The 72,089-nt window shown below is 39.4% G+C and overlaps 1 long non-coding RNA gene across 2 annotated transcripts; it reads right to left on the reverse strand.

Annotated features, from left to right (window-relative positions):
* Positions 1-20,919: 20,919 nt before the first annotated feature.
* LOC138142274 (uncharacterized) lies at positions 20,920-32,586 on the reverse strand. Of its 2 annotated transcripts, none has more exons than XR_011163389.1 (3): positions 32,476-32,586; positions 30,706-30,799; positions 20,920-21,368 (listed from the first exon to the last, which is right to left on the reverse strand). It is a non-coding gene; the product is annotated as an uncharacterized lncRNA (long non-coding RNA). The 2 variants fall into 2 exon arrangements; XR_011163390.1 differs by lacking the exon at positions 20,920-21,368 and adding an exon at positions 29,749-29,843.
* Between the last annotated feature and the right edge of the window lie 39,503 nt (positions 32,587-72,089).

A 72,089-nucleotide genomic window follows, 5' to 3' on the forward strand; every position in this document is an offset into this window, starting at 1 on the left:
CAGAATTCAAACCCAGATCTTCAGAACCTTAGGTATGATGTTTTTCCACTGTACCATGTGGTTTCTTATTACCGAGGGTGCAACAGTAAACAATATGCTTTTTTTATTTTTAAAATGATGATTCATTGATTATTAAGTAACCAAAAAATAAGTGAAGACATTATACAAGGCAGCTAGAGTAATGGGGAATATAAAACAGATTGAAAATGATTTTAAAAATTTTCTGACATTTTCCTTTTAACATTCCAGGGCGGCGATGAAGGCCAAAAAAACTTTCTTTTCCTCCACTGTTACATCTGTGAAGCCTCAGTTCAGTGGATCTGTTCCAGGTGGTGGCTGGCCTGATTAATCTAGAATTCTGCCACTCAGGGAAGTACAACTCTCCCCTCTGAAGAGTTTTTTTCTCTGTGTTTGGTAGGAACACATTCAGAATCTGTTGGACAAAGTCCTCATGAAGTGAGCCCAGGGAGAGCAAGAGTGTTGTGCTAATGAGGCCAAGGTTCCAGTTTCAGTGCCTTAGTGAGCATTGTTCTCTGACCCTCAGGCTTCTCATCTATAAAACAAGATGGTTGCGTCATCTCTAAGGTCTCTTCTATGCTCTGCCCCTGTGTGTTACTGGATCATCATAGCCAGAGAACATGGGGAAGGTCCCCAGCACTCAGCCCTACTTTGGAAAGGAGGGAAGGGAATAACCCTTTATATAGCACCTACTATGTGCACAAACATCATCTTATTTGACCAACCTTTGGAAGTAGAAGTTATTGGAGGACATGGACCAAACTAGCACAGAAAGTAGGTATGGATAGTTATTATCTGTGTCATTGCACAGAACACAGATGGATGACATCACAGTTCTGTTTTTAGTATTTGAGTGCTCTCCTAATCATAATATCTTACATTTATATATCACTTTTGTTGTTGTTTGGTTATTTCAGTCACGTCTGACTCTTCACAACCCTGATTTGGGGTTTCTTGGCAACGATATTGGAGCAGTTTGCCATTTTCTTCTCCGGCTCATTTTTCAGATGAGAAAATTGAGGCAGAGATAGGTGACTTGCCCAAGATCACACCGCTAGCAAATGTCTGAGGCCAGATTTGAAATCAGTTCCTCCTTACTCCAGGTCTGGCACTCTATCCTCTGCACCACCTAGCTGCCCCTTATATCCCTTAATGTTTACAAAGTAAGTCACGCACGCTATCCAACTTGATCTTTACAACAATCCTGTGTGAAAGATGGTACAAGTGTTATTATCCTTATTTTATGGATGAGGAAACCGAGGCCCAGAAAAATGAAGGAACTTGTTCAAGGTAGCATATACTGAGGTTGCCTGAAAGAGAGGAATAGTTGGAGCCAGTAGCTGAGAGCAAGGACTCATGTTCAGAGTCCCATTGTCTCTGGCAGGGTGGGTAGGAAGAGTTATCTCCATTCTGATAGTGAATGGGAAATTAGGGGTGGACCCCCTGGGCAACATAGGGTCATTTAAATTAAATTCTTCTGAAATTTCTTTTCATGACATAGCATTGCCTCCTTTTCTCACTATTGCCTCAGTTATATGGTAGGATCAATCATAGGTCGATAATTGGAAGGCCATCTTACCCACCCTCTTCACCTTGTGCATTTCAAAGCCTACCCCTCATATGAAGCCAGTCTGACTATTTCAGCCCATGGGGATCTCTTCCTTCTCTGGTATCCTAGCATGGTCAATCTCTTTTATGCTTTTAAGCACAATCATTTTTCAGCTGAGGAAACCGAGGACCAAGGAGAGTGTGTAAATTACCCAAGAACACACAGGAAATAGGTGTCGGAGGCACCTGTGTTCTCTGACTGTGGACTCAGTCCTCTTATCACTGTGTCATGGGACATCCAGTATAGAGGGATTTCTTCTTATTCAAAATTTTCCGTTTTGAAGATTCATTCTCCTTGTCAGAGAGCATGGAAGAAAAGCCATAGTTGAGTAGTTCTGATTTCTCCCTATCATCTGTTAACATTATACCATCTGCCCTGTGCAGCAGGAGTATCCCTTTTTTCTTCTTCTCCATGCTCTTAACATATTTCAGCTTTTTATATAAAAAAAAAGCATTTATCTATTTTGGGTCCTGTCATCCTACTGTTGCAGTCAAACTGGTCACGTTACCGCCCACTCCCTCTCCCTAACCCGTCTGACAGGAATGCTCACTTCCCCCTAAATGCTGCTCTCTCTGCCAATATTAACTTCCTTCTCTTCACCTCGCACATTTCAAAGCCTATCCTCTATATGAAGCCTCTCTGATCACTTCAGTTCATAGTGGTCTATTCCTTCTCTGGCATTCTAGAATATTCAGTTTCCACTATGCTTTTAACTGTATGTGCCCATGTAAGCCTTGTCCTTATGAGTGGGGAGACATTTCTATGCATGTGGACTGTGTTGAGGGATTTTTCCTCCTATTTTAAAAATCCTCAGTGTTAGTGAACCATTTCTCTAAGGTAGGAATGAGGACATGAACCATATTCTTTTGCCTGAAAGAAAGGAATAGTTGGAATCAATAGTTGAGAGCAACATGTTCAGAGTCCCATTCATTGTCTCTGGCAGGGTTAGGTGGGTAGGAAGAGTTATCTCAGTTCTGATAATGAATGGGAAATTAGGGGTTGACCACCTCGGCACCATAGGGTAAGAATTAGGACAGAAACTCAGTTTGGAGGGAGCCTGGAAATAGCATGAGGTTTCCTGATTCAGAATAGTAGGTAATGGAAGTTTAGTCTTATCTTTTGATGTCTGATGGTCTGCATAGAGCAGGTGAATAGGTGAGGCAATTTTTCCTTTCAAGACAGAGCCCTTCTTCTCTTCAGTGATTACCATTGCTATACCTTGTCTTGTGATCTTTTGCCACTAACTCCAGGTCAGCTACCCCATCACAGTTCAGCCATCATAACATCATTCTGTGGGGGCCTGCCTCTCCCTAATTTCCCCACACCCCTGGGGGGGCATTATAGATCAGACTTTCTGAGGAATAGTCCTGTCTCTCCCAGATCCACTGCACAGGCAATGGGACTGTTTTCTGTGTCACCCACCTCATAGTTAGTTTGCCATTTCCTTCCTCCTCTCCTTCATTCTGTCCTCTGGAATATTTTTGCCCTAGGTGAATATGAGAATGTCCAAGAATTGGGGAGACAGAAAGACAGAGAGAGAGAGAGAAATAGAGATAGAGAGACACAGAGAGACAAAGAGAGAGACAGAGAGAGAGGCAGAGACAAGACAGAGAGACAAAGACATAGACAAGGAGAAACAGAGATAAAGAGATAGAGAAAGGCAGAGCAGTACAGAGACACAGAGACAAAAAGACACAGAGAGAATCTTCAGGAGCTAGAGCATTGAGATCTCCACAGGAAGATGAAAGAACAAATCTGAATCAAGCTCTAGGGAAGAGATCTTAGGAACCCAGTACAGGAAAATCCTTGGAGGGAGAGCAATAGACTTGAAATCTGAAGACCTGGATTTAAAAAGTCCTTCTAGCTGTAATTCTTGGACAAGCCACCTTCCCTACCTTACCCTGTTTCTTCATCTGCAAAATGGAATAATAATACTTGCAATACCTGTCTCATAATACTTCTGAGGAAAGCACTGTCAAGTGCTATATATTGTGATATATTATTATAATATATATAAAATATATTATTATTGTTATCTTCCTCCTCCTTCTCATATTTGATAGAATTGTGTATCCCTCCCTGAGGGCAGGGATATCTATGTTTTCTGCCTCCCCAACAGCACCTAGTATGGCACTAGACCTAGAAGAGGTTTACAATGAATATTTGTCTATTTATTTCCAACTATTACATAATCACCATTTAAGATCATTATACAGACACACATAAAAACCTATGGAGTTTGAGCACCAGAGAGAAAGAAGAGACTGAAACAAGGGGAGGAAGATTCTAGAAAAAGTCATCATTCTAAAAGAAGAAATAACTAGAGAGGATGGAAAAAGATCATTTTGTGTAAATGGAGCACATAAAATGGGGGTAATAATGACACTCCCATCCCAGGGTTGTTGTGAGGATAAAATGAGATAATGATTACAATTGCTTTGCAAACCTTAAAGCACTATACAAATACTATATTATTATTATTTAGACAAAGGAAACTGGACGCCCTGATCCAGAGGAAGCAGAATGCAGCTTTATTTGAAAACTCTCATTGGGAGTAGTTCTGATGAGGATAAACACAAAGGTTGGAAGAATCCCTTTGGAGTCAGGGTTGCCCTTCTGGATACTTACAGCCATGTTAACGAGCCTTAGCTACCCATTCCCCCTTCTCTGGGCGAAGGGTCCTGATCTTACCAACCCATATCACAAAGTTGTTCACTTTTCTTTTTTATCAGTTTCCTTATTTGATAAATGGGGGTGAAAATTCCTTACCTGTCTAAGGATTAGTTAGTGAATGCTATGATCCTTAGAGAAAAGTGTAATGGGGTGTAAGCAAACACACCACACACACGTATTGTTGCTTTTTCTTACACTCCATAAATTCTCAGTTTCAAACTTCACATAAAATATCTACCAAAAAAGGCATCCCTGAGTGAGCAGAGACAGTGAACCAGAAATGAGAGCTCTCTTGAAAGACTCCAGGGGAATAGAAGGAAACCCCTGTGAACTCATTAAAGGGTAAGGTCTAGGTATTTGATGGTACTTGATGTTTTCCCAGAAGATGGGATATTTATTTTCCTTTCAATTCACATATGCTGTCTAGAAGCCTCCAGGCATTTCTGTTGAGAATTTCAGCTATCTCTGCAAAAATTTTCAAACATCATAGTTTCTGTTAACACTCAGGACCTTCTGTAACACCATCACCATTATAGGAACATAGATTTAGACCTGCAAGAGAGCTATCATCATGAGACAGCATGGTGTAGCACACAGATGTGGAGCTGGGAAGACTTGGGTTTGAATCCCACTTCAGTTTTCTATAAAATAGTAATGACATATGGTTCACAGTGCTGTTGTGAGCATCAAATGATATTTGGTTCAAATCAATAAGCATTTATAAAGCTCCTACTATGTGCTAGGCACTGAGGCTACAAAGACAAAAGCTGTCCTTGCCCTCAAGGAGCTTACATTCCATTAGGATAATGCCTATAAAGTACTTTGCAAACCTTAAATGTTATATAAATGTCTTTTGTTATTAAGAAACACAATTAGATATATAATGACCTATTCTTGAACTTCTGGCAGAAATGGAAAAATGGTATGTAGTATAAAGTTGGGAGGCATTTGCTTCTGGGATCAGCAAGCATCCAACCAGGTGGTTCTGAAAAGAGCTGAAACTACTATGTTATATTTCCTTCTTGTCTATTTCATTAAGTCTAAACTTGTCTGCCTATCAAGACCCTCAATTATTGGATTCTAATATACTGATCTATCTTTACTCACTACTTCTCAATATCCACCTAATTAATCAGACTGGTTCATTCACTGTCTCCCGAATACTTCATTCTCTGTTCATTTCCCACTCCATACTTTTTTTTCAGACTTTCCTCCCTAACCTCCCTGCCTGGGATGTCCTTTTTCAAATCCTACTCATTCTTCAAGGCAAAGCTAAAGTGCCCTTTCCTCCATGAAGTCTTTTTTGTCCATCCTTGACCTCACTAGTTTCTTTCTCTCTTTGGATCCCCATAGCACTTATTGCCTTTCTATGAACCCCTTTGGCATTTGATATCTGAAACACATTAATTAGAATTTGATTAGATTCTGGCTTTTCTTTTCTTGTCTTGGTCTCCTGGGGGATTAGGTCATCTTCTCTTATATATCTCACGGTCATAAGGACACACTTTTACTGATCTCTCCAACATCACCAGTGATCTAATTGCCAAATACAAAGGCTTTTTCTTAGTCCTCATCCTTCTTGACCTTTTTGTAGCTTTTGACACTTTAGATGACTATCTTCTTCTGTATACTCTTTCCTGTACAAATTTTCATGTTACCGCTCTCTCCTGGCTATGTCTACTTATCTGACCATTTCTTTTCAGTATCCTTTGCTGGTTCTTCAGGTCATGCCTCCTAACTGTAGGTGTCCCCCACAGCTCTGTCCTGGACCCTTTTCTCTCTCTCTCCCTAATCTGCTATGGTGATCTCATCAGCTCCCATGGATTTAATGATTATTTCTGGGCAGATTCCCAGATTTATATATGTAGCCCTAATCTCTTCCCTGAGCTCTTGTCTCACACCACCAACTACCTCTTGGACATCTCAAATTCAAGATATCCAAAACAGCATTTATTTCCCCCCTGCCCCCAAATGCATCTTCCCTACTTCTCTATTACTTTTGAGGACACCGGCCTCTTAGTCACCCAGGTGGGTCCATGGAATGGGTTTAGGAAGGAGACACTGAATATTCCTCAACGCTCACTTGAATTAGGACTAGGCGGATCATGGTGGAAGAATGCCTGGTAACTTTCCATTTTCTTGTTTCCCATGAGTTACTTCTTGTGAGACACTAGGGAGGATTAATCTCAGTAGTTCCATGAATAGGACTATCAAAGTAGAGGTAAGGAAAAGTAGAGGGAGGGTCTTCTCAGGTTTTTGCATGTAGGGGGCTCTGAGCATCTTTATTATTATAGAAACATTGAGGTCTGGGCAGAGGACTAATTCTCTTCTTTTTTTTAAGCAATTGGGGTTAAGTAACTTGCTCAAGGTTACATGGTCAGTTATTTCTGGGTGTGGTGCTAAGTGTCTGAACCCGGATTCGATCCCAGGTCATCCCGACTCTGGGGCCGGTGCTCTTACTCGCTGTGCTACCTGGCCGCCCTGACTAATTCTCTTCTAATCTAAGACCTAGTTAGGCAGCTTTTCAGAAATGAGGTAATATATTGCTGACTTCTTTTAAGGAAAGTAGGGTGGAGGTTGAAATAACATAGGTGTGAAATAAATTCCTTTTGCTAAGAAACATCTTTCCCTTATATATACTAATTGGAAGTCCATTAAGCTTTGAGAGATTCTTTTTCAACAAATATATACTTCCTCCCACGTAGTTAATATGGCAGAGAGAGGCAGGGCAGGAGAGTGAAAGGAAAACTGGGTTTCCTGGTCAGGAAGACTGGGTTCCAGTCCCATCTCGACACAAACTACCTGCGTGATCCTGGCATTTAGACAGCCCTCCCTAAGAATGCAAGTTGAAGAGAAAGTGCTGACTTGTATTAGCAGAGGGATTTTGTCACCCAGGAGCTCTCTAAACAATGAAATTACCAGTCCAGTCCTATCTCCATCCACTTAAGCCCACTGTCATTCACACCTCAGTGAATGACGTCAAAATAAAGCTTAGCTAAAGTTTAAAAAGAGATTAGGGAGGAAATGCAGGGCAGCCAAGGGGAAGGGGGGGGGGGAAGAAGGGGTCATCATCCCTGAGAAGACTTGAGGGGAGTGCTGAGGTAGAGACTTTTGGAAGGGCAGAGGACAGCATGAAGACATTCCATACAGGGATATGGAGGGAAAAGGGAAGCAATAGGGAGAGGGGCAATAGAAATGAGGACAGCAAATGGGAGGAGAAATCTTAGAGGTTTATAGAGAGGAAGGTGAAAAGAGGCCTAAAACAAAATTCATCTCTTTGTTTGCTTTTGCCCATGGCAGGGTCTGCCCAACCATACCAGGAAAAGTCCCTCTGTGTAAGCTTTTGTGCAAATGCTGGAAGTTACTGATGCCTATTCTAGGTGAAGCCTCTTACCTCAGCCTGTTACTATATTGTTTGGGCATATTTTGGGACACATGATTTGATCTGTAGTATGTTTAAAGCCATGTGGTAATGAGCTACTTCAATGGACTCTTACTGAATTTTAAGTAGCAGTTTAATCATTCTCTTGCATGGAGCAAACTCCAAAGAATATTTTTTATGCATTTGTATGAGAACTTAAAAGTGAAAGGGGTTTGAGACCAGCAGGCCTGGAGTGGGGGTGTTTTAGGGAAGTGGGAGGGACGTTTCCCTTTATGTTAGAAATCTCTTGGGTCTAAGTTATTTGTAAAAATGTAGTTATGGTCCCAGGAATGTCTTTCCTGTGATTGCTTTTCAGAGTGGGGAACTGCACAACGCCAAAATTTTTCAATCTGCACAAAGCTTTTAGGATTTGAACCTGGATGTTTGGATTTGTCTGACAGCTGAATAAATGGAAAGTTCTGTTTATAAGAGAAAAGGCCCTTCTTTTCTCTTATAAAAGGAAAACTCTTCAAATTCCCCAAGTGACCTCTATGAAACAGATTGGCTCATGCCAGAAGATTATAAGATGGGTCAGGCTTGCGTGAATTAGAAACATGCAGCCCAGGACACTGTAAAGTGGTCCTTGGAATGATTGAGAGGCTGCAGGTGAAGGAAGTTAAACAGGATGTACAGGATTATATTGCTGGAGTGGGGGGTGGGGACAGTCCTGACCTTCAGGCTTCCTGGTCATGAGACACAACTGAAATTCCCTCAGGATAGCAGAGACAGTGTTGCAATTTCAGCCTTGGATCTTGGTAGTATGTCAACTAACTTTCTTCTTTGATCTAACTTTCCTTACTCCTGGCTGCAAATCTGAAAGAGAATGAACATCCGACTTGGGAAGACTCCAATACGTGGATGGCTCGTCCCTGCTAACCCTGTCACCTTGGATTGAAATGTATTGTTTTCACAGAGTAATTGGACTTTCACCCACGCCTGGGGGTATTTTGCATGCTTCTGTATTGGGGAGAGAGATGGGACTCAACTATATGCTAACAGCACTGTGTGAGAGGCAGAGTTGGTGCAAATGCTTCTTGGGAGAGAGACATGTGTGGTTCCATATTCTCTTGTGGAAAGATGAAAGAAAGGGAAAAAAATACTTAGGAAACTGCAGACATGTTGGGGAAGTCAGATCCTCAACATGCCTTTGATTTCCAGCATGTCTCTATAGAGACTTTGGAGAGACATTTTCCCTTTGGTGTGATTGGTGTCTATCTCTTGGTTTATGCTGGATTCCTTAGAGTCCCAGCTGAAATTCTTCCTACAAGATTCCTTTCCTAGTCTCTAGGTTACCTTTTGCCTTAATTCTTACTTAGCCTTAAATTACTGAATCACTGTATGGGAATTGCTTCAGACAAACTGAGATCCAGGAAAGGTCTTAGCTTAGAAAGACCAATTGTATATATAATCCCATTGTATCCTGGGCCACTGCCAGTTGTCCAGACCTTTGTCTTGCCCCTGGATCCAGATGACCCACTGGAGGAGAGAGTGAGGCTGATGACTTTGCACAGCCCTGCCTCACTTAAGTCCAATTCAAAACAAGAAGAACAATTACTAGTGCCTTCCCACTGAAATTATCTTCAGTTCATCTTATATATATCGTACTTGTGCATAGTTGTTTGCATATCATGTCCCTCATTAAATTGTGAGCTCCCTGAAGGCAGGGGACTATTTTTGTCTTTCTTTGTGTCCCCAGCACTTAGCCTAGTGCCTGGCAAGTAGAAGTCACTTAAAAATGCTTGCTGACTTGACTCATGCATTTTGGGGTTTATTCTAATGGATATCATCTTCTGATTTCTGTCTGATGATTGTTTGAATGAGTGAGTTTGCTCACTATTTGCTATGTGTGATGGCCTTTTGTGTAATCTGCCTTTGATGATGAGTTAAACCAGTGAGTATAAGTTAAAGGATAGAGGTCAGGGAAGTGACTTTTGTTCTAAACCTACTGTATCCCTAGGCCAGTCATATATGTGCATGTGAAACAGACATAATTTTAGTCTAATACTCCTTTTTGTGGATAATCAAGGAAAGGGGCAAGTGCCTAGTCTTCCCTTCATTTTGCCTCTTTTCCTCAAGGCAGAAATCTGTCTCTTTTGGGGAGGGATGGGACAGATTCTAGCAATATCCAGGCAACCTGTGAGCAAGCTGAATCTATGTTTAGATAACCCATATGAACATATATATCTTACACAGGGACACACATATTACAACAGAAAAATATCGATTTGATGATAAACTAATTTAAGGTAGGGTGTCACCCTTCTGTTTTCTCTCTCCCTCTGCTTTTAATTCTGTAGGTTTATTCTGAATATTCCTGCCTTATGGTTACACTTTTGCTTTCCCCCCTTCTCCTTAATTCTAAAGTGTTAGCAAGTCAACAATCTGCCTGCTGATTCTATGCAGGAGGAACAGAGCCATGTGAACTGCCAAGGGCCGATTCTGGGGTTACACCCAGAGAGGACCCTTGACACCTTGAAGAGGCAAAATCTTTGACCTTTCAGCAAGCTGTGCCCTCTGGGCCATTGGTAGAGTTGCTGGGAGTGTATGTGTGTAGAGGGTGTCACCGGGAGACTCGGCAGGTCAGAATACGGAAGGTGGACTTAATTGCTTTATTGCATGCACAAAACTGTAATTATTAATGATAGAGAATTGTTTAGAAGTGGTTGGAATACCTAATTTTTTGTTAATTGACTTCTATGGGTTGGTCCCTACATTTACTGTGAAATGTAGAATGTGAAGCAATTAACGTGGGCAGTGTGATTGCTCCCTGAAAAGGGATTTAGAAGGACTGTCCTTGAGAAGCTAGATCCTAGGAGAGTTAGAGCAGATAAAAGGAATCCCTACTTTCCAGAATGGGGAGTAAAGTTATGAAACTCTTTACCTTATGAAGTGATGTGGATGGAAAATGGGCAACTAGGTGGCTCAGTGGATAGAGGGCTGGGCCTGGAGTCAGACTCATCTTCCTCAGTTCAAATCTGGCCTCAGACACTTCCTAGCTATGTGACCTTGGGCAAGTCACTTAACCTCAGTTTCCTCATCTGTAAAATGAGCTGGAGAAGGAAATGGCAAATCACTTCAATATCTTTTCCAAGAAAACCCCAAATGGGGGCATTAAGTGTCAGATATTACTAAAAAAACAACAAAAGATGAAAAATATAAAAATATAAATAAAACTTCGTGAAGCATTTAAAGTAATTCATTAATGAGAGAGCCAATATGAGTTATTAAAGAAAAGTTAATCTGTTTCCAAATCCTCTCTCCCTAACTATCTTGGGTCTAACTATCTTTGTTAGTTTGTTAGTAGCTAGTAATTTTTCTGAATTCACTCTCCCAGTGAAAAGCTACTCTCCCCCTCAGGGTTCTAGTGGTACCCTGAAGGGTTTGAGGTCTATCTCCTAAGGTTAACTTGAGTCCCCATTTCTATGTGTTACAACCAGAGATTAGTACTCCAATTCTATTTATTAAGTAACATCAATAAGCTTTTATGAAGGGATGTTTCCTTTGAAGATACAGCAAGAACGTAGACACAAATATTCCCTCTCTCCAAAACCTGGAGGCACATTCTAGACACCACCTCAGTTCCTTTGAAAGTGAACTTGGATTGGACATAATTTCAACAAAGAATTTGCTTCTACCAAATTCACTTCCAAAACCAAAATGGACAAGTTCACCTCTCTGCTCTTGCTGGACAGAGCTCATAGGTAGCTTGGGTTTTTTGTGTTCTCGGCTATTAAATGGAGATGCTGAGTCCTGCTTGACCTACTTCACAGTGTTTTTTTCCCCTCCATTTTAAATATTATTTTAAAAAATTATACCTAATTTCATTGAATTATTTTTTGTTTCCACATAATAATAATTCTAAATTATATCCCTCCTCTCTTCTCCTCAGTGAGTCATCCCTTGTAACAGAGATTTAAAAAGGGAAAAAAGTGGGTTAGCAAAACTAAGAACAACCATTATCCTTGAAAATATATGCAGTTTTATACAGCCATCATCTCTCACCTCTGCAGTGAAGAGAGGCAAGTGTATCTTCTCACCCCTTGTAATGGGAATGTGAATTTTAAAGATCTTTCCTGCCCCTAGGCTAAAGTGCACCTGGAGCCTGGGAGGGGAGGCTTGTTTTTCAGTAGATACTTCTTGATTGGCCAGTGGGTCCAGAAGGTTGTTACATTCTCTGAGCCAGGAGAAGGCTATATAAGCCCTGATGTGAGGCTTTGTTTTGGGGCTCACTTTGAGAAGTGTTCTGTGATTTGATAAGGATTCTGGGAAGCTGTTGTCCAGAGCCCCCCGGCTTTGAAAAACCCAGATGTTGTTTTGGTATGGATGTAATGGTTGGACAGTTTGGAAAACTGTCTACTTGATCTGTTTCTCTGACTTGATAATTCTGTCTGTGTATTCTGAAGTTCGGGGTGCTGACCTCTTTCCCCTGAACTAGGTAAATGATACATGTTTGACTGATTAAAGTAAGCCTGTTAACTGATTTTGAGTTGCTTTCCTTTATCAAAGCAGATCCAAGAACCTGTGTTGGCAGCCACCCTGGGGACGCTGGGGTGCTTGCTGCTACACCCCTTCTCCAGGGCCAAAACTTGGTCATTACGATCGATCGCCCAGCTTTCAGTTTTTGTTTGTTCTTTCTGTTTCTCTGGTTGTCACTATTGCGTATATTGTTTTTTTTTTATGGTTCTGTTTACTTCATTCTGCTTCTCAAAGGATTATTGTGAGGACCAGATGATTAAGAGATGTGGAAAGCAATTCAAAAAACACAGTTGTGATGTGCAAATTTGAGGAACCATTTCAATAATAAATAGGACGAGACACCCGAGGTGCCTTTGGAAGCTCCAAACAGGGAGAGGTCCTCAGCCCGTTCACCCTAGTACCCTCTTCAGTGGGTAAACAGAGGCCCAGAATGTTGGAAGGTCTACAAGATCAGAGCCTTACTCCAAGACAGTGGAGACAAATTGAGAAACATTTGCTAAGCATTTACTGTGTGACGGGTACTGTACTAAACTTTATGCAAAGTTAGGAAAAACACGATTACTACCCTCAATGAGCTCACAGTCTGATGGGAGAGACGACATACAAACAGCTATGTACAAGCAAGATACAGACCTTCATAAAATGAAGAGCATCTCAGAGGGAAGGTACTAACATCAAAGAGCACAGGGAAAGGCTTCATTCAAAAGTGGAATTTTAGCTGGGACTTACTAGAGGTGAGGAGGGACAAAATTCCAGTCAGGGGGAACAATATCTGGAAGAAGAGATGAAGTGTCTTGTGTGAGGAAGTTACTGTAAGCAGGGTCACTGGATGATGAAACATTGTAAGAAGACTGGGAGGGTAGGAAGAAACTAGGTTATAAAGAGCTTTTTAAGCCAGACAAAGGGTTTAATAGTTGTCACTGAAAGTAATAGGGAGCCCCTGATGTTTATTGAAAAGGGAGTGCCACGGTCAGATCTAAACTAGAGGAAGAGAGAATCCTGTAGCCTTCAGACCACATCACCTTCCATAAGTGACATCTTGGCTTTTATCATTAAACTGTTTTTTCCTGATTTTGGAGGATCATAAACCCTACCCAAAGTATACTCACTTTAGAAACCTGGCCATCTGTTCCCATCTGTAAGTTTCCTGTGATAATAAAATGGGAAATCTGACTAGACCTTTGGAAATGGATCAGTAATGTGGATCTGTTTATAAGTGGGTGGCAACTGTCAGTTGTTCTGCCTTTTCTGAGGAATAATTAGAATAATGTGTTGGCTTTCCATTGCATTGGGTCTTGAATGGCTTATGGGGAGAATTGTTCCAGAACCAGGGGATCTTTTCATGTGGGTTCTCTAGAGGATTAGAAGTTCAAAGGCTCCCCATGAGCTCATGCTTCACCCTTCTGAAAAGGGGTGGGGCACAGACTAGTGGGAGTTGGCCAGGAGGGGTTCTGTTCTATCACAGGATAACCCATTTCTCTGGGTACTGCTTCCTTACATAATGATCTTCCCCCACACAGGAATAATCTGACCCACTTACTAGAGCAGACCATGGGAAATGGAAGTCAGATCAAGTAACTGGAGAAGCCACCATTGTCCTCTTCCTCTTGTTGGCTGTAAATCCTTTCTGTGCCCTAGAGTATCTGAACTTTCCATTGGAAAGATTTATGGGGAACACTTCAGAACATGCTAGTCAGATCTGTCTTTGTCATGCAGCATGCTTGATTTAAGTCTCCTTAACTGCCTGGCGAAGTCTCTTAAACTGTCTGCTTAGGAAAAAATATTTGATTTTGTGAAAAGCTTTCAGGATATTGAAATGCGAGATACTAGGAGATAATTTGCTAGAAGGTCTGGGAGCATGACCCCCATATCACCTCCTGTAAGGCCCTAATGACCATTATTGTCCATTGCTGTGTTAAAGAGGACGTCACAGGAAAAGGAAACATTCATCTTCTGGTAGTGGTTTGAGTTGAACCCTCATAGAAAGTCAAGGAAAATAATGTGACTTCCCATAAATATCAGAGGAAGATGAATGCTACCTTTTTAGCACAGTCTGACTCATTCTAAACCTCTTGGATTTCCTCTTTTAGCTGCTTTTAAGTATTGTTGGAATTTTCCAGCATTGTAATATAATGCCAAAAGAAAGGCAACTTCCCAAGGTTCAGAATACCAGCATAGGTGCTCTCCATTTTATTCAGTAACAAACCCAGAACAGAGAAGATCAAAACATGACATCATTCAAAATACAGCATTTACTAAGTGTGATTAAATAATCTACAAGGACTACCCCACCCCAGGACCTTCCAATCATTCAATCAATTACAAAGTCCCTGTTGTAAATACTTCTCCACCCCTAGGCTATACCTTCATTTGGTCCACAAAGCCCCTCTTCTCAAATGGAGATTCGTTTCCAAACATAAGGTCAAAAGTTCCCCACCCCTGGATCACAATTGAATCTACCCCAGAGTTACATCAAGTTTAAACACAGCACTTAATACCCAAATGGAGGTCTTTTCTTCATCTTGACAGGAGGCAAGTTCTCAGCAATCTTAGTTCCTGGGGAGACAAGGCTTAGCAAGGCCATAAGATACATTGCCAATCCCTTCATGAATTTATCCTCTGTCTGTAGAACAGTCCTAGAACCCCTGAACACATTAGCAAAGCCCTCTCCCAGGATTTCTGTAAACATACAACAAGAAAAATCCTTCTTCAGGGCTTCTGAACCAACAGAAAGGCTCCCAGACCCCTGCAACAACAGCACTGTCCTTCACCAGTGGACAGTATTCATTCTGTCTGCAGGACAGTCTCCAGACCCCTGCAACAACAGCACTGTCCCTCACCAGTGGACAGTATTCACTCTCTGTCTGCAGGACAGTCTCAGGGCTTCTTAGCGAACAGCCAGGTTCCAGGACTTCTTCAACAAAAGGACTGTCTTTCACCAGTGGACAAATCTGGCAAAACAACATCAAAACAGACAGACAAAGTACCAGCAAAACAGCCATGTCTCCTCAGTCCTTGGCAGCTCAGGGGGGCAGGTCTCAAAAGTCCAGGGCAATTCAAAGCGGCCACCAGCAATTCTCTTAGTCTCTCTCTCTCCACGAGGTGCTGCTTCCAAAAAGATCTTCCGCCTCTCTCTAGTGTCTCTCCAAATCTACATCACCAGCTCCTCCCAGTTCAGGACTTTCTTTTCACATCAACAAGCCCATCCCACAGGTGGGATTAACAAACTCTGGGCTTTAACACAATCAATTTGAAAACCAAGCCAATACAGGGGAATCTTTAATTGCCATTACTATCACAAGCATTTCTATGACAAACTTTTTTTTCCGCCTTCCTAATTGCATTATTGGGAGTCGATGCCCTTGTCTGAGCCTATATACACACGTTTACGTTTTTACTACAACTATAAGCATTAAGACACATACATACACAAATAAAATTGGTTATAGAATGGCGAATAAACATCCAATCTATGAATCAAGGGGACATGGTTCAAGTCCTGCCTCCACATGTGCTAGCTGTGTGGGAATGGGCAAATCCTCTAATCTCTCAGGGGTCCAGGTCACTACCATGACATCACACAGAAGTTGTTGATATGCATTGGTAGAGTAAGTTTCCTCATTAGCCATTCCCTACACTGATGAAATCATATGTCTATACTCCCTCCTCCTGCCCCAAGTAGAAAAGTGTATATGTGTGTGTATTCATACACACATATATGTATATATACATATACATGTATATATGTGTATAATCATAGATATAGAACTGGAAGGAAGGTCTCTAGGCAAACTTTCTTATTTTACAGGTGAGGAAACTAAGGTTCAGAGAAGTTAATTGTTGGGTTTGAAATCTAGGTTGTCTGATTTGAAATCTTATGTAATCTTTCCACTCTAGCATATACACACACACACACATACACACTCATATAACACATATAACTAAAATACACATATATTATATGTGTCTATGTTATATATGTATATATATTAACATGTTCAGTCATTTTTCAGTTATGTCTGACTCTTTATGACCCATTTGGAGTCTTCTTGCCATAGATAAGGGAACAGTGTGCCATTTCCTTCTCCAGCTCATTTTACAGATGAAGAAACTGGCAAACAGAGTTAGATGACTCACCCAGGGTCACCCAGTTAGTAAGTGTCTGAAGCTGGATTTAAACTCATGAAGATGAGTCTTCCTGACTCTAGGCCTGGCACTTTCTCCACTGTGCTACCTACTTGACCCTAGTAGAGTAATAGCATATAGTATATTATAGCATATATAGCATATTTATAATGCACTAGTTTTATAGTGCTATACTGTTCTATATAATAACCATATTACATATCATATGTAACATGCCATGGCATGCTCTGTTATACTATGTTATCCTTAATTTTAATAAGGAATAATATATCTACATCTCTCTACATAATGTTTTACTAAAATATTTACATTCTTTATTGGTTAAATTTTAATATGTCGTTCTTTATATACTCATTGCTGTTGTCAGATATTTGAGGTGTTTTTCTAAGAGTAGAAAGGAGTGTATCAAGCCCTCATCTTATATCATCATGTATAAGAAACGTTTACATTTGAAGTAAGAAGATAAGAGGACCTGAGTGACTCTTGGCTCTGTAACTTACTGTCTCTGTGACTTTTTAAAATTTAAATTAATTTTTTAAAATTTATGGAATAAAAGAAGCCTTTCTATAACAATATAATAAAAAAAGATGCTTGCACATGAAACTGCAAATTTATTATATACAACTTGCTTTTCCTCTTAAATATATAATAATCATGTAAATTTCTTATATTTTCTCTCCCTCCTCTCCCCACCCTGGAGATGGCTACCATTAGACACAAATAGCTATATATGTAAAATTATTCTATACATGCTTCTTTTTATCAGTTCTTTCTCTGGTGGTGAATGGTGCCTTTCTTCATGTGTCCTTTGTAGTTAATTTGGGTTGTGACTTTAAGCAGGTCACTTCTCTTTGAGCCTCAGTTTTCCCATATAGAAAATGAGTGACTAGAATTGGACCACACAGTTGAGGTCCTTTCCAGCTCTAAGATCCTAAACTCTTTGTAATTGATAGCAAGTGAAATGACTAGTCAGGATTAGGGACACAGACTTTGGCCTTGGAACAGAGCAAAATTAACTGGCTTACATAGGGATCAGTGCTTGAATAATATCTTCTAAAATGCTTTTGTTGAAAGAGAACTTTTTAAATCCTTGAGCTGCTTAACCTTGGGCATGATACTTCTGCTCTCAGTGCCTTATTTTTCCTTTGTAAAATAAAGTGGGTGTGGGGTGGGGAATTCAGTAATTCAGTCAACTAAGCCTATTGGAAAGAACTCATCATTCCTGACCTCATTATCTTTCCTTCAAACTCTCCCTTCTTCTGAACTTCACTATTTCTGTAGAAGGCACCACTATGTATGTTTTCCTATTAGAATGACAACTTTTTGTGAGTAGGGATCATTTCATTCATTGTATTTGTATCCCCAAAGCGGAGCACAGTGCCTGGTACAGAGTAATAAGTATTTTTTGACTGATTATGGAATATAGCTGTGAGGAAATAGGATAGGGGCACAGCCTCTATTTTTAGGTAACATTTAAATCAGTTTTGTTCCACATTTTCTCAAAGTTACATACCAGGCTATGGGATTCTTTCCTTCCAACCCATACCATTCAATACAGGATTCTCCTTGCATGGGGTGTTCAGTGGTTATCTCTGTGTGATGCTGAAATTAATTAGATGAAAAAGGAAACATTCCACTGCCTTCTTTTGAGGGCGGGGGTAAAAACTGATAATATCAAGAAAGAGTGTTTATCTGGTCTAAAAAATCTTTGCCAGACTTCCCAGTTTAAATCTGGACTAAGAAGTCTTTTAATAAAGAAATAGATCAAGAGTGGAAGCTGATGTTTGAACAAAGAATATCTCTGAAGAGACTGGGCTATTAACCCATCTAAAGGTAGGTTCCTTTTTGTCTACCCCTTGAAGCCACTGGAAATGATTCATCCATTTCTATTTAGAAAAATTAAGATTTTTATCTCAGGGAATAATACCCCTGTCATTACTCCTGGAGAATACTTGAGGGGAGTAGGGAAGGAAGGAACTGAGTGATAGTGACTTGTTTTGGAATGTTAACTCTAAAATTCAATTTTAACATATTGTAATTTTTTTCTTGTTCAAGATTCTTGAACAAGATTCTTGAGATTACCTCAAATCATCTAGTGGAGGAGAGACAAGTTGGAAGGCAGGGAGGAACTACGTTATGTCTCATATGTCTTATATCCCACTCTCTAGGTAGAAATGCTTATATATTAGAATAATATAAAATTAAATAAATAGTTTCTGGTAGACTTGTGCCTAAAATGAAGAGAAAAGTATTAGTATCTTTTTTTTTGACACCATCAACCAGTTGGATATTAGTTTGCTTGATACTCAACATCCAGAAATTTGAAAACATTTTGAAGATGAAAACATCTGAGTTTTTCACTTATAAAATAGACATTGGACATTATGTAGATATTGGCAATAAATGCTGGTGATTGAATGCTTCTTTCTAATCATACCTACTCCTACACATGAAACTCAACTGTCTGCTATAATCCTGACATAGAATTGTGTGACATATATGTAAATATACATGTAGTCCTATGACTTATATGATGTCAGATCAATAATGAATTAAAACTTAAGATTTCTATATTTAGCATTAAGCATATGCATAATTCCATAGCCATGAATACATCTAGAATAAAAATAAATATAATTTCTAGTTGGAAGGGAACTTAGGGGTCATCTTGTCTCCAACATTATCATTTAGCAACACTGACATGTCTCCTACAGCTTTCCTGGGGGATCCTCACCTACTTAATACATAGAGAATTATGCTAAAGGATCCATGGAGAGATTTCAGGGGACCAAGTGTGCACTGGAATGGAAAAAAATCTTTTGGTAAATGTATTTCAATATAATTACTTTGCAATCCTATATGTTTTTATTTATTTAAAAACATTATTCTAGGGGCAGCTAGGTGGTGCCGTGAGTAAAGCACTGGCCTGGAGTCGGGAGGACCCAGGTTCAGTTCTGGCCTCAGACACTTAACACCCACACAAAAAAACTGACCTTGTATCTTTGGGCAAGTTACTTAACCCCAGTTGCCCTCCAAAAAGGCAAAAACAAAACAAAACAAAATAAACAAACAAACAAACAAACATTATTCTGAGGAGTCCATAGGTTTCACCAGACTGTCAAAGGATCCATGGCAGAAAAAAAAGTTTAGAACTCTTAATCTTGATAATCTTTGCATACTTTTCAATGCCAAGGATCTTCTTACTTCCTATCCATCCAATTCCATTGTTAGATAGTTTTGACTGTTAAAAATTTCTTCTGGTGTTGAGTCAGAATGTATTTCCCATTACCTTATCTTTCAACCCAGATATTCTTTCAGGCCAACAATGATGGTTTAGAGTTTTGGCCTATGCTTTATTTTGCAAGGAAATGGAGTCAAGGAAAAGTCAGTAAGGGTCTGGATGTCCACTTACTGCCCTCTTTAGCACTCTTAAAATGTTGTTTGCTATGCCCCAGAATGTTTTAAATTCCTCACTCCTTAATACTTTTCTTTTGGTAAGTGGAATGAATCTTAACTGGAAATTCTAGAATGATAACAAACGACTTCCTTTTCCAACCCCATGTATTTTCGCTACTCTATGCTAACTTAAAACTTTTTAAATTAAATAGCCTTATTTTCTCTCCTTCCTACTTTTAACCTCCTCCTCAAAAAAAAAAAAGCTAAAGAAAAACAATAATAAAAACAATAGCTAATATTTATGAAGCACTTTTATGTGCCAGGCACTGAGTTAAACACTTTAACAATCCCTGGGAGACAGGTGCTATTATTATCTCTATTTTACACTTGAGGCATCTAAGTCAGACAAGGGTTAAGTGACTTGCTGGGAGTCACACAGCAAGAAAGTATCTGAGGAGGGATTTGAACTCAGTTCTTCTTGACTTTAGGCCCAGTGCTCTAACAAGCTACTTAGCTGCCAAAACTCTTGTAAGAAATCTGCATAGTGAAGCAAAACAAATTCCTACATTGGCCATGTCCAAAAATATAGAAAGTTAATCCTCAACATTTGTGCATTTAACTTTTGTGACTTCAAGCATTCTCATGATTTTATTAGTAATCTCATTTTCACTATCATGTTGACAACCACACACATTCAAAGTTATGTGTAGTATAGAAAAAAAATGAAAGGCATGATGGGTGCAAGTTTATGGAGCGACTGGTATCCTACTTCGTGCTTCATTGGCCTTATCACTCTACCATTATAAAGAGTTACCTGTGAATCCATTGTGTATTTTCATTGTTTGCTTTTAAAATAAAATTTTATATTGTAATTATGCCCCCCAAACATAGTGCAAGACCTTTGAACTCTAAGGTCATGTTAAAATCTTGCTCAACTCAGCGTCTTCTGACAGTGGTTACTATATTCCTAGTAATCTCTCCCTTGATTTTCAGAGGGTGGTCAGGGTAGAGAGGTTTCTAGCAGTATAGTATATAGTATAAAACCTTCACACTACCGTCTAATACAACGGAAGGTAAGATTTGGGTTAAAAATGTTTTAGTTTTAATAATTTTATTATGCAATATTTATGGTACTATAGCTTTCATCTATTATGAAAAGTGAATATTGTCTGAAATCAAGTTTTTTTTTTCTATTGAGATGGAAGTACAAAAGGTCACAGAGTTCTAGGGAATTACTAGCAAGAAAAATGTTTTGCATGTTACCAATTTTATTTTGTATACTGTATTTTATGGGTTATTTCATGGTTACTGTATAGAAAAGTGCATATTATCAGAATTAATGTTTTGTTATAAGGAATTAGATGCAGAAAAGTGTATTTTCAGCAATCTCTAGTGAAAGATTAGATTTTGGTGGTCACTGGAACTTAACTCCCTACTTCCCAAAGGTTCAATATATTAACATTTATGTTTTTGACTTTCATGCCATTTTCTAGGAACATTACCCCCACCAAAGTTGAGGATTAATTATCTCATTCTATATCTCAAGTCCAGTTCTTTCCTGTCAAGAGGTGGATTTCATTCTTCATCATGAGTCTTCTGTTTATCTTCTGTAACTTAATGACCTCTTAGCTGGAAAAAAAATATCATACATCATACTCATGTCTTGTTTGTTATGTTCAGCTCAACCTGACTGTCATGAATAGGTTCCATTCTAAATTCATTCTTCATTCATGAATGTGAAAGCTTTCTTATGGGACATCTCTTTAGCTTAGCTCTGATATTCCTTGAAGCTTAAGATTTTCTCTCACAAAAATCTATATAAGTGATAAAAGATTTATCTAGATGGCATTAAATACTGCATTCTGCTCCGTTATATTCCATTCTTTTCCAACATTTCATAGGAACATAGATATAGACCTGAACAGGACCTTAGAGGATATTTAGTCAGCCCAACCTCTTTGTTTTACAGATGAGGAAATGAAGGCAAAGGTTATGCAGCTTTCTCTGGGTATAGAGGTAAAGGGCCTCAGAGATAGTGCTTGAATCCAGATCCTTTTGACTGCAAGAGTGAGTGCGCTCTCTTCTTTGCACCATGCTATATCCCACACTGTACATGCAACACCCATTGTACATGCAATGGATTCTGGGGCATTATATATGCCAAATGCTAGGTATACAAATATGAAAAAACAGTTCTTATTCTCAAAGATCTTAGAGTATGTTGGTAATAAAAGGATATAAATAACTGTTGATTTAAGTTAAAATGAGGGCAACTGCATGAAATTAGTTAGAGATAGATGAGAAATTACAGAACAGAGGGATTGCTTCTAGCTGAGAGAGGCTTCATGCTATAGAGTGGGTGGCATCCAAGGGGGGTACTGGAGCCAGATGTAAATGGCTTGTAAGTCATTTGTTAGATTTTCAGTGTCAACATTTACACTTCAGAAACCAGCAAATGCTACAAATCAGAGCTTGATTGTTTTGTTGATTATTTAGACTTAAGAAAGTGATGGAGAAAATGTTAAGAAAGCAGATTAAATTTAAAAGTGAACTGTGTATGTTTTTTTTTTTTTTTGAGAGCTTGTGTTAAACATTTACCAACCTGCCTCTGGTTCACTGGAAATGGGTTTTGAAGTAAGAGAAGGTTTTCAATAGGTGGAATTAAAAGAAGTAGGGTGAATTAAGTCTGGAAAAGGTAGATTGGAGAAGGCAGATTATAGAGAGACCTGACTTGCCTAAGGTCACACAGCTAGTGACTGATATGGAACCCTGGACTCCCAGTCCAATGTTCTGTCTATTATATAGTATGATGCTAGACAGAGATCAGTGCTTTGGTTATTCTGATGACTTTCCATAAAGTGAACATCAAGCCTACCCACATGCCTTGACTTTAGGCCCAGATATCTATTGTTTATTCTCTAAACCAGTGGTTTCCAAACTATCTTGATCCTATACTTTTATCAGGAAAAATCGTTTTTTTTAAAGGATAAACCCTCATTATAGATATAATTTAAACATTTTATATGTACCTTATGAGATTTACACAAAAGTAGAAATGTAAAAAGTTGAGATTAAGACAAACTATTTAAAAATATTTAATTTATTAATGGTAAAAATCCTCTTTTGTTCTTGCTAAAATATTATTATAATGATGTTATAAAAAGAACAATTGATTGAATAGGACATATTGCTTCTAAAAATCTTGGTTTAATACTTTGTAATATGATAATTCAAAAGACTGGTTCAGCTTATTTTGATACAAAGTTTTAATAGCTATCTAGCTGAACAAAACATATCACAAAGATAAACAGATCTAAATGAAGGACGTATTTGGTTGACTAAGGTTACTATATCATGATACTCATTTTCCATTCCCCTCTACTAAATATGCTAAGATTTTTGTTGAGTTTTTGTTAGCAAATTTTTATGTTCCCTGACATAAATCAATTGTTTTTGTAAACTAATCAGACGGTATTGCATTTTCATATTTTTAACATATTTGTTCAAAATCCACTGAAACTTTGCAAGACTTTTAAACAAGATGGAACGTTCTGTTTCCAAGCTTTTCAGTGTGAAAATTTGAGTGACGCCTCATTTACTTCATTTTTAATAACCCATAAAGCAGAGAATAAATATCTTGTTGGTCATAAATAGTGTCAAATGTTGCCAAAAAGATCAAGAAAGAGAAATGGTCTCAGATCTAGCAGGGAAGAGGCCATTGTAACTATGGAAAAAGTAGTTTCAATTGAGTGATGAGTCAAGGATTAGGAAGAAGTTGAGAAACTAAGAGACTCTTCCAGAAAGATAGTTGTGTCCTTGATGAAAATAGAGAATTTTGGAAGAGGAGTAGATTTGGGGAGAAAGACCCTCTAATGATATCCGTAATGCACATCATAGCCCATCCATACTTGCTAATCTTGTGCTAGTCACTCTTACCAACTTAAAATAGCAAAATTGGGATAGGAAAGAGGATCTTACTTTACCACCATTGTCCCAGAATACAGAGCCTGACCATTGAATCAGTCAGCTGATATATATTTAAACATTTACTAAGCCCTTATTATGTGCCAGGCACTGGTACTAAGTGCAAGGGATACAGAAAAGAAAAAAAAAGAAACATGGCCCTTGCCAGGAACTCACATTGTAATGGAGGAGACAACATGCAAAATAATTATGTATGTACAAGATATATAGTGCAATTTCAAGGGGAAAGCACCAGTAGTGGTTGGGGTATAGTAAAAGTCTTCAGCAGAAAGTGGGATTTGACTTGAGTCTAGAAGGAAGCCAGGAAGTAGAGATAAAAGAGGGAGGACATGCTAGGAATAGAGGAGAGCTAGTGCAAAGGCACCAAATCAGGAGATGGAATGTTGTATGCAAGGTATAGTAAGAAGGCATGTTACTGGAATGTAGGGAAAGGAAGAGGAAGGGAACAAGCATTTATTAAGTGTCTACTGTGTGCCAAGAACTGTGCCAAGCGATTTACAAATATCCCATTTGATTGATTTATAGAATGTATGGAGACAAATAAAGTCTAAGAAAACCAGAAAGGTAAGAAAGAGAGAGGTTGCTAAGGTTGGCTGAATGCTAAACAGCATTTTATATTTGATCTTGGAGGTAATAGGGAGCCATTAGAGTTTTTTGAGTTGGTATGTGTGTATGTGTGTGTGTGTGTGTGTGTGTGTGTTTTCAAGAAAATCACCTTGGCAGCTAGGTGGAAGGTGGATTGGAGTGAGAAGAGACCCAAGATAAGGAGAATAATAAGACTTTCACTATAGTTCAGGCCTGAGGTAGTGAGAGCCCATTTAAAGATTATAGCTATATTAATTGGATAAGGTATACACACACATAGGGCATTGTAAAGGTAAGAAGAGATTGAACAACAGATTGGATATCTGGGGCAAGTGTGATGAAATAATCAAGGATGACACTAAGGTTGTGCAACTGGCTAACTTTGAGAGTGGTGGTACCCTCAATAATAATAGAAAAGTTGAGGAGAGGAGAGGGAAAGAATGAGATCTGTTTCAATGTGTTGAATAACAGGACATCCAATTTAAGAAATATAAAGAATCAATTGGTGATTTGAAACTGGGGCTCAAGAGAGAATTTAGGGCTAGATATAGATCTGGGAATCATTTGCATAGGGATGATAACTGAACCCATAGGAACTGATAGGATCACCAAGGGAGAATAACATAGAGGAAGAAGAGATCTCAGGACAGAGCATTGTGTGGTACCCACTGAGGGAGACCTGGTAGACAAAGTATGGTGGTATTGGGGAGAGAGGATTTTGTCTGCCAGTGTTTTGGATGCCTGAATCTCATTTAGGTTATAACAACCTTGTAGGTCTTATGGTTAGTGTAGCAATAAGAAAGAAGTGATGGGAAGGGGTAGGAGAGTATTGGGCGATGATAGGTGACAAAGATGGTATAGTATGTTGGAGATAAGACCATGATTGGTTATCATGGGAAGAGTGAGAGGTGACCCCCTATTCCATTTTCCAATGATTGATCCCACATCCCTTGAGTTTATGCTGTTCCCTATCCTTGCCTCTCCCCTGCCCCCCAGACTATGGTCCCTACTTTCGAGACCACTGCCCTAGGTGATTTGGGGCAGGGTGAGCAAATAAGGGACATTAACAGGGGAACAATGTGATTAACCATGCGAATTAGGGAGATCACTGGGCCAGTAGTCAAGATAGGCTGGAGTAGGGTTAGATGGGAGACCAGTTTAGAAAGCTATAACAATTGTCCAGGTAGTCTGTAATTAAATCTGAATGAAGTAGTGACAATGGGAACAGAGAGAAAGGGTAAGATGTGAGAGATGTCACAGGAGTGGAGAATCTGCTACCTCAAGGCCACATGTGGCCCTCTAGGTCATCAAATGCAGCCCTGTGACTGAATCCAAACTTCACAGAACAAATCCCTTTGACAAAAGGATTTGTTCTGTAAAACTTGGACTCAGTCAAAAGGCCACACCCAAGGATCTAGAAGGCCACATGAGGCCTCAAGGCTTCAGGTTCCACATCCCTGTATGGAATGATAACAGTAGAATTTGGCAATGGGTTGAATAAATGATGTAAGGATTAAGAAAAATCAAAAAGACTTGGATGACTGAGAAGCTGATGGTGTCATCAATGAATATGAGAAAGCTAGGTGGGGCAGACTTTGAGAAGAAGAGATGAATGAATTCAGTTTGGGTAGCAAATACAAGTGGAGATGTTGGGAATGCATTTGGAAATGCCAGACTGGAATTCAAAAGGGAAATAGGTTTTGGATACAGAGATTTGGAAGTTATCAGCTAGCCCTACAGTGAGAATTTAATTCATGAGAGTGGATTAGATCACCAAGTGACTCAGCTCAAGTCTTTCTTGCTATGAAGCCTTTTCTCGTTTCCCAGTATGCAGGGCCTGCAGATTCCCAAACTACTTACTTACATTATATGTACTCTTGTTGTGTGTGTGTGTATACACACATATACATAGATATGCACATATATCTATATACACATATACATATGCACGTCCACACATGGACACACATATATTTGTCTGTGTACATGTTATTCTCCTATTAGAACATAAGCTCCTTGAGGGTTGGGACTGTTTCAATTTGGTCTTTATATTCTGACCTTAGCAGAGTTCCTGGTACATAGAAAGACCATAATAAACACTTATTGATCAAAGTGAGTATAGAGAGAAAAGAGAAGGAAGCTTCAAATAGAGCTTTGTGAAAAAGATTACATGTAGCAGCCAGGATGAAGAAGAAGTGACAATAAGAGAGTGAAGGAACCATAGGAGGTAGAAGAGTCAGTCTTATGGGCTATTTAGGAATCAATCAATAAGCACTTTTTTTTTTTTACTTTCCAGGCACTATGGTAAGCACTTGCAATACAAAGACAAAAATGAGAGTTCTCTCCTGCAAGTAAGTTCTTAATGTTTTTTTTTTTCATTCATCCATTCATATTAATTAATTCATTCGTAAGAAAGATACACAAGATAATTTTTTTTTGGAAGTAGAAAGTATAAAAGGAAGAGAAATTTTAAAAAGAGATAAGGTGGTTAAATAGTGTCGATGTTGCTAAAAGGTCCAGGGGACAAGAAGGGCAAGACTGGCAACATTTTATCACTCGAGTATCTGGTCCTGATAAACTAGACACCTGAGTTGTTTCTGTCTGTGTCTCTGGCTGGCTGACTGGCTGAGTTGAGAGCTCATTACAGGATGCTAGGTAGCTCACTGCCCCTCTCTGGGCTTCTCTTTCTTTATCTGTAACATAAAGAGATTGGAATAGATGATATGTAAACTCCATTTCAACTCTAACATCCATCGGCTTTGTTTTAGGGTGCCAAATAAAATAAACAAAACTAATTTCATAGTACATGAAGCAGCCAGGTAAATGGTGTCCTTGGTCCTTCTGGTACCAGGAGAGATTAAAATGCGGCTGCATGTCAAACATTCATTTAAAGTGTTCCTCATTTGGTTTGAATTGTGTGGAGTTTAGGGCACTTCTTTAGGGTTCTGGCCATTTTTGTCATCTGACTCAGTCTCCTCTGGTGCCTTATGGTTCACTGCTATATTATAACCTCTTGCTGAGTCAAGTTTTTCAGCTTGTCTGTGAAACTTTGAATCTCAACCCTGGATTGGGGGCATTTTGTTTCCTGGGTCACTGCTGATTATTTTAAACCAAAGGAGGAATTTTGAATTGGTGATTATACTTTCTCAGACCTAGAAAGGCAATATCTGCTGACACAAAAGAATTTTAAGTTAATCTACAAGTTATTGAACAACAATGTCCTTTGGACATTTATTCTGAATTTTTCATTAGATGTGTGTTCTTCAGGAACAAGCATGACTAAGTGAACATTTCTCTTCAATTCAGTACCAGATCATTTCACTTAGGTGATGGAATCCAGAAAAGAACTCTAGGTGTGAAAACTCTCTCCAACCATATAGATCACAGCCCACTTATTATTTATTAGATAAGTTCCAGGCAATTGTTTGAGAAGGATTAGAGGTGAAATGGCTTGACCATGGTGACATGACTTATGTTAGAGAAAGATTTGAATGCAAATCTTCCTGACTCCAAACTCAGTACTTCATTAACACATCCTGCTGCTCTGCCTGGAATCAGGAAAGAGCTGTCTGACACTTCTTAGCTGTGTGACCTAAGGCAATTGACTTCATTCAAACTGCCTGGATCAGATCCTTCCCACCAATGTGGCCATGGAGAAGTCATTTAATCTCCTCTGGCCTTAATTTCCTTATCTATAACGCTGGACTAAATGGTTTCTGAGGTCCCTTCTACTTCAATATCTATCATCCTATATTCCCTCTAGGTAGTTTGAAGGAGAACATGGTATGGTAGAAAGTACTGTAGAGTCAAATCCTGTTTCTGGGTTCTCTTCTTGCTTCTAATGCTCCTTGCTTGTGTGACCTGAGGAAAGCCCTTCAATTTTCCCACCTGAGCCACAGTTCCCTCTTCTATAAAAGGAAGGGGTTGGATTTGAGATGACCTCTGAAATCCTTTCAAGATCTATGTCAGTGATCCTGTGATAAATATCCCAATTCATCTCAGTGTCTGGCACAGAGTGAGAACTTAATCAGTGCTTGTTGCCTTGTTTTCCTTACCTATTTTTTTTTTCTGTAAGATCTGTCATGTAAAGAACTTCCTCACATAGCATCAGTTTCTTTAACAATGGATCCTTGATCAATCCTGAAGTAAAATTTGGAGACACCCTTAAAAAATCTTGTCCAGATTCTAAATCCTGACTCTCCAGCTCTACTTTGCTTAGCTACAGGAACTTTCCTCTCTGCACCCGTTTCCTCAACTGTAAAAAGCAAGACAGACGGATCAGATGACTCTGAGGAACCTTCTAGCTCTGTAGTTTCTGAAATTAATTCATGGGACTATATCAGTGGGTGTTTGAACTGAGGTTCAAAATATTTAAGTAACTTCTTTAAGGTCATGAAGGGCAGCTAGGTAGCACAGTGAATAGAGGACTGAACCTGACATCAGGAAGACTCATCTTCATGAGCTCAAATCTGGCCTCAGACACTTATTACTTGTGTGACCCTGGGCAAGTCACTTAACCCTATTTACCTCAGTTTCCTCATCTGTAAAATGAGTTGGAGAAGGAAACAAAAAAACACTCCAGTATCTTTGTCAGGGAAACACCAAATGGGGTCATGAAAAGTTGGACATGACTGAAAGTGACTGAACAACAAACATATCACTGAGCCGATTCTATGGCTTTTGTCTCTATGGCTTGAAGTTATCTTGCACTTTAGGCTTTAGGCCTTGTCCCTCTCTTTCCTTGGCAATCTTGGTGCTCTGATTCACTGTAAGTCTTTTCTTATCTCTACCTTGATCCACTTACGCCCCTTCCCCCTTCCCAGAGTGGCATCATACAAAGAGTTATGGTGACCTGAGTTGAAATTCTGGTACTTCCCAGCAGCGGCATGAACTTCTTGGAGCCCCAGATTCCTTATGGAAGATGAGGATGGTAGCATTCTACCTCATGGGGTTGTTGTGAAGCTCAGGTGAGATCATGCATAAAAAAGGCTTTGCTGACTTTGAATTCCATGTAAATGTCAGCTATTGTTAATATTTTATGGTTCATGAGATTGTAGGATTTGGAGACAGAAGTAACTTTAGAAGTAACTTTAACCAGTCCAAACTAATTTTGTAGTTAAAAGAAACTGAGGTTCAAAATGTTTAAGTGACTTCTTTAAAAAGAGCTAGGATTTGAACTCAAGATTTCTTCCATCAAATCTGGAGTCCTTTCTACTATAGTATGAAAATTACATTGAGTACACTTATGAACAAATTGACCCTTGATTACTGGCACTGGGACCAGTTGACCTTGGGCTAAGAGACTGTCTCTAGTCTCCTCCTCCCTTCTCCAATGAGAAAAAAGGAGTGTGCAGTAGTTATGGTAGACATCCATTCTGCAATGTGATACTTCTAAAACTACAGCACCTTATCTTAGAAATTAATCTAATTAGTTACCTTTTTTTTTTTTTTTTTTGCGTTCCTGCTCCCAGATTCAAGTGATATGAACCTCACCTGGTTGGCCAGTTTCGTTTTCTTTTCTATTTTTTTTTCTTCCTATAACCATAATACAAATGTACTGAATTACCCTTTCAGAGTTGATATTCCAGTAGTTAAACACGCCACAGTTTTCTTCAAAGATGTGACTTTGATCTGCAAACATCTGCAATGGCCTAGAACATGTTTTGCCTGGTACTTGATTCAAAGCCTACTGTAGCTATCAGATACCTACTCTCAGGACTCTACTTTTAGTTATAGAATGTCAGAAACACCAAGAGGGAAGGGGAAAAAACTTAGAGCACTCGCTGGTTGTTTTGTCTGAATATGTGAAGCCGGACATCTAGATGTGTATGTATGTGTGTACATGTGTGTTTATGTGAGTGAGGTGGGAACAATGTGAAGTCATACACATTCTGAAGACTGCACATTATGAAAAGGTGAGAGTAGTTATAAGACTTGTTGGTACATCTTAATGGTTAAGCATTGTTAAGACCAGTGGTGTCAAACTCAAAATGGGAATGGGGACCACTAACACATACATAAAGATCCCTGCCAGATGCATATTTACTTAGAAAATAAAATATTAACATTATCTATATCATCTTGTATTTTTAACCATTTTGCTAAATATTTCCCAATTACATTTTAATCTTGTTCTCAGTGTACTCTGGAGTGCTGTTGTCAGCAATATGGCCTGCTGGCCATCCTTTTGACACTTCTGGTTAAGAACAATCCAATGTAACAAACATTTTTCAAGTGTCTCCTCTGTACTAGGAACTTGGAATGAAAAGACAGATGAAAACTATTTCCCGCCCTCAAAGAGCTTACATTCTTGGGGCTGTTTGGAGGCAATACAGTTTAGAGACACAAAAACAGTTAAGTATAAACATGATGAGTTGAGAATAGAGAAATCACTTACATTGAGGGAAATCATGTGGTGGCACATGAAGTGAGCCTTCAAGAAAGCTAGAAATCCTAGCTGCTCTTAAGTCCATGTCCAAGGCAATATTCACCTGCATTAAAAATGCAACAGTTTTCTTAAGACGCTCATTAACAAGCTTCTCAATTAAATTTCCACTACAGTCAATAATAGAGATGACTGTTGTTTAAGAACAGAGATGGATATAAGTAAATGTGAGCACTTCTTTCTCCATTATATCTTTCATCTACTTTGCTAAGCCCAAGCCCAAAGTACTCCTGGGTAGAGTGGGACATCATCTTATTCCCTAATAAGTCAGAAATTGGGAAGCATGACACAGCGTACTTTCCTAGGTACTTTTCCCCTTACTTTTTCAAGGTAGTTCAGTGTCACAGTGGAGAGAGTACTGGGTCAGAAGCTAAGAAGACCCAAGTTCAAATCTGGCCTCAGACACTTAGGAGCTGTGTGACCCTGGGCAAATCACTTGACCTCTGTCAGCCTCAGTTTCCTCAACCGTAAAGCGGGGATGATAATAGCACCTACCTCCTGGGCTTATTGTGAGGATCAAATGAGATAATATTTGTAAAAAGCATTTAGCAGAGTGCTTGACACATAGTAGGAGCTTAATAAATGCTTCTTCCCTTCCCCATCTATTGCTTTGACATGCTATTGATTAATGGCTCCTTTAATGACATTCCACTTTGCCACAAAGTGCTTCAACAGTTCAATTTAGCAAACATATAGTAAGCACCCACTGTGTACAAGGCACTGTACTAAGCTTTGGTGATTCAAGGACAAAAAAATTAAATAGCTGTTGCCCCCAAAGAGCTTATTTACATCTTATGGGGGCATATGCGATTGATGATAATGACAATAAAGCCAATGATGATGATAGATAGCATTTAGTATATAGCACTCCAGGATTTGCAAAACTCTGTACAAATATTACTTCACTTTATCTTCATAATAACCTTAAGAGATAGTTGTTATTATTATCTCCATTTTTCAGATGAAAAAATTGAAGTTAAGTGACTTGTCCAGGGTCACACATCGAAGCATCTGAGACCAGATTTGAACCCAGGACTTCCTGACTTCAGATCCCAAAATTCTATCTACATGTTCACCAGTAACTACACAATAACTATGAAGTCATATAAAATAACTTTAAGAGGAGGAGAATGTTAAGAACTGGGGAAAAAATAAAGAAAGGCCTTGAGTTGTAGGGACCACCTGAGCTGTTCTTTGAAGGAAGCTGGGGATTCTCTTAGGTAGAGGTTCTAAAACTCTCTCTTTAGTGGCCTTTGAAAAGCAGACAAGGATTTCTCTCTTTAGGGAGTTCTGGTTTTGAAACAGGTGGTTAAACAGTGCCACCTCCAAGGAGTCCCAGAATGTGGGTGTGGAGGCTGGATTTCTTACATTCCTTTGTCCATATCTACACATACCCCCAGGTTTGCCTGCCTGAAAGAAATGTGCTAGATTCAGGGTTTTTGCTATGTGCTGAGCATATAATGCAATTCTTCCATGGAAAATGAGTAACCCATGGAAAGGCAACAAATCTTTCATTTTCAGAAAGCTGCATATGATGGTGCTTAAAAATAATTCTAGCTAGTTATTATTCAGTGTTGGAAAAAATCTTAGTACTAGAATAGGGTGAATTTTTACTTGATGGTGAATTATATAATTTGCTATTAGCTTTGATTCCTTGCCTTCCAGCGTCCCCCCCCCCCCTGCCCCCCACCCCTCCAAGATAGTGCAATGAGATTCAATCACCTCTTTGGGCTTCAATTTCTTCATCTGAAAATGAGGAGTTTGGAATAGATAATCTTCAAGGTCCCTTCTAGTTTAGAGGAATGCTTCCCAGTGATATCACTGTCTTGATATTCAGAAAGAAATGTGACCTCTAAAAAATAATGAAAACACCCCCCCCCCCCCCCCCAACACTATGCCTTGCTCCTTAATGAATCCCAGGGAGCTAATCTTCTGAGTTCGGATCAGCCTTTGGCTGGCCTATTGCAATGTGATTTCATATTTTGTGTTGTTGGAACCTCCCAAGATAAAGTTATTTGTGTCCCTCCTCTTTCTCCCCTCCTCTCCCACCCTCTTCACTAAACTATTGTTGACCTTCCTTGTCATCAGGAGCTTTCCGGGAATCTTGGAAGGAGCAGGGCCCTCTTAAGATAGATTAATGTATGTAATTGGCTGCTGACTTAACTGCTCAACAATGTAAACTGAATATTTGTCTCTTGCCAGGAGTTCTTTTTTTCTCCCCACCAAGATGACTTTTTGTAATAGCAGCGAGAGATTCCAAGAGGAGCATTTATCAAGTGATAATAACCTGGCGGTGGATTATGGCTCATTTGGCCAACAAGCCCCCCTGCCCCAGCCTCCCCGGGCTGCACCTTATTGTTTAAGTGTGATTCGCCAGCAGATCAGCCTCTTGTTAGACTGGTGGATTCCAAGTAAAAGCTATTAGGACATGAGAATCATTCTCAGGCCACAGAAGAGCCCCACCTCTCAATTTAATTTCATAGACATAAGGGCAAAGTTGACAAGAGGAAGCCTGTAAGGAAAGCCTTGCGGAAAGCCGGGGAGGAAAAGGAGGCATGGGTAGTTTCAGGCTGAAGAGTGAACATCCAATAGCTTTTCAGCCCTGCATAGTTTTTATTTCAATGTCGTGTCTTATTTTCAGGTGCCTTGAATACCTCCCGAAAATGGCTTATCTGTATTTATGACAATAAGAAAGTTAAAGTTGGCGATATAAGGAGAGGTATTTCTTAGATATTTCTTAGATTTGAACCCAGCTCCTCAGACTCTAAATCGATTGTCTTTTACTCTAGGTCAGGTTGTTCTTTCCCTTGCTTCTGATTTCCACCTAGAATTCCCAAAGAAATAATGTTTATCCTCTGTGTTGAAGAAATCTTTTGGTGAAATGCAGCATCTAAATCAAACATAGTAACATCATGTAGGTCACAGCAACCCTTACAGATGGGCAGCATAGTGTAGGGGAAATAGGGCCGGATTTGAAATCAGAGAATCTGGGTTTGAATCCTGGTTCTGCCAGCTGTATGACCTTGAGTGAATCACTTAACTCTCTGGGCCTTTATTGGAAAAAAAACACCCCAAAACCTCAGTATTAGATTAAGATTGATTCTTACTTGATGGTAAATGAAGTAATTTGCCATTCACTTTAATTCCTTGCCTTTCAGCAATTTTTTTTCCACAGATGGTGCAATGAGATTCGGTAACCTCTTTGGGTTTCAACTTCTTTACCTGAATGTGAGGAGCTTTGAGTAGAAGACCTCTAAGGTTCCTGCTAGCTTTAAACCTACAAATAGGTGCCTTCTAGCTCTAAATCTACTATGCTATGAAATACCTTTCCTTATGTTTCCAACTTTCACTTGTATGTTATAAATATACATAAGCCACAGCAATGAGATATTGAAGGCATTGTAAATGAAGGCCAGTGTTGAAATCTCAAATATTCAGTGCTGAAAACTTGCTGGATCTCCCCTCTTCATCCTGAAATTAACCTTGCTGACTTTTCCTTATTCTCTACAAGGTTTCCCTTGCAGACATTCTATCACCACCTTTTTCCTTATGTCTGGGGAATAAAATCAGGAGACCGGGTTCTCCCCCTTGCTCTCTCTGTGTAACTTTGGCCAAATTCACTTACCTACTCTGGACTTCCAGATATATGTGTTTGTAAAATGAGAGAACTGGACTGCATGGCCTGTAAGGTCTTTTCCATATCTAAAATCTATCATCCTTTGGTCTGCTAAGGCATCGATATATTATGCCCTTGAATGTGAAATCATAGTTCTATAAGAATGTGGAAGCCCCTTCACCTAATAGTTATTTCCCTATCAGACCTCCACCCCATTATACCCTGGAGGTATCCCATTACCATAGAATAATGAACATCTTATTATATAGCACCCCAATGCCTGAAAAAGTCACAAAATCATCAAATTAACACTTCTGTCATTCTCTCTACTATTGAGCCTTTTCTATAGAGCATTTCTCAGTTCCTTAGAGACCCAAGCCATCTTGGCATGGCTATGAATTACAAACATCTAGTAATTTAATGAAAATTTATGAACTTGTCTTCTGGCTCTGCAAACCCAAATTCTTTCCCCCTCCCCTGGCTGGGAGATTAGCAGGTTGTGCTGAGCTTCATTAATTTCAGGGATGATGTCAGCAGGGCTTGTTGAGATAATTTAAGGACCAAGCATTGTAGATAACAAATGGAGAAAATCACTGTTAGAGCAATGAGGCTATATACCTCAGTGCAAATTCTTCTCACCTCACAGCTCAAGAACAGATTAGAGGAAGCATCTGCAGAACAAGGGACCTGGTCTAATACAGCCTCAGTCCAAGTCTAAAACCACAGGAGCTCCGGAAGTCATGCAGAAGACTGTGAAGGGAAAACCTACATTTTTAGCATGGTCCACAGATGCATGAAGGTTGTCAGTCCCATAAAGACTCAGCTGCTTTGCAGCATATGACACATTCTCTGGGATTCAAACATAGATTTCATGTTGTAGATGGTGTGGTACCAGTGATTTCCCCTTTTAAATTATGGGCAAATGCGCTCAGTGTTGGGGAGTCATGGAAAGGAAGCATAAGTAAGAACATTGAACTTAGAGTTAGATGATCTCATCTTGAATCCTGCCTCATATTCTTTATTAGTTGCCGATAAGGGCTGATTATTTAACTTCTCTGAGTCTCAGTTTCTGCATCTATGAAATGGGGTTAATAATACCTATTAGTACCTACCTTTTAGGAGTATTAAGAAGGTACAATATAACAATATAACTCAAGTGCATTGCCAACCTTAAAATGCTTTATAAATGCCAGTTGTTATTAATGTTTTATAGTAGAAAAAGCTCTGGACTTGGAATCAGGAGATCCGGGTCTGAATTCTGCCTCTTATCCTGTATCGTTGTGAAAACCAGAGATGTCAAAACCATAGCCCACAATACTCTAGAGGGTGGCCAGATTAAAATGTAATTGTGAAATATATGGCAAAATAAATAAAAATACAATAAAATATAGATAATGTTTATAGGTTTTTAAAAAAAGCCAATATGTACCATCAGAGCTTCTTATGTATGATTCAATTGCCCTATTTGTATTTGAGTCTGACAACACTGGTGTAAACACTGAACTTATCATTTAAACTCTCTTAGTCTCAGCTTCCTCATCTGTAAAATGGAAATGATGCCCCATAAAAATATATAATTCAAAGGACTGTTGTGAAGATGAGACATAATAGTGTATATGGAGGACTTTCCAACTCTGAAAATGTCATACATGTCAACTATTATTAGTATTTTATAGTGGAGAGAGCTCTGAACTGAGTCTCTCATCTACTAACTTGATATGTGATCAGGGCTGGTTTGGAGTCAGGGATACTCATCTTCCTGAGTTCCACTTTGGCCTCAGACACTAACTGTGTGACCCTGGGCAAGTCATTTAACCCTGTTTGCCTCAGTTTCCTCATATGTAAAATGAGCTAGAGAAGGAAATGGTAAGCCACTCCAGATTGTGAATCTTTGTTATAACCTGTCTGAGTCTCAGTTTCCTTGACTGTCACATAAGACTATTATCGCTCTCTTTCCTTCTAGTGTCATAGAATTGTAGAGGTTTATGTGGAGAATTTTATATGACAAGCTGCTCTAGAAGACTAAGGGATGTCTGGTATGGGAGAGGCAGAATCCATCTAAGCAAAAGATCAGAGGAGAGTGAGACTCAGCAACACTTAGTCTCCAAAAGACTTTTGGAGTGCACTGGTCAAGATTTTGGAAAAGAAAGTAGAGATGCTAGAGCTACAAGGAAAGAATTTATAAGGACTTGTTAAAAAGAAGGGATGGAAAGGGAGTGGGAGACACACATGAAAACATGTTCCAAACAAGTAGGTATCCATTGATTAGAGAAAAAACAACCCTATGGTATATGAATTTAATGGCATAGTATTAGAATGCAAGAAATGACAAGGAATTCAGAGAAACACAGCAAGGATAGTATTAATTGATATAGAGTTTATTAATTGATATTAATTGAAATAGAAGTAAAAGAACAAAATTCACTATTACTATGACAATATAAATGAAATGATCATTACTGTAAAAGGAAGTTGAACTTTAAGTAAAGAGAAGACCAATAAGAATGCTAAAAAAAAAGATCCCTAGTTCCTTCAAAGCAGAAAAATGAGGTACTCAGAGCGGCACAGTGAATAGAGCACTGGCCCTGGAGTCAGGAGGACCTGAGTTCAAATCTGAACTCAGACACAACACAAAACTAGCCATGTGACCTTGGGCAAGTCACTTAACCCCAATTGCCCTTCCAAAAAGCAAAAACAAACAAAAAGATGAGGTACTACCAGGAGAGTATATTGTATACATTGGCCAAGTTTGCTGTATCCGATGTCATTGTTTAATTATTTTTGTTTTCCAGGCGGAGGGTTCAGACTGAAGAGACAAGTGAGAATAGCTAATATAAAGACAAAAGACATTTATAAAATGAATCTAAAAAGGAAAATCAATCCTGGTCCTAGAGATAAATGAAATATAATGGAATATAGCTCCTCCTTCATGGCAGGGATGTGGAAGACTACTTAGACAGAATACAATATATTGTGCTAGATAAAATTACCGTATTATATACTTACTTGTTTTTCTTTGTCAAATGTTGCTCAGATGTTGGAAATGAAATTATGACAATATCAAGACAAAAGATATTGATAGGAGTGGCTAGGTGGTGCAGTGAATAGAGCACCAGCCCTGGAGTCAGGAGGACCTGCGTTCGAATCCGACCTCAGACACTTAGCACAAAAACTAGTGACTTTGGGCAAGTCACTTCACCCCAATAGCCCTCCAAAAAATAAAAAAAAAAGATACTGATAAAACTTATTTTAAAAATAAAAGGAAATGGAAGGGGAAAAAGGAAGAACAAGCAAGTGTGATCTTGAACATGAAAGAGTCTTTGATCCCACTGAAATGGGGAAGTTGTATGAGTTTTATAATGACCAGGAGAGGAACTCATCTGAAGGGGAAAACCTACTATGGAAAAGACCAGAAGGGAAACAAAACTGAGACTTTGAGTCTATTGTGTTTATGAGGAAGTGAAATATGATTAACTGAGTGCTTGTGGGAATTTTGAGTTTATTTGGTGGCAAGAAAATTGTCAAATGGCGTACTCTGTTAAGTAGCTTTACTAGAATAGCCTTGAGAGACATGAGTACCAGAGATATAATAATAATAATAGGTATATGATGACAGCCAGGTGGCACAGGGGTCAGCCAGGTGGTACAGTGGATAGAGTGTGGGATTTAGAGTCAGGGATACTCATCTTCCTGAGTTCCAGTTTGGCTCAGACACTAGCTGTGTGACCCTGGGCAAGTCATTTAAGCCTATTTGCCTCAGTTTCCTCATCTGTAAAATGAGCTGGAGAAGGAAATGGCAAGCCACCCCAGTATCTTTGCCAAGAAAATCTCAAATAGGGTCACAAAGGGTTGGACATTACTGAAAAAATGACTGAATGACAACAACAAATATGATGACTTAGTTATATAGTAATATAACTATATAATAGCAGATGCTCATATAACACTTTATAGTTTAGCATTAAGTAAAAATTTACTCATTTGACTCTCACAATAGCCCTGGAGGTAGGCAGCATATCTGGCCCTTTTCCCCCATTTTGCTGATAAGGAAACTAAGGCTCAGGAAGATTGTGAATTATTCAAGGTCACATATCTAGTAAATGGCAGAACGGGGACCCAAACCCAGGTCTTCTAACTCCCAATCTATAGGTATGAAAAGCACTTTGAAAAATTTTGAAATAAAAAAGGTCCTTCATTCATGAAAGATGGGAGTATTAGACTTCTATCAGAACTTTGGGCCCTCCTCCTGTGGGGTCAACTGGGGCTGCCTACAAATATTATTTTTGGCACTAGTCCAGAACATGAACACTATGGACAACAGTCAGTGAAGTGCCTCTTAATTGTTGCAATTGCTCAGATGGGTTGCCCTTGTTTACTGAGCAATTAGGTTTCTAGAGAATAGGGAATGACTTCATTTGCATTTTATCCCCTACTCCTTTTTTCTTTCTCACAGAGCCTGATAGGTTGTAGGCTCTTGGTAAATATTAAATCAAACCATTAGTAGATTTGTGGAAAGGGAATCCAAGCTGTAAACTGATGGATGATCTTTCCCCATGAGTATCTGGATAAATAAATGTGTGGTGTGCGAGAGCAATTTTAAGTCTTTTAGAATAAATAACCTAAGCCTATTAAAAAAATGTTACTGTGGATTGGTTATATATTAAGATCAAGGCATAACTGTTGGATAGCCTGATCAACCTGTGTCCTCCATTGGTATGTATCTACAGGAATTCTTTTCATTATTGTGACTTTTAAAAAAAATGTTTTTACTTATGTCTTTTTTTTTTACATCACCATAATTTCTCCCAGCAGCTCTTGCCTCCCTATCCCTTTCCAGAGAGTCATGCAATATAACACATATTTTAAAAAGTCTTCCTGCCCCATAAAAAGAAAAAGAAGAGAAAAAAAGTGAGAAAAATTAACCAATACGTCTGCAAAGTGGTGATGTCATCTTCTATCTCTTCTTTTGAACCATGTTTCTTTTTTGCAATTTTGCAACGTTCACCTTAGATGTGTATAAGTGTATTCTCGTAATTATTGTACATAATGTTTTCCTGGCTTTGCTTGCCTCATTCTGCATCAGTTCGTGTAGATTTCCCCATGCTTCTCTATATTCATCATATTGTTCATGGTATTGTACTGTGCACAGTAATATTCCATTACATTTATAAACCACAATTTGTTAAGCCATTCCCCACTTGATGAGCATCTACTTTGTTTCCAATTCTTTACTATCACATAAAGTACTATTACAAATATTTTATTGTATATGGGGACTTTCTTGTTATCAGTGGTCTCCTTGAGGTATAAACCTAGTAATAGAATCTCTGGGTCAAAGGGTATGGATATTTTAGTTACTTTATTTGCATAATTCCAAATTACTTTCCAAAATGGTTTTATTGATCCACAGCAATACCAACAATACATTAGTGTGCCTATTTTCCCATATCCCTCCAACATTGACTATTCCTATCCTTGTCATCTTTGACAATTTGTAGGGTGTGAGGTCAAATGTCAGAGTTGTTTTGATTTGCATTTCTTTTAGTATTAGTGATTTGGAGCATTCATTCATATGAGTAATAGTTTATAATTTTTCTATTGAGAACTGTTCTTATCCTTTGACAACTTATCTATTGGGGAATAGCTTTACATTTCATATATGTCCATTAATGGTTTATATATCTTAGATAACAAAATTTTAGAGAGAAATAAGATACAAAGATTTTTTATCCACTTCTTTTATGCTAGGTAGGTTAATTTTGTTTCCGTTGAAGTTTTTCCATTTCATATAATCAACATTATCTATTTTATATTCTGTAATTTCCTCCATCCTTTGATTAAGAATACATCTTCTCCCCACAGTTGTGAGAGCTATATGATCTATTACTCCTCTATTTTTAAAATAGTATAATCTTTAATGCTAAGGTCACATTCATTTTGAACATATTGTACCATGTGGTATAAGGGAGTGGTCTAAGCCTAATTTCTTCCTGTTTTCCAGTTTTCCTAACAATTTTTTTTTTAATCAAATAGAGCAGTGTTTCTGAAATAACTTCTTTTCTGGTTTATCAAGCACTGGGTTATTGAGTTTCATTGCTTTTGATACCCTTATCTAGTCTGTTTCATTGAACTCTCTTTTTCTTTTTTTTTTCTTTCTGGAGGGCAATTGGGGTTAAGTGACGTGTCCAAAGTCACATGGCAAGTAAGTGTGTCAAGTGTCTGAGGTCAGATTTGAACTCAGGTCCTCCTGACTCCAGGGCTGGTGCTCTATTTACTGTGCCACCTGAGGTCTCTCTCTTTTAACCAATGCTAAATGGTTTGATGGCTACTGTTTTACAATAAAGTTTGCACTCTAGAAGTTCTATTCACACTTCATCCTTACCTTTTTTCATTATTCCCCTTGATATACCAAGGATGCAAAGATGACTTAACATTAGGAAAACAATAAACATAATTAATCATATTAAAAGCAAAAATGTTCAAAACCATAAAATTATTTCATTGGAAGCAGAAAAAGCCTTTAGCAAAGTATACCACTTTATTCTAAAATTTGTACAATGTATAGGCATAAAGGGACCTTTTTAATACCATAAAAGTATGTCTTAATGTGAAAATAAGCATCATATGCAATAAGAATACATTAGAACCTTTCCTAATAAACACAGGATGTATTTAATAAGGACTTGAAATGGATTTGGATCATAGTCATATAGGATAGAACAGCCATGGATGTATTGAGACCTGCATCATTGGAGGGAATACCTATATTGATGAGATCACAGATTTATTGAACTGAGTAAGGATACTTACTTTCCCCACTATTATTTGATAAAGTCATAGAAATGCCAGCAAAAGGAATAAGACAAGGGAAAAAAAATTAAAGGTGTAAAGATAAGTAAAGAGAAGATAAAACTATTTCCTTTTGCTGATAATATGACGGTTCACTTTGAAAATCCCAAGGAATAAGAAAGTATAATAATTGAGACAATTAATAGCTTTAGCAAAGTTGCAGGCTCAAAAATAAACCCTCAGAAATGTGTAGCATTTGTACATAAATTATTAGGAAAATTCAAGAGGGAATAAGAGAAAAGGAAATCCCCTTCCAGATAACAACACAGTATATACAATATCTGAGGATCAATCTACCAAAACACACAAAATACTTGTATGGCTTGATTGCCATGTGTTCCCTAAAGAAATGAAGAACAACTTAAACAGCTTGAGACAGTTTTAATCCTGGGGGTTGGGCTGTGCCAATGTAATAAGAGTGACAATATTGCCGAAGTTAATTCATAATTTTAATGCTGTACCAGTCAAATTATCAAAGGGATATATTACAGAACTCTATAAAATAATAACAAAATGTATTTATTCATTTGGAAACTATAAGATCTAGTCCAAGGTTTCCGTGTGTGTGTGTGTGTGTGTGTGTGTGTGTGTGTGAGAGATGGATCTCTCTGACAGTCTGGTGAAGTCTTCGGACTCCTCTAAGAATAATGTAAGACAACACATAGGACTTGAAAGAAGATGAATTAAATTGAAATGTAGTTTTCAAAATAATAAAAAAAATACCAAAATGATCACAGATCCTGGGTTAAGAATCCCTAATTTAGAGGAAACCCCCTAGTTCTTTTGATGGACCTGCCAGAAGGGATTTATGGGAGGACTTGGATGAGAGTCATACAGAATACAGCAGCCCTGGTTGATCATAACTGTACAATTGGGGGAGTACCTATTTTGATGAAATCATAGATTCGAAGAAATAAATGCCACTGGTGTTTCTTTTTGAATTTTCAGTTTCATCACCCAACATGCTTGTGTGCCTTTTTGAGTATTCTTAGCCTGCTGACCAAGAAGGTTCTAGAAATGGATTCTCAAAATTTACCAAACACAGATGTTGACTTAGTGGAGATTCTCTGTTTTTTTTTTTTAATTGTGGGATGGGAATAAGTGGTGATAAAACTAGGCCTATTATTAATGGATAAATAAATTATGATAGCAAGCTCTCTATCTGGAAGGATTTGGTTAAAAAACAGATGGTTAGAGCTGGGTGACATTTACTTTTCTGTCTGTCAATATTTGGAAGATTTTATTACTTTGCAGTGCCAGGTTTTAGAATGAATTAAATGGCTAATGGAAATATTAAAACGGAATTAATTTAACTAACTAAATAAAACTAGGATGCTCCCTACTATATTCTCTGAGAAGTTATTGGATATGCTTTTCAACATAAAACCCTAAGGAAGAAAAAGCTAGGTTGTACATTTTAGTTGGATATTCTTGTATACTTAACTTTTGTGACTGGGTTCCAGAGAAAAGGAGATAAGAACAGGCAGAGGAAGTGACCTATGGAAACGAAAGGCGATTGGAGGCAGCATCAGCTTTATGCATAGACTGAATAGAAGATTGTTTATCTAATGAGACTTAGGAATAGAATAATCCTTCCTCCCAAGAATTCTTCTTCCACTAGACTTTCATGCTATTTGAAAGTTCACCATTAGAAACTCATCTTTTTGGGTTCAATATTGATTTCCCAAAGGTCTATTGTTTAAAAGATAGTAACATTGGAGGATTTCCTTTCTGAGTGAAAGAACTCATGAGGCTGCTTACAAAGCAAAGTTGTAAGAAACTTGTATGGAATTAGAAGGTGGAAATTAACAAAGACAAACATTGTCGAATTCTTAATTTAGCATAATACACTACCCAGGATTCAAGTGGGATAGTGCTGGCGTTAGCTTGGGGTGTGGCCTCTGTAATGGAATGGAGGGTCAGTTCAACTAACTCCTCCAGTGTATGAATTTTCTTTGAAAAAACTGGGCATGTCTTTATACTTGCTTCCAGGCCGCATTCCATGTGTGACTTGAATGAGGTAGACTTGAACGAGGCAATCCACGGAATTCCAGCTATGCCAAGTTCAGCTTGGCCCCCACTGTGAATGCTGTGTTCTAACCATTCATCTGTGCATGGAGAAAAGTTGGTTATTAATAGGGAAGGAAAACTGCTGCTGTTCCTCTTGTTTCTTGGTTATTACTAAGACATTAAGGGTGCTTGGGTTCCTTTGAGAAATCCTAGGTTTTAGTTGAGTCGTACTTTGGAGATTCTATAAACAAAAATCAGTGAATTTAGGATTGTCTCTTGAGTATATCATACGTATAAAATGCTACCATAGGCACAGCTGGTATTCTGTACCTGCAGCTATGCTATAATTGGGTGTACCTGTATGGCTCAGCTGGTAGTGAAGAGTGGCATATAGTATGGGTGTTTTTTGTCAGAAACTTTCTCCTGACATGATGGGCCCCTGTAGACCTTGGGGACCTCTCACTTCTCTGGCTTGTTGTTCCTACTCAGATAATTTTGTGTCTGATACCTCTATCTAAGGGTACACTCTATTTCCCCTAAAAATCACATAGCCTGATGAGACAGGACATGATTGGTTTTATTTTCAAGTTAATGGAAAAGGATAGGACTTGTGTCAGACATGTAGAAAATAGAGATCGGTACACTCTCAGTGACTGTGGTGATGTGGGTAGGTGCCCCACGCAGGGGGCCAGCTGAGATTTGCTCTGCTGTCTCAGTATTTCCCTATGGCTGGTCTTCTGTTGTCCTCTGTAGGGCTGCCTTTTGCAGGTCTCAGCTCCCAGAAGGTGCTTGCTCAATACAGGCTCCCTCCTCAATTGCTCCAAAGCTCTGCTTCTTGAAATTTTCCTTGTCTCCAGAACAGAATACTTGATCTCTTTGAGGTGAGGGGGCTGGGGCTGAGGAGGGAAGGCAAGTGACCTATAAAAAATGAATATCCTGTAGAGTCTGTCTTGGCTGGTTGTACTTACAGTTCAGCAATGGCCTCTAGCTGAGTACCTCCATTTTTTCTGAATCCTTTTGTAAACCAGTTCTCATGGCCACATACCTCACAAACAAGAGATTCCAGGGGATTGTAAGCATGGTTTCTTCTTATATGTTGGTTAAGCAGGATCCTATCTCCCCAGTTAAATGTAACTATTTGCATCTGCATCAGTATTTCCTACTAGTTTCTGGGGTCTTGTGTGTATGGTGGAAATGGGGGGGGGTCGAGGGAAGCTGTTCTCTCTTAGACCATCCTCCATCCCACATACTTTCCCTTGAGCACTTGGGTATGGTTAAACAAATTACCCCCAGGCTTCTTTCTGAAATATCCTGAAGACAAAGCTAGAAGAAATTATATATTCCATCTGGTCTCCTTTAGAGAAAGATTGCCAATCCTACTACATGAATCAGAATTGATTTTGATGCAAGGGGGGGTAAAACAGTGTAAAACATCTGCCCTTAGAATAATCTCTAGGAAAACTCTTTGCATTATGTTATCTCTCTGTTGAAAAGCCTTCAATGGCTAGGTTGAACCAATCTGAGGCAGTGGCAATCAAGGCTCTGCACAATCTGGAATCTATCTTTTCAGGCATGTCTCACCTTATTCCCTTACATTAACTCCTTCTCTGAATGAGTAAGGCTGCTTTCTTCATTGTCTTCTAAACGTATTATGATCACTTCTTCCTTTAGGGCAAGGGTTCTTAACCTGGGTACACAGACCCTGTGTGTAGATTTCAAGAGGGTTGTCAACTTGGAAAAGAAAAAAATATATCTTAATTTCCACTCACCTGTAGAGGAAATTTAGCATTTCTTTTAATCATGAATATAGAAACCAACCAATATTCTGAGAAAGGGGCTGGCTTCACCAGACTGCTGAAGAGATATATGAGACAATTATGAACTACTAGCCTAGAACATTTTACCTTGCCAGGGATGCTTGGCCTTCTTTCAATCCATTCAGATTCTACGCCTACTTTAGGAGACATTTTGGTATCCTTTTCTCCCTTCTTTTCCATTCCTGAAAGGGGGTGGAGGGAGAGGGCAGGACACATTATGTGCCAATTTTCTCTCTGGGAGGATTTTCTTCACTTTCTTTCCTTTCTATTTCCCCTGCCCAGAACCTAATCACACTCAGGAGCTCATTGCTTAAGGAGAGCAAAGGGAGACGATGACACTGAGGACCGCCGTGTAACTAGACATTCAAAGTTCCAGCTGCTCTCTATGCTTGGCCCTTCTATGTCTAATGAAGTGGGGATCCTTTATCAAGGAACTCCAGAGGGGAAAGAATGGAGAAGGCCCAAATCCAAGGTCATTGCTGCCTGAGATCACAGGAACAAAGAACTTGAAGTGAATTAAAAGCTTCTGGCAGGAGCCTAAGAGATACGACTCCTTAGACAAGAGTAAGCCAGCTGCCGTTATTATTTTTTTTTTTTGCATAAGGAGCCTGGCTTAGCTGTTTGGTTATCTTCAGAGACTGCCTTTTTCCTTAGCTAGGGATTTATTTACTCTGTGTATTTGATATATTCTTTTGCAGTGGCAGAAAAGGGAGCAGGTATATTCATTATTTAATATTGTAGTATAGTAGAACAAGAAGTAGAATTGCAGTCAAAGGCTCTAAGAGCTGAATTGGAGACCTAGCTTTGGTGCTTACTAACTGTGTGACCTTGGACAAGCTGCTTAACCTCTCTGGGTCTCAATTTTTTCATGGGTAAAATGAGGGGTGTTGAATTAGGTAATCTCTGAGGTCTTTTCTAATTCAAAACCAGATGAGATCATATTTTCTGTGTAGTACATGTCCCTACCCCTGCTTCCCCACCCCCACATTGAATCCCAGGAATTTTGTGGGCAGCATTCATTCAGAACCATAGCTTACAAATCTTCACTGATGCATTTAATTTTACAAGGCCAGAAGACACAGTAGGTTAAGAGTAAAAGACACTTAATCAAATAGCATAGCAAATTTAGTGATAAGAAAAAATCCCCCTCCATGCATGAGTACCCTCTTCTAAGGTTGTAATACCAACAGTGGAGGAAGGCACACGTGCCCAGAATAAGCACGGCCAGGAGATACCCATAGAAAGCACATACATAGGGAACGTGTGTAGTCAAGGAACACGCATGAAAGGGGATCTATGTCCGGATGAAGTGTGGCAAGGGAAAGGCACACATATGGCAGGGGCAACTCGTTCCTCGGATGTTAAAGAATTGCCACGGCACCTTACTAATGTTCTCGCACTGCTCCCTATATTTCACTGCTGAATTTTGATCCCTGGTCTCTTCCAGGCATATTTATTATTCTTATGATCACTGAGCTGCTCTTTCTGTGGTCTGATTCCTTTAGTTATTCAGACTCTTCAGGGTCATCTGTTGCTTTTTGCTACCATTTCCTGGGGGGGCTACCTAGGCTAGTACCTCTTTCTGGCAATTAATCAATCAACTGATGTATATCAAACGCCTATTTTGTGTCATGTACTGTGCTAGGTTCTAGGAATTACATGATAAAAATGAAACAGCCCCTGCTTTCAAAGAGCTTACATTCTATGGGAGGAAGACAAGAGATGGCTAAATCTGTTTTAGAAATAGACTAAATAAAGCTATGAACCATCACACACAACAAGTCAGCCAGCAAAATAAAATCTGAAATGAATATAATGCTGTAAGGTTTACAAAATGTTTTATAGGAGTTCTTGTTTAATTTCACAACCATGGTGGGAAGTAATTGAAACAGGTATTGTTCTCCCCATTTTATAGATGAAGAAATAGAAATACAATGCGGTCAAGTGATTTATGTGTGATTATACAGCTGGAAAATGTTAGAGCTGCTTCCTTCGGCTTTCATTGGCTTCAGAGGATAATACTTGTAACTTTTTTTGAGGTGTATGAAGGGGAGGCAACTGGTCCATAGAAAAAGAATGCTTTTGTAGTTTCCATCTCTGTTCCTTGGAACCCAGATCTTAACAATTTCCATTCTCTCTGATACATCAGGACTACCTCAAAAACCAGCAGAAACCCCAGACTGAGTCTATTCTTTTGACTTACTCTTGTTTGGCTACTGCTTGAAGTCCTTGAGAAAAGATTTCCTTTGACCTTCTGTCATGGCCCTGATCACCAATCTGTGTCCACTCAAATAATTTTGGGGACTCTACTCAAAACTTCAAAGAAGGTATGTAGATAAGTAGGGGTGATGAAACTCCTGCCAATGCTCTGTAATGGTCCTGGTGGCCATGCAAATAAATCTAGGGGCAATGACACAAAGGCTAGGCAAAGCCGGTAGCACTATGAGCCTTTGTCTACAATCACGCCTTTATTATGCATACCTGCCAGCAACAAAATTGCTGGTCATTCTGGACAGCATCAAAGCCTGTTCTCTCTCCATCTATTCTAAAGTGTTACTTTCTTTAATAGCCCTGGTGATTATTTTTTCCATTATGGGAGTTTGGGTTTAGAGATTTTTTTCCCCTTCTCTCTATCCCCCTGCCATTAATTCCTTAACCAGAGTTTCAAGTAAATAAATTTCAAAGTGGAGAATGATAGCAATCTGATTAACTGAGGAAAATTAAGGTGTGAATGATTAATAGGTTTAATCTTCCCTGGAGGGTAGTTGTATTATAACAATGGAATATGTCAAACCAAATGAATCTATGACAGGCTTCCAGTGGGAAAGATATTTCTCATTGAGGAGATCTTCCCTATGTTACTTGCTTATTTCAGGAGAAACTGTGGTATTTCATACCCTTCGGGGGACCTCTTACCCTATCTAGGTGCAAAGCTGATCCTGGTTACTTGCTGGGATTCTTCTCCTAGGAGTGCCTACAATCTAATCGGGGAGACAAAGCATTAAGTTCTCAGCTCTAATTTATGATCCTTTGACACTGATACCTTTCTAGGACAAGCCCTCATCCCCCCTTGCTTGATGGTGGGCCTACCTGCCTCATGTCCCTCCCTGCTCCAATTCAGCCTTCATTCAGCTACAAAAATTATTTTCCTAAAATGCATATCTGATCATGCCACATTGCCTCCCCCATTCAAAAAAACCTTGCTGGTTTCCTATTGCCTCCTGAAGCAAATACAAAATGCTGGGTTTTTTGGCATTCAGAGCCTTTTACAACCTAGCTTCCTCCTACTTTTCCAGTATTCTTGCACTTTATGCCCTGATATGTATTCTATGCTCTTGTGACACTGGCCTCCTGGCTATTCTATGAACAAGATACTCCATCTCTCAGACCTTGGCATGCTCTCTGGCTGTCCCTTATGCCCAGGATACTCTTCCTTCTCTGCTCTAACTACTGACCCTCCCTGGCTTCCAACTAAAATCTCACTTTCTACGGCAAGCCTTCCCCAACCCCTTCTAATTCCAATGGATTCCCTTTGTTGATAATTTCCTCAGTTTCCCCTATATAGCTCTATTGTATCTATTTGCTTGCATGTTATCTCTCCCATTAGATTGTAAGCTCCTTGAGGACAGGGGCTGTCTTTTGACTGTTGCTGTTTGCTATTGTGTCCCCAGCATTTAGCACAGTGCCTGGAATGTAGTAAGTGCTTAATAAATGTTTATTGATCAGTTGATCTGATAAAATATACAGCAATATAAGAAAGTTAATAATAAAATGCCCAAATACTTGTCTATGGACAAGTATCCAATCATTTATTCCACAAATATTTGTTAAGTGTTGACTATGTGTAAGATACTGTGCTAGGCACTGGAATGCAAAGATAAAAACTATTTGTCTCTTTAAGGAGCTTACCATCCAAGGATATAAACAGATAAGGATGATTCAAGATCATGAGATCTCATGAAACCAGGGATCAATGTAAAGTAATCTGGGAATATTTGATCAGTAATACTTCCTGTTGTGTGTGGGGAGAGGGATCAGGGATCAGGGAAAGGTTTATGGAACAGGGGGCAGCAAAACTTGAGTCTTGAAGGGAAGATGAAGATTCTGAAAGGAGGTTAGGAGAGAGTGCATTACAGCAGTAGTTTTCAAATATGGTCCATGTATGCCATGGGATCCCTGAGTCTCTTTCAGGGGATCCTGGACATCAAAATTATTTTCACAATAATACTAATGCATTATTTGCCTATCAAAATATTCCTCCATTTTCCAATTATATATCTGTGTGAGCCCAGTTTTTCTTCATATACTTTAGCTAAAATGATGTATCACAACAAATTGAATGAAGAAACAGATATTTCTACAACTTTCTATTAAGCTTGACATAAAAGATATTTAAAGATGTGTAAAACTGCCACTCTTTTCATGACTTTTTTTTAGAAAATATAATTGTTCAGAAAATGTTATTTATTAACATGTAATGAGTTTATTATTGTTATTTTAAATTAAAAAATACTTAAAATTTTTTTATCAGTTTGAATTTTTCATTCAGTAATTTTATATATAGATAGATAGATGTCTATTGATAGATATAATCCACATAAACAAAAGCTTTTTGGGGTCATCAATATTTTTAAGATTATAAAGGGATCCCGAGGCCAAAAAGTTTGAGAATTGCTATGTTAGAGGCAAAGGGAAAGGCTGATGAAATAGTAATAATAATCATAGCTAGTATTTATATTGTGTTTTAAAGTTGGTAAAGCACTTTATATATGTCATCTCATTTGATTGCAAAATGCCATCTGTGGGGGTTGGTATTAGAGCTGTGAATGTTTCAGGGAATCTTTTCAATTCAATTCAATTCAACATGCGTTTATTACCTACTGTGTGTCAGATAATGTTACTAGGTGCTGGGACTACAGAGATAAAAACGAAATAATTTCAGCCCTTAAGGATTGTATATCTTATTGGTGAGAGTCATGTATCTGTGAAAGAGAAGCATGACAAAGCAGGCAAAAGAGTTTAGCCTTTATCCTGGAGGCGGTGGGAAGCCACTGAAAATTCTTAAGCTTTGCCCTGGCAATGTGGGATGAAGGATGGTTTGGAGAAGGAAGGGAGACAAGCCGGGAAACTCTTGCAACAATCCAGGTGACCTGGTCTGTCAGCTACTCTATTTGAAAATAAACAATATATGCACATAAACAGAAGGTGAGTCTGATGTGGGAGAGATCTGATGTGTGTTGAATATAGGTTATCTGAAAGCATGCTTTCACTAGGATGGATGGGACCCTTAACCTCTTTCTCCTACCTCACCCATCCCCCATCTTCCCTTACATATGCACACACCTATATATCATCATTTTAAGGAAATTGGGCAGGAGCTGAGAAAAAACAGTCAAGACTAAACCACATCATATTCCCAATTTCAAATGTCTTGAAACAAAATCATGTCCTGTTTGCAACTGTAAACAAAGTCAGATTTTAAAAACAACAAGGCATAGCTTTTAAAGCTGTCAGAGTAGTGAAATCTGAGAGGTGCAGCTGAGTTTCTGAGAAGAAGGGAGATGATGGAACACTTTATGGGAGCCGGCCGCTCACTCTGATTTGTTTCCCTGCCTGTTTATGAATAATGGCATGGCTCCAGCCTTTATTAAATCAAGAGAGGAAAATATTTTAAAAACCAGCTAAATAGAATTTAATTTGCCATGTGGTAGGAATTAACAAGGAATAATTCCTGAATGCCTTTAAAGGGTCTGAGGGGCTGACAAGCCCATCTTTCTGCCTTTCAGCTCCAGCTCTGCTGGAGCTCTTGTAATCAAGGGTTGTGGATAGAGTCTGAACTCGGCCAGAATTGGCTCCAGAGCCAGTAATTCAGCACAACACATTTTGGATAAATATTTGACTTCAGTGGTTGGGCTGAGGGATACAGTAAAATAAGAAACATTTGAAAAGATTTTTTTTTTTACCCTAGCAATTCCAAATGCCCACAAAGATGATTAAAGAATTGGAAGGCGAGACTTGGGAAAAGAGAATAAGAGGAAGTGGGACTGGTTAGATTGGAAAAGTGAAAACTGATTTGAGAACTTATTAATGGTTTCTTTACCATTCACAAATTAAATTTCAATCCAAACATTAATTAAGTACCTACTATGTGCAGGGCATTGGTGTTAAAAAGGTTAAGGGAAACAATCCCTGTCTTTAAAAGGTTTACATTTTACTGATTGAACTTAATTACACATTACCCCTTCTTTCACCCGAAGTCCAACAAAATTGACCTTACTAGTTCATGCAAGGAACTCTGCCTCCTATCTCCGTGCATTGGTACTGGCTGTCCTCTATGTCTAGAATGCACTTCCTCCTCAGCTCTATAATTTGAGAATGACTGAAAAGGCATTTATTAAGACCTTATTTTCTGCTAAGCACTGCACTAAATTCTGGAGATAAAAATACTAAAGGGAGACAGTCCCAGCCCTCAAAGAGCATCTTGCATTCTAAAGCAGGAAGACAACATGTATAGGGGACTGCTGGCCAGGAGATGTCTTTTAGTCTAGGAAATCATAGGGCTGGTGAATGGCTTTAAATGCCCCCAAGCCCCCAAAAGGAGAGTGTATTTTATTGTAGGAAATGGGGAGGAACTGAAGTTCCTTGAGCAGAGAGATAACATGGTCAGACCTGTGCTTTGGCAGCTATATGGAAGCAGGATTAGAGAAGAGAGAAACTAGAGGCCAGGATATCAGAAGCCTTTTGCCTTTTACAATAACATAGATGAGAGCTAATGAGGGTCTGGACTAGGTTGGTTGTGGTATGATAAAAGAGAAAGGATAGCAATAAGGAATAATGGACTTGCATGAAATAACAAAGAGCAAAATGAGCAGAACCCAGCCACTAGGTGGCACAGTGAATAGAGCACTGGCCTGGAGTCAGGAGGACCTGAGTTCAAATTCGGTCTCAGACATTTAACACCCCCCCCCAAAAAAAAAAACCTAGCTGTGTGACCTTGGGCAAGTCACTTAACTCCAATTGCCCTCCAAAAAGCAAAAAAAAAAAAAAATGAGCAGAACCAAGAGAACATTGTATAAAGTAATAGCAATATTGTTTTAAAAACAACTTTCAGTGAATAAGTCATTTTGAGTATTATAAATACCCAAATTAACTACAAAGGACCAATAAAAGAAGATGCTATCTGAACCCAGAGAAAGAATGTATGTATAGGATTTTATACATACACACACACACACATATTTGCTTTTTGGAGGGGGGAAGGTAGGGCAATTGGGGTTAAGTGACTTGCCCAAGGTCACATGGCTAGTTTTTTGTGTTGTGTCTGGGCCCGGATTTGAACTCAGGTCCTCCTGACTCCAGGGCCGGTGCTCTATTCACTGCACCACCTAGCTGCCCCCAGTATAGGATGATTTTACAAATGTATATGTTTGTGTGTGTGTGTGTGAGTGTGCATGTGTGTGTATATGTGTGCATGTATATATATATATATTCACATATTTGTGTCTAATGGTAACTATCTCTAGGGCAGGGGGGAGGAAGAAATGAAAAAATAAATTTACACAATAACTTTATCATACATTTAAAAGGAATAGCAAGTTGCACATAATAGATTTGCAGTTACATGTGCAATCATCTTTTTTTTTTATTATGCTAGGTTTTAGAAATGCTTGTTTTATTCCATAAATAGAAAAGAAATTAAATAAAAAGAAAAAGGAGAAAGGAACAGATATGAAAAATATCGAGGAAGAAATATTGAATGATTTTGCAATTGATGGTATGTGGGAATGTGGTAAATGAAAGTGAAAGGTGAATGATCATTCTTAATTAGCTTTGGAACCTGGAGTCCTAGAAGAATGGTGATACCTTTTAAAGAAATGCAGATGTCAGGAGGAAGGGAGGTTTAAGGGGGATGATAAGAGTTCTGTTTTAGACATGTTGAATTTGGGAAGCCTATGGGACCGTCAGGTAGAGATGTCCACCAGATCGTTGTAGATGAGAGACTAGAACTCAGGAGACACTTGAGTGCTGGAAATAGAGATTTTGGAATCAGTTGCATGGAAATGCTATTTGAACCCATGGGGATTGGGGAGATTACCCAGAAAAAGTATAGAGAGATGATAAGAGTACTAAGGGCAATGCCCTAGGAAATAACCACACATAGGAGTGGAATATAGATGATGACTGTGCGAAGGGGTCTAAGAAGGACCCAGACTGATTAAAACAAAATCAAGGGAAAACAATGACATGAAAACTGGAAAGAGGTAGTATTCAAAAGAAGAGGGGTGGTGGTCAGTAGTGCTAAATGATTCAGGAAGGTAAAGAATGAGGACTAAGAAAGGGCCATTGAATTGAGAAATTAAGAAATAGTTGGAGAAAGCTGTTTCATTTGGGTAGTAGGGATAGAAACCAGATTGGGAGGGACTGAGAAGTGGTGAGATGTGATAAAGTGGAAGCAAAGACTATAGTCATCCTTTCCATAGGAATTTGGCTTGGAGTTGGTGGAGTAAAACAGTACATTAACATGAGGAAATGGTAGGTCAAAAGAAAGGTGTTTTTTAAAACTATACTTTATTTTAACATTCAATTTTTAAAATTGTGGGTTCCAAATTCTTTCCCTCTCTTCTGCCTCTCCCCTTCCTATTGAGAAGGCAAGCAATATGATATCAATTATACATGTGAAATCATGCTAAATATATTTCCATATTAGTCATGTTACAAAAAAAGGAAGAAAAATAAAGTGAAAAAAGTATGCCTCAATCTGCATTCAGAGTTCATCAGCACTCTGTATAGATGTGAATAGTATTTTTCATCATGAGTCCTTTGGAATTGTCTCTGATCATTGTACTGATTAGAGTAGTTAAGTCTTTTACAATGGACATCATTACAATGTTGCTGTTACTATATGCAATGTCCTCTTGGTTCTGCTCACATCACTTTGCATCAGTTCACATAAGTTTTCCCAGGTTTTTTTGAAATCATCCTGCTCATCATTTCTTAGAGCACAATAGAATTCCATCACAGTCATGTGGCACAAGTTGTTCAGACATTTCTCAATTGATGGGCATCCCCTCAATTTTCTTTTCAATTTTTTTTTTTTTTTTTGCTTTTTGGAGGGGGGAATGCAGGGCAATTGGGGCTAAGTGACTTGCCCAAGGTCACGTGGCTAGTTTTTTGTGTTGTGCCTGAGGCTGGATTTGAACTCAGGTCCTCCTGACTCCAGGGCCGGTGCTTTCTTCACTGTGCCACCTAGCTGCCCCCGTCCCCTCAATTTTCAATTTTAAGAAAGTTTTTTTTTTTAATAGATGGTTATGTTCTGGGTATGTCTGAAGATAGTATGTAAGTACAGTAACTGGATGAGAAGAGACTGAAAGTTAGGGAAATAGTGTAGTGATGATGGAAAGGGAAAATTTTCTGGAAGATGTAAGAGGGAGTGGGCTCAAATATATAAGTAGAAAGGTTGCACTTGGCAATGAGAAAGGACGCTTCACCTTCCAAGATTGGAGCAAAGCGTAAGAGGACTTGAAATCTGAACTGAAGCCCTGTGAAGACAGGGAGGGGAAAGGCAGTAAGTACTTGGGAAAAGAAGATAAAGTCTGGAATACCTACTTTTGGAGGAAAGAGTCAAGGTTTTGGCAGGCAACAATGAAGGTTCAATTGAGAGTGGATAACATAATTTGTGGTAGACACGGTCAGCATGGTTCTGTGACTTCTTCCAACTACATTCAGTAGTAGATGAACAAAACTTGAAAAGGTGGAAGGAGAGTCACTCAGGGTTGTGGAGGGGTTAGCAAGGATATTACAATGGGGTAAGGGATTGAAGGGTTGAAGGCAGTATAAGATTTTATTGATTAACTAATAGGTTGAGATTTTATGGATCAGAATAGAGGGATCCTGGGCCAGGCTTATCAACTCCAACAGTTTAGGGGACTAAGATAGATATGCATTGGGAAATGGAGATGGATCTACTCCCTTTCATCATTCCTTCCAAGGGGAGATTGATCTTTTTGAACTGTCCTGCATACAGCACACACACTGAACCTGATTTTCTTTCTTTTTAAAATAATCATTTTAGTTTATGGAATAAAACAAGTATTTTCATGACATAGTACAATAAAAAAGAGTATTATAATGAAACTGCAAATCTATGATGCATAACTTGCTATTCCTTTCAAATATACTACAAAATTATCTTGTAATTTTTTTCTTTTTTTTCCCTCCCATACTTCTGTACCCTAGAGATGGCTACCATTAGATACAAATAGGTACATATGTGTGCAAAATTATTCTAGACATACTTCTATTTATCAGTTCTTTCTCTGGATACAGATAGCATCTTTCTTCTTCTGTCCTAATTTTCAAATACTTCTCCCCTGAACAGTAGTTTCAGTAGTGAACCTGATTGGAAGGCAGCAAGGCCAACAGGCCCTCATGGTTTATTGCAACATCTCTGACGCCAAGCCTTAGAGTAAAAGTCCCTACTCTCAAAGCCTGGGTCTACCTGTGGAGAAATTGTCAGATTGCAGGTTTGTTTTCCAGTCTTCCTCTTACAGATTATACTTCCCCACTGTGCTCATAAAATTTCAGCAGAAGACCTGCAAGATCATCTATTCAACTTCCTTCCTGATAGGAGAATCCTTCCTTTGTATGGTAGCTTTGTCATTTCTGCTAGAACACCTCCAATGAAGGGAGTCATTGCCTTCTGCTCTGTTGTGTGGCACCCTGGTCTGCCCTCTTTACAAAAGTTCTCTCTCCCTCTTCTCCATACCTACTTCCTCCACAACATAAAATCTCTTAAATCCTTCAGAGCCATGTTGCCAAAGTCTCTTAGAGGTTTCTTTTCTTCCTTCTTTCCTTCCTTCATTCCTTCCTTTGTTCCCTCTCTCTTTCTCTCTCTCACCAAGGCAATCAGGATTAGGTGACTTGCCTAGGGTTACACAGCTAGTAAGTGTCAAACGTCTGAGACCAAATTTGAACTCAAGTTTTCCCGATTCCAGGGACAATGTTCTACGTGTTGCATCCCCTAGCTGTCCCTTACCTAGAGGTTTCAAGAAGGACTTGTAACACACTAATTCACACTAGAGTCTAAATGATTGATGAATCACCTCACAGGTTACCTGCTTCAGTCTTTCAATGCTCTGCTTCAATTTTGGTGCCAAGAACTAGGTACAGTGCTCCATATATGACCTGATCATTAGAACCGTGAAGTCGTATAATACAGTATGATGATCACAATACTCTCCACTTGAACATGTCCCAGTTCTTTCCCTACCTTTAGCCTCCATTGTCTGTGTTCTTAGATGTCTAGTGTCCTCCTTTCCACTCTTTCTTTCAAAACTTATCCCTTGGAAAAAAATTTGTTATCCGTTATTTACCTCTCAATGTGAATGTCAGTCCCTAGCTTTCCTCTCTTAAGAATAATTGCCCTTCTCCCCTCTTAACTGTAGGTATCATCTACAATCTATCTCCATTTATGCAGTCTAAGGCTTTGTTAGCTAATAAGTGAATTTGGGGGAAGAATGGTTTAGGGATGAAAGACTGGCAAGCCTTTTTTATCCCTCTTCTCAATTATACCGCAGAGACCACTGTTTTCTATGTCTATTTCATTCGGCTGACTTTTTCATTACTTCTCCTTGAGAGGCTGGATGGTGTCGTCAAGTCAAAAGGCCAGGATTTGAATCCTGATTCTGCTACTTACAACCTCCATTTCTCTGGGAAATTCAAAATGGGAGTCTCTTTGGCCATCATTTTTTTTCATTTTCAAGAGGAGAAGTCTAAGGTCCTTTTCCATTTTAAATGTCCTTTACCATTTAGGGATGAAATGTGTACTTGGTTTCTGTTTGTTCTTGTTGTTAGCTCTGTGTACTTTGACTATAGCAGAAATCATTAGAAACCTGTCTGTTATTGAAAGAGAAATACATCTAGTCCCCAGTGTCTTCTGGAAACATAACTTGAGTCACCTGCTTTCTTTCTGCAACAGCTTTCTAAGGGGGCCCATCACATTCCTAATGGGGTCCTGACATCCACATGCAGTCTGGAAAGGATCAGGGATATTCAGGAAAAAAAAGTTTGACTTTTGGAGTTAATTTTAGTTCAGTGTCTCATATTTCTCTGATGAAACTAAGTTGCCTTGGAGTTCTGTTTCTGTCCCAACAAGTCCGACATTTAACTCCAAAAATTCACAATTCCACATTAGGATGATCTTCCATTCTGGATACTATTGAGAGGGAAAGAGAATTCTGCAAGAACTGTTGAAGGCTGAGTCATTTTAGAGCATTTGATTAAACTTCTACATTTTTATTTTTGTTTTTATAGATTGTTCCAATTGCTTTCAATTCCATTTGATATTTGGGATTATAGATTGAGAGCTGGAAAAGACCCTAGCGATAATCCAGTCATAATAATAATGGTAATAAATGTTTGACAAATATTAACTCATTTGATCCTTACAACAACCTTAGAAGGTGGGTGCTATCATTGTCCCTATTTTTACAATTGAGGAAACTGAGGTTAAGTGACACCCAAGGTAACATAGCTAGTAAATGTCAGAAGTTAAATTTGAACTCAACTCTTCTTGATGCGAGGTCCAGCACTCTGAGTACTATGGCACCACCTAGCTGCCAATTCAACCCATTCATTTTACAGGAAGAAAGTTATTATTGGCAGGTAGCACTGTGATGTACTGAATAGACAACTGGCCATAGAGTCAGAAAGACCTCAGCTGAAGTCTTGCCTCTGACATATATTGGTTGTGTGACTCTGGGCAAGTCTCTAAATGTCTCTGTGCCCCAGGGAACACTCAAATACTCTAAGTTATAGAAGAGGGCTGACCTGCATTGGTAGAGGGAGTTTTTTCACCTGGAGTTCTTTACGCCAGTGGAATCACAGATGCAGGTCACTATTCCTTTCTTCTTCTTCTCCTCAAAACCCCATCCAAATGTGTAAGACATTGAACTAGATGCTGGAAATAAAAAGGCAAAAACCAATCAGTCCCTACCCTCAAGAAACTTGTATTCTACACTTGATACACTTTGTCTGAGTTGGATCCCAAATATATTTATGTTTAAGATAAGTGCCTATGGGGTGGCCAGGTAGCACAGTGAGTAAGAGCACCGGCTCCAGTGTCGGGATGACCTGGAGATCGAATCCCGGGCTCAGACACTTAGCACCCACCCAGAAACACCTGGCCGTGTAACCTTGAGCAAGTTACTTAACCCCAATTGCTTAGGGGCGGCCAGGTGGCTCAGCGAGTAAGAGGACCGGCCCCAGAGTCGGGATGACCTGGGGATCAAATCTGGGCTCAGATACTCAGCACCACACCCAGAAATAATAACTAGCCGTGTAACCTTGAGCAAGTTACTTAACCCTTATTGCTTAAAAAAAAAAAAAGATAAGTGCCTAAGGTATATCAGAGTTCAACACTTTCTCTGTGATCCACCATATTCTGTTGCCTTAGAGATTCAATAATCAATCTGCAATAAGGAATTGGAGCTTGCATAGAATACTTCTGATGGCATGTCTCCATGTAGAGAGGCTAGTATCTGGCATAAGCTGAATGACACAGAGGATAGAATGTTGAACTTGAGTTCAAATCTAGACTCAACACTTCCTAGTTGTGTGACCTTCAGAAATAATATTTCAGACTCAGATGAATGGTAACTGAGACATGGACTTTAACAGTAACGACACATTTGGACCTGAATTTGGTGGGGCCAATGCTATGTAAGCACTGGGCTAAATCTGAGCTCCCTCTTCTCAGAGACGATGTATAGGCAGAGTGTACCTCCAAGGTGTTAAGGGAAGAAATGTTTGTACTTTTATTCTTACTACATCTTAGAAGTAGATATCCTTTTGTCGAAGGTAAGTCATACTAACTGGTTAAATAGGAATGAAGTACTGGTCACTGACACTTTAAACATGGAGTGAACATAGAATGTTAGAGGGAAGAGCCCTCAACCCCCTCAGGATACTTCCAGAGGCCTGAAGGGGCAGATGCAGCCTGCCTGGCTCTGGGAAGATGAGCCAGAACATATCTGCTATAAATCAATTGACAGTTTTGTATTAAAAGTGCTGATCGTTTTTTACGAGACAATAAACAAAGGAAAAGATCCACCTCAGGCCTTGGTACTTGTGATGTCTAGCTGGGCAGGCACCTTGGTCTCCCTCTATTTTCTCCTCCTCCACTGTTCCCTAGAAAGGATTTATAACTAACACACACCAACTGAAAATAATTTAGGGTATAACTCTACTGGGGTTAAGTTTTTCTTGGTTTTTTTTTGGAGGGCAATTGGGGTTACAAGACTTGCCCAAGGTCACACGCCTAGTTTTTGTGTTAAGTGTCTGAGGCCGGATTTGAAATCAAGTCCTCCTGACTCCAGGGCCGGTGCTGTATTCACTGCTGATACCTAGCCCCGGGGGGGGGGGGCGCTATTTAAGTTTTTACCAGAGTTCAAAGCCTAAAGCAAAAGGACAAAATTTTAATTGTAAGATTTCTACTATCAGCAAGGAGGCAAGGATTTGGTAGAGACATCAGAAATTGTATCTCATAGACAAGTGACTGCTCATATGAGGCTGCCCCAGTTTTAGCTATAATCTTCCTAAGGCACTTCAACCGTAGAAATCTCCTCAGTGAACTCCACTGGAAAGTGTGATAAGAGAGAATGATTTTAAAAATCCTTGGTTTCTTTTTGAATCAGGAACTCCTCCTCACACTACTATTTCAGAACTTTGTGATGGTCAGTGAAATATGTGAAATGGGGCTACCAAATAATGGACCCAATATTCTAAGAAACACGCTGCAACTTAGATCTTGTCAGGGTCCTCTGAGTGCTTCCTCATGAGGTCCCCTGCCCTGATACTGACATGGCCAGGATTAAAAAGGAAAGAACTCCGAAGGTTTTGTTCAAGAGGAAGAATGGTCCAGCAGAAAGAACACTGGGTTTGGGATGAGAGGATATGGATTCAAATCCTGCACCTGTCACTACCAGTGTGACTGTGGGCAAGTCACTTACCTCAGGCTCTTCATATGCAAAATGGTGGTGTTAGACTAGATTAAGAATTATCTGTTTTTTCTATGGTTTGTGAGCTAATATTTTTTTTTTTTTTACATTTTGAAAGGCAATAAAACTTTACTTAAAAATGTAAAAACCATTCCTAGCCCATTGGTGTACAAAAACATGGGATGAGTCAGATATGGCCCACAGAGTACAGTTTGTCCCCTGGCCTCTAATGTTATTTTTGGTTCTAAATATATGATCCTATGAAGCTGTTACTGTTGTAGAGTCAACACTGGCCATTTCTTTGATGTAGTCTGTGCCTTATATCTTAAGCAGGTGATAGCATAACTCAATGTGCAAGGCCTTCCCTAGGGATGACCACAACACAGAGAAATATCAATGTAGAAAGCCTCATTAGCAAGTAGATTTTTAAAAGTTTTACCACTTTCACAAAAAGGTCTCATCTTAACACGTTTGCCCTTTCTTGTTAACAAACACAGCACTATAGTCATGGTGTAAGAGGTGGCGTATGAATACTAACCAAGGGGTCTAGGTTATCTCTGCTCTTAGTGTCTACAGAGAAGCCACAGGGTAGGAGAGGGGCTGATGTCTTTGTTAAGGCTAATGGCAGTAGCTGCTTCTTCCTGCTTTTGTAGATCAACTTTTTTGTCCTCTCATTTGTGGTATTGGTATCTGTCCTTTCTGGGGGCAACTAGGTGGCACAGTGGTTAGAGTGCCAGACCTATAGCTAGGAAGACTCATCTTCCTGAGTTCAAACCTTAGACACGTACTACTGTGTGACCCTGGGCAAGTCACTTAACCCTGTTTGCCTCAGGAAATGGCAAACCACTCCAGTATCTTTGCCAAGAAAACCCCAAATGGGGTCATGGAGAGTCAGGCATGAATGAAGCAACTAAGATACAACAGTACCAGTCCCTTCTAAGATTTTTGCTTCTCCCTTCCCCTCATGGGGAGAGTCTATGTGTGTGACCTGGCTTCTCCATATGTTCTCAAGGGCTGTGGTTGCCATGGACTTACATTGTTGTTAACTTGGCCATCTATCTGCCCCAATGTCACACCACTATAGGTCCATGCCAAACATCTCAATACACCTCTATCCAGAACTCTATATACTATCTCTCTTTAAAGGCCAGTTTATACAAATGACTGCTCTCTCAAAGTTCTGTTTTTGCTCCTCCCCCCTCCCCCTATAGCAGCATGTAATCAAATATAGGTTCTACAAATACCTTCATGCTCCTTAATCTTTTAAGCAAGAACTCCTTGGGTGGCCTTGATTGTTATGGTGGGATCTTGAGGGAGTGTAAAGTTACCTCTGTAGAACAGTCAAGGAAAGTATATCAGACCAAGGCAATCCATTGATTAACAACATTTATGAAGCACTTATATGTTAAGCACTGGGGATACAAAAAAGAGAAAAAATATAGTCCCTGCCCTCAAGGGGCTTACAATCCAATGGGAGAGACACCATGCAACAAATATATTATACAAATGAAGCTATATATAGTATAAATAGGAAATAACTGAAAGAGGGAAAGAACTAGAATTAAGAAGGGTTAGGGAAGGCTTCCTGTAAAAAGTGGGATTTTATTTGGGACTGGAAGTGAGGGAGTTCAGTGGTTGGAGTGGAGGAAGGAGAGCATTAGAATGCCTGAAGGTGAGAGATGGAGTGTCTTGTTCATGGAACAGCCAGGAGGCCAGTGTCACTGGATCAACGAGTGTATGGTCGGGAGTAAGTGTAAGAAGACTGAAAAGGCATGAGGGGGCTAGGTTATGAAAGGCTTTGAATACCAAATAGAGCATTTTGTATTTGCTTCTGGAGGCAATAGGGAGCCACTGGAGTTTATTGAGTAGGAGGGTGGCATGATCAGACCTGCATTTTAAGAAGATCGCTTTAGTGACTGAATGGAGGATGGGTTAGAGTGGGGAGAAACTGAGGCAGGTAGACCCACCAGCATGCTATTGCAGTAATCTAAGTGTGAGGTGATGAGGGTTTGCATTAGAGTAGTGACAATGTCACAGAGAGAAGGGGATGTATTTGGGAGATGTTGCAAAGGTAAAATTGGTGGGCCTTGGCAGCAGCTTGGACATAGTGGAGGCTTTTTAGAGATAGTGAGGAATCCAGAATGAGGCAGGAATTTTGCTGCCTGAGCCCATGCAGCCTTAACCCAACTCCTCTCAAGGCCATGTTGACCACTCTGCAAACTGACTAGTTTGTGTGACGTCTGCCTGTTAGCTTAGAGGAATGGTTTTCTCCCACATAAATTCCCTTTTGACAGATCTCCATTTAGTTCTAATAACTAATTCTGGGATATTCTTCCTCAGAAGGACATGCCCTAACTTACTGCTAAGCTGAGAGCAGGATGATTTCTCATAGTTCTCAAAGTGATTATAGTCTCTGTCAATTTAGTTTGCCTTATTCCCAGGAAAACTTTCCATTAAGTGTCACCAGAAGCTTTATGCCCTCAAGACTTTTTTTCCCTGACTCTGGTAGGTCTTCTTTCCCAGACGATGGCTGCCTATATTACTGTGCTCTCCACATCAGAAGCACTGGTCCAAGGGAAACAATTAAACCATACTATGGGAAAGAGTTTTCTGGCTAGTTTCACACTGAGGAATCCTAAAGCTCTCTTACCTTCCTGACTGTATCTTTCTGTTGTCCCTATCCCAGACCCATTGGTATTGCTAGTTTAGATTATTAGGAGTACATTACCATCCATACTTTCAGCTAATGCTCTGAGAACTATAATCAAATCACATGTCATTTTTGGAAAAGGGATAATGATGGACGGTCTTATATCTCCACTTAACATCCCTGTTGATTAACCTAGACCAGGGGTGGAGAGTCTGCAGCCTCCATGCCCCATGTGGCACTCTAGGTCCTCAAGTGCTGTCCTTTGAATCCAAACTTCACGGAAAAAATCCCCTTAATAAAAGAATTTATTCTGCAAAATGTGGACTCAGTCAAAAGGCTGTGTACCCTTGGACCTAGAAGGCCATAGGTTCCCCACCCTTGACCTATACCAAAAGACCCTTCTCTGGTCCAAATTCCCTTTTATGGGTCATCTCCTCCTATTGTGATGGGAGTTTCTTGAGGGACAGCTTCCCATTTATATTTGTATCCCAAGTACTTAGCATAGTATTTGGTACTCAGTAATCAACACATACTTTTATTGATTGTCACATCTTAAGGGATTTCTGACCCTTAGCTGCATGAGCTTGGTGGGGTTCTTCTAGCATCCTAGGATTACTATAATGTCTTCTTGCTCTTGGGTCTGCTCCTTCTTCTTGTCTTCTAGGTGATCTTTCAACTTTTCTGCCATATCAGTTAAGGCCACCAAATCTTTAGGCCTAGCATTCCCTATTAGGTGGCCCTATAAGTTCCTATTCAAGTCCTTTTAAAAATTCCTATCAACACTGTGTCTTTCTGCATTCAGATAATTCTCAGTTGATAAAATTAGTTTATAGACATCCAATTTCATTTTTCTTGTTGGAAAATAAGAATAATGGTAGCAGTATTCTACATCTAATGCGGGTACCCCCAAATTGTCCAAACCTGGTCTTATGTTGTATATATTGATGAGAAAAGGGGACCCCTGTTTCAGAGGAACTACCTAATATAAAACGCCTCCTCCCTTGCCTACAGTAAAGATACTTCCTTGTCAGATCTGCTGAAAAGCTTGGTGGCTAGGTCTAAAAGACCAGCTTATCCTTGCCTGGTAAAACCAGTGAGTGTTGCCTTTGTACTTGGAACATATGATTCCAAAGGAAGGTTTGGGTAGCAGGAAGGCTGCCAGAGATGGTAATGTTGGTAGAGTCCACCATGCTGGTCTGTTGAGATATTCTTGGCATGCCACAAGCTGAGTGACCATCATAGCTGTTTTCCAAGTCCATTGCTAATGTCTGACTCTTTTGAGTTATAAGTTTGGGGGGTGAAGTCCATGCTGCTGGTTTTATTCATCAGGGTTCCATAGTCTCTGATTAAGATGTGTCCAAAATTATAATGGCAAGATTCAAAAGATGTTCTCAGGTACATAGCTGTTATTGACTCTGAGACAGTCATTATTGCCCAGCCTTCTGGTGTATTCCATGCCTGAGACATAAAGCATCTCACAACACAGCCATTGTATGAATCTTTCCCCAGAGACAAATGCAACACAGGGAAATGCAAATTCAGAAAAACAGGTAAAAGTACCCAGGTAATCAAACTTCCAGAGCAGCATTACTTGGCCACAATGAAGTCTCCCTTACTCACTAGCCAGTCAAAAACACTCAGCAATCCAGTCATATTATAATGGCCAGTCCACAGATCATTGCTTTTGCAAACTACCTATAGCATCCCAGAGAGATCAACTGACGCCCTTATTAAAGTTTTTGGCAACATTTGCTGTCTTGTTGTTCTCACGCCTCAAGTTTCTGCCTTTCTATTTGTGATAACACACATCCAAATGAAAGCTGCCTTCTTTAAAGCATTTGCTTTGAAAGCAGATGCATATTCAAAGGATGCCGTCACTGCTTAAAATACTTTTCCATCCATTTTGAGAATGACCATCCCCATTCATTTGAACGTCTATAGTCTTAACAACTCACCATTCTTTGAAGGTGGATTTGCTTTCTGAAAATGAAAGTATGTGAAGTATGTGAAATAAGTTTTACTTTGAAAATTATAAAAGGTATTTGAATCCAAGTCTTGTGGTTAAATTGAATATTCAAGCCGGGGAATACTAATCTTGGCCCCAAACAAACCAAAACCAAAAAACCAAAACAGTTGTCTCCGAAGACAATGCCAAGAGAGGAGTAGCTTTTTTATGCATTTGTAACATCTTTGGAATAAGTTTGTAGCTCCTCAAGGTTACCATTCTGGAAGACAGCTCTCATCTGGACTTATAAATTCTGCTGGTGGTCGGACTACTCTGTATCTTCAGACTATAATGTCCATCAGTTATTAGCAAGTTGGATCATCGTGTTGGTATTAGTTAGCAGTTCTGTTCCCAATCTAACAGTTTATTTAACAGATGGCTGCTGTCTTTAGCAGGGGCCCTTAGCACAACAAAATTGTGTTTGTTGAGGCTGCCAAAGTGATAAATCCTTCTTGTGTTTACTCTTTAGTCCCCAAGGTTAATTGTTGTTCCTGAAACCAACAAAGGGGCTCAGTTGGTGTACTAACAGCCTCTAATGAGTTGAGGTATGTAAACAAACCATTAGATTGACTACAAATATGTCCATACAGGCCCACTTTACCAATTTTGTGCATCCTTGATGGATATTAGCCATATCCTAAGGACAGTCTGGCCTTGGGGAGGCACACTTCAGTCCCAGACAACTTCAGCCTTAACTGCTAAGGCAAATACGAAGAAGTGTGTAGAAACTAGCTTGAAGTAAAAATTCCCTTCATCTAGGGTTTGTGGGGCCTTGTTTGGGAATTGTGTACTCCAGGAGAGGTAATGCATTTCTTGGGGTACCACAGACACCCATGTTTTGTGGATTTCCATAAAGTGGGGAGTTCCTCCTTGTTCTCTAAATGCCCTTGCCAGGTTACCAGATCTGAAAACAAGAAGTCAGGTTAATTAATATATCATGTGATTTAAAAATCCCTTGAGGTCAAAAAGTGTGAGTTCATGAGGCATTGGAAGCCCTAATTTCCCTCAAAATGATTTCATCAACAGGGAACCAAGGCAAATCTGGAAGAGAAGAAAGAATTTTAACACAGGGGAAGCCAAGTAAAGCTAATAAGCCTTTATTAAACACTTTATTAAAAACTTGCACACTATGTGTGAGACCCTGTGGGGATACACTGATTTAAGAGGGTTTTATTCTGTGAGATCAGCATAATTTTCCCCAGGGGTGATGTGTCACACCTCCAGAAATTCTGAATGTAGATGGTAAGAAAGTTAGGGTAGTATTTTGTCAGGTGGATGTTCTTAAGACTCATCTTCCATCTTGGAAGTGGTCTCTGTAGTGTCCAGAACAATACACTTAAGTGTCAGGAAGTTGTGTTCAAATCTTAGCCTTTGTATCAATTTTGCTAATGGGGTTAACAATACCTCTAGTTCTTATCTGAGGGGGTTACTGTAAGTAAGGCTCAGCTGAATCCTTTGTGAAAGGTCCTTCTCATGTTGAAAATGTATGTGTCAGGTGTTCTTTTTTATTTGAGGGATTACTGGAATAGTCTGGGCCTGAAAGCATCTTTCTCACAACTAAGCTTGTTATAGTACTTGAAGTTAGGCACTTAGTGGAGTGAATGAGCAGTGGTCTCACTATTAGAGAACTCAGGCTAATAGTCCACCTCTGTCTTTACCTGTGTGAGTTTGGCCATAACATTGGACTTCTTTTGGCTCAGTTTTCTCTTCTGCAAAATGAAGGGATTGGAGTAGGTGACCCCTCTTGTCTTTTCTAGCTCTGACTTTGATTGTATAATCAATCCATCAGCAAGTATCTATTTAAGTAGGTAATAGGTACCTACTAAATACCTACTATGTGCCAGGCACTGTGATAGGTCCTTGGGATACAAAGACAAAAAATCAAATAATTCCTACCTGTAAGGAACTACGAATATATTGTTACAAGAAAGGCCTGTTATAAACACACATACATCATGGAGGAGGGGTAATGCAATACAGTGGTCTGAATTCAAGCAGCTCAGAACAGGCAAATGAGATCACGACCAACACAAAATGCCATGTTCCTGGAGAATTCTTTGGGGTTTTGATGGTTGGGGACAGATTCACCTTGGATATAATCCAAAAGGTCAAATCAGGAAGGGAACAGAACTTAATCAGAACATATGAAATCTTGACTTCAACTTCTTCTGTCCTTCCCAAGAAGAGGAGAATTATAGAATCATAGACTTAGATGACGTCTAGTCTAACACTCTCATTTTCAAAGTTGAGGAAACTGAGGCTTAGAGACATTAAATAAATTGCCCAAAGTTGTATCAGAGACAGGATTTGAACCAAGGTCCTCTGACTCGAGTTAGTTATAAAACATTCACGATTCATTGCTTCCCAATCCAGGATAAGGAATAGATATCAAATATCCCATATCAAAAAGGTACATTTTTATCCAATCCTGTGCCAAATGTGTCAGTATCATGGGATTTAGATTCAGGCTTTTCTGACTTCAAGTCCACCCCTCTGTTCACTTTGCAACAAGTTAGGACTAGGTAAGATAAGGAAAAGGATTTTCCCAACTGGATGAAACCATAGATCCTTATACTAGTATATACCTGTTAATGTAATCATATAGAACAGATTATATAATCAGTATTCCTCCCTTCCCCTCCCCTTTTCTCTGTTCCTCTCCCCTCCTCTCCCATCCTCTCCCTTCCTCTCTTCTCCTCCCCTCTCCTCTTTCCTCCCCCACCTTTTTTTCCAACAGAAAAGGAAATTGTGTCTCAGGGTGGTCGAGTGACTGACCCAAATCAAACAGACAGCTGTAGCATCTCCATTCTCAGGATCATGCAGGTAGCAGAGCCATGGGTTTTCTGATTCCAAATTCAGGACTCTTTCCACCATACTGTGCTGTCTTTCTTAGTGGTAACTGACACGGTTTTGCTTTTTTCCGTTCTAATGTTATGAGGAAGAAATTTCTTTAGCTCTAATAAGGATTTTCCCCTCCGGTCTGTCCTTTTCTTGCTTGACTGTCTGTATGCTTTATAAAAAGAGACCAGACAAAGCTCGGGCACTCATCATTAATACATGAAGAAAAGATGTTGTCTTGTTGTGAGTTTCTTTTTTAATATATAAGATAAAATCCAGCAAATGTGAGCAAAGACTGCTACCACATCCCTTGATCAATGCAGATAATGGAGGATGTTGGGATTACCTTCCACAAGTGATTTATACATGCTGCAGATGAGGAACCATTTTTACCTACTGAAGGTAGTCCAACCTCTGTCAGATGACTGGACCATCTTCCTTCCTTCTTCCTTCCTAAACTCTGTCCCCAAAGGGAAGGGATACCCAGATTCTCTAAGTTAAGCACTCTATTCACTCCAAACTGCTTCATTACTTATGGGGATACACACACACACACATACACATATATGAGTAAGACAGGATTTCTATCTTCAAGTGGCTTGCAGTTTAAGTGAAAAGAAAAGACCTAGTCAAATGAACAATTGAAAAAAAAAAAAGCAGTCCATGACAGATACTAAATGTATGGCAGCAATATTAAGTGAGATAAAGAGCTAGGGCAGGGAGATATTCATAGAAATTGGTAAGTGCTTGCTGGTTGATTGATTGGAGGCTAGAGGGTGGTCTGAGAAGTCTTCATGAAGGAGTTAGGACTTCATCTGAAACTGGAGAAATTGGATGGTGAATTTAAGTTGATGTAAATAATGTTGGATTTAATGGAAATTCCATTATGGATTGCAATGGAAATGTTTTTCACCCCCTGCATGTAAATATTACCTTTGCTGTGGATTATAAAATAAGTGAATCTGTTATGTGAATAAGGGATGAGCCCTGACCTGAATGGAAATTTCATGGGAAATGTTGGATATTTATTCTATGACTTTAATAAACATTAATCCCAGAGAGGAATGCCCTTTAGTTCCCTGGACTAGTACCCAATAGTGGGCTAAAGAGAGGTTGTAAAGGTCAATATTATATCAACAAACAGATTCTCTGAAGTAAACAGAGCTCTGTGGGTGTTTTTGCAGATTATGCGTCTGGTGTTCATTGTGGTGGGGTGAGGAGTGATGGCCTATTGAATAACAGAATCATAGAATTGTAGAAGCAGAGAGCATCAGAACTGGAAAGGTCTCTAGAGATCTGGTCCAAGCTCATTTTTATGGACAAAGAAACTGAGGCCTAGAGAAATGAAGGAAATTGCCACAAAGTGGAAGAGTCTGGATTAGAAACCAGATCTCTTGACTCCCAGTCCAGGGGAGAAAAATTTCGATTTATTTCCAAGGGATTCAGTTCTATAAACATGATCTTCCCTCCCCTTCCTCTCCTGGTCCACCAGAGGAAATTGTAGTGAACCAGAGGACAATTTGATCATAGAGAGAAGGAATGGCCAGGCCCTTCCCTCTTTTTCACTGACTTGTAGCATCATTCCATCAACCTCCTCTAGGGCATGACTTACTTTCTCATCCTCACTGGTACACAGACAGGCAGAAGAATTCAAGACAGGAAGCATGGAGATAGCAGACCCCTTGGAGGATTTCAAAGCCCCATGCACCCCACCTTATTTACGGCACTACAGGGTATTTTACTATGTATAAGCTTACATGCTTATACTCTTAGGTTAGCTCAGGAGACACACTGTGCTTTATTCTCCCTGTATTGCTGACAATTCCAATGACAGTATGTAGAATGAACTGGAGGTTCCCAGGAGAATGTAGGCTCCTTTGAGGGCAGAAGCTATTTTATTTTTGTCTTCAAATAGCCAGGGCTAGTCTGTGTCTTAGTGTGTAGGACTAGAATGGGGAAGGGAAGAGCCTGAAGATGAGGAGAGAAGTCTATACCCCAGGGTCAGCATTAGAGAGAACAAACTTTCCTAATGACATCATATTCTGTAGTAAAAAAGAAAAAAAATAACTGTGGGACTGAATATTTGAATCTGGGCTTTTCTTTTGAGACTAATCTCCTCTTCCCTCTCCTTTTCCCCCTATTTCTCTTTTCCTTCACCTCCTGTTCCTTTCTTCCTCTTCCTTCATTATGAAGCCTCCTCTGATAGCTGGCTGGGCTGGCAGAGGCTGCAGCCCAATCAATGGGTCAGATAGGCATAGGCCCCTAAGATTAGCCCATTCTGCTCTCCCTTCCAGGGAATGTGGCACCAGCTGTGAGCTGTGGGCCATGACAATTGTGCTAGTAATGCACCTGTCATTAACCTGAGAGGTCTGGAGTCTGGCCAGAGTCCTCCCTGTCCCATTCTTTCCAGGTAGTGGAAATCTGGGATTTTGCTTTTCCTATGCTATTCTTCCTACACTTGTCCATGTTGTTGGCACGGAGATCTTGCTGCCATGCACTTAGGTCCACTCATCTCCTAACACCTCCACGTATTCCTAGGGAGTCTTGTGCTTTCATATGCTCTAAGGGCTTTCACAGTTATTTTATCATTTTCTTTCCATGAGAGTCGGGCAGAGTAGACAAGGGTGTCCTTGGGCAAAATTGGCCAATGTTGGCACCACTCTGTAGCCTCCCTCCACATCAGTCAATTATACAAACCTGTGTGTGATGCTCACCTACTTAAGTGCTAGGTGCTGAGGATATAGAGAGCCTTGAGTCAGCAGGACTGAATTCGAGCTCTGGCTCAACTAGCTACAGCTATGTGACAGAGCAGAACTGTTGGAGAAAGGACTTTTCAAATCTCTATAGAAATGTGAACGATTCTTCTTTTTATTATTATTACAAAATTAGGAGGAAAACGATAGTCCTAACTCCAGTCTTCAAGATACAATCTAGTAGTCGCCTCACATCAACCAGCAAAGTGTCATGCAGCCAGGTCACTGCCGGTCAGGAGAAGCTATTCCTTTCTTGGAGGGAGGAACCAGATATTGGAACCAGGAGCAGGATTGCAAAGCAGCAGTCTGAACTTGAGACTGAGAATTCAACCATAGAGTCAGGGGAGAGGGGGGTCACCATTGACAATGATAACAGAAGTAAGGGAGTTGAGAGGCTAGCAGATAAGGAGAGAAGCTGAGATGAAAATGGGGCACTGGGATGAGCCAAAGCCTTAAAAGAATAAGACAAAACAAATGAAGCCAGGAATAGAGCTATTCACTGAGTGACTGCTTGTACTACTGTCTTTCTTAGCAGCTTATCTTTTTGGTGAGTTTGTATCTGCCGGTCATAGCACTCTGATTCTTAAAGTGTAGAGTTCTTGGGAGCTGGAGTCTATGAGTCCTAATCCTTAAGAATTCTCTTGTTCTCAGCTGGCCATCAACTCACTAAAGTAGTTGCTGATAATGGCTTAAGGCTTCTTGCGTATGCGTTGTCATAGAGAACTCTGGGAGATAAACAAGTCTTAAACACCCCAGGGATAAGTCTCTAACTGTGAATTTTTGGATGGAGTTTTACTTGACATTTCTTAAAAACAACAACAAAACTCATGCTTTGTAGGCAATATTCTACGCCACTCATAAGGATGACCTTGAGAATGCCTATTTTTCCCATTTGAAAGACAAACAAGCTGAGACATAGAGAAAAATGAGTTATTGTTGAGTTAGCTATGGTTGGACAGTGAGTTAGTGGCAGAGGTGGGGATGACCCTGACCCTGGTAGTGTCAAATCAAGAAATGTAGCTGTGGCAGGGAAGCAGGGAGAGAGGAATCAACTGATGATTATGTAAACAGAGTAGGGGGTAGGGGCAGATGTTCAGGGTTACTTACTTGATCAGAGTTAGCACTTATGAAGCCATGAACAGTAGTGAACTTGACAACTATGGAATCCATCCCCTGTACCTTCTGGGAAGGATTGAACCTTTTAATGGAGGGAGATAGCCTCCTGAACAGTTTGATCTAAAGGTTACCAAAATATTCCCCTGATAAGAATATCTCCCTCACTGGTTTGCCACAATGATAGAAGATATTCCTTCCTATTCTGGAATTTTCACCATTCAAGTCAGTTGGAAAACAGAATCATGGACACTATGGCTTTGGAAAGTCACTGTGACAATGTATATAGTTTATTTAATAGCAAAAGACAAAGATCTCTCCCATTAGCACATGAGCATGAATCAATTTAACAGATAGCTAAGTGAAACCCTAAATTCTGAGGCCATGAAACACAAGAAGAGGGAGACTTAGTTTAGATGGAAGGGCAGAAGGCATCAGGCCAGGAAGTGTGTGTGTGTGTGTGTGTGTGTGTGTATGTGTGTAGAATGCTAAAGGCAAACTTTGCCCACCTTTGAGGCAGATCAAAGTACAGTCCTCTTACTTCTGTGTTCGCTTCTGGTACTAAGGACTCCATAAACAATAGTTAAATCTCTGAGAAAGTTTTTTTCTTGTTTTCTTATGGGTTTTAGACAGGAGAGTTGGAATCATAGGACCAGAGATTTTAAATTGTAAGTGACCTTAGAGGTTAT

This window comes from Petaurus breviceps, unplaced genomic scaffold (genome assembly GCF_028583685.1).
Source record: "Petaurus breviceps papuanus isolate PSGF00001 unplaced genomic scaffold, PetGlider_PUasm1.0 90556, whole genome shotgun sequence".
Taxonomy (NCBI): Eukaryota; Metazoa; Chordata; class Mammalia; order Diprotodontia; family Petauridae; genus Petaurus; species Petaurus breviceps.